The sequence below is a fragment of the Brassica rapa genome, chromosome A07 (assembly GCF_000309985.2).
Source record: "Brassica rapa cultivar Chiifu-401-42 chromosome A07, CAAS_Brap_v3.01, whole genome shotgun sequence".
Lineage (NCBI taxonomy): Eukaryota > Viridiplantae > Streptophyta > Magnoliopsida > Brassicales > Brassicaceae > Brassica > Brassica rapa.
In genome coordinates, this window is record NC_024801.2 from 1,808,351 (window position 1) to 1,880,439 (window position 72,089).

Genomic DNA, 72,089 nt, shown 5'->3' on the forward strand with positions numbered 1-72,089 from the left:
TGATTCCATTAGAATCGCCCAGTCTTGCTCTAACTCCCGTAACACAGTCGATGAGCACGGGAACGGGCCGATGCTTCACACTACGGGCCAAAAACCCCACGCCGGTGTCCGTTTGGAAATGGTAATTAAAAATTTAATTATATTAAATTTTTAGTATATTTTTATATATATTCTAATTAACAACTTTCTTAAATGTTTTTTTAGGCCAAAGAGACGGGAGAATTCCCGTCTCTTATGCAACTTTACGAGAGGACCCACAAGAACAAGGCGGGCCGATTTATAGATGGCAAGTCCGAGCAAATCTACAACGATTTGGCTGCTCGGGTTGAAGAACGCCAGACCCAGCTGACCCAACAGTCCACCGATGGATTACCCGTCACCTTATCCACACCTGAAGTGGATAAGCTTTACGAGGAGGTAAATTTTCTAAAATTTTAATTTTTTTAAATATTCATTTAATTTAACTTTAAATTTTTACTAACAAAATTTATTTTTTGTTTTTAAGGTTGTCCCTAAAAAAAAGGGACGGACGTTGGGGATTGGTTCCGTCAACGATGTTCCGAGAGCGACATCGTCTTATGTTCAGCGACGGGATGAGGAAGTCTCTCAGCTGCGTAGGGAGTCCGAAGAGCTGCGTAGAGAGTCTACTCAGCTGCGTATAGAGTCTACTCAGCTGCGATCTCGTATGGGTGGACTCGAGGGCTTCTTGGACGTTGTAGCGGCCACAAATCCGGAATGGGCGACTTTGTTGAGGACCATGCGACAACAAAATCCTATCCCAGGCCAGTCACCGACCGACGACTCACATGCCGAGGCGGATGTTCAGGCGAGGAGTGATGAATTCTACGAGGCGATTAATTAACGACCACCCTTAGTTCTTTTTAATTTCGGTTATTGTATTATGAATTCAAAACTTATTTATATATAAAATATTTTGGTTTTGATTTTTTTAGAATTTTAATTTTATTAATAATTTAAATAATTTAAATTATATTTATAATTATTATTTTTTATATTTCTATAAAATAATGAAACGAAGTAAATTCGTAGCTAATTTTGCGGCTTCTTTACGTGGAAGCTTAACGTGGTTTTTACGAGGAAACATTTACATGGAAATAACGTGGAAATCTATCAAGGTTTTTACGTTTTCTTTACGTGGAAAGCTCTCAAGGTCTTTACGTTAATTTTACGAGTATTTATTTACGTGGGTTTTACGAGGAAAGCTTTTCGTGGTATTTACGAGGAAACTTAGCGACGTCATTACGTGGAATCTTTACGTGGTCTTTACGACGAAATATCCTCCTTCGCTTTTACGACGAAATTATTTCCTCGCTAACTTACGACGAATTAGCGAGGATATATGCGTTACGACAAACGTATAACGACGAAACGGGTTTCCTCGCTAATTCGTCGTAACACTGCTTTTACGACGAAGTAACGAGGAAAACTGCCCTCGTAAAACTTGTGTTTTCTTGTAGTGTTGCTCGTTCTCGACACATTCTCATATGAAGTGGAACCTTCTATGACTATGCTTACTTCTACCATGAAACACATGATTATTTGTGAGAGTGATTGCAGATTTATTATCAAGTCGTATAGTCACCTTCTGGCAATCCTTTCCAACGACTTCAGCCAGGAGTTCTTGGAGCCAAATAGCCTGTTTAGCAGCCTTAGTTTCTGCCATAAATTCAGCCTCACAGGATGTAGAGCAACAATCTCTTGCTTCTGAGAACACCAAGTGATAGGGTTTTTATCAAGATAGAAAACGTGCCCAGCGTGCTCTTGCCATCATCATTATCAACATTGTGTGAGCTATCACTATAACCCACCAAATCCGCAATTCCTCCACCGGAAAACACAAGACCAAGATCACATGTTCCATGTAAATGCCTTAGGACTTGCTTCAGTGCCGCGCGGTGTGACTCTTTGGGCTCCTGCATATATCTACTAAGTACTCCCACACTGAATGATAGGTCAGGCCGCGTATGTAGTAAATAACGTAGACACCCAATTCCTCTCTTAAACTCGCCTTCATCAATATTTCGTTCATCGGGTGCTTTTGACAGATTCACATTCAATTCCATCGGCACATGTGATAGTTTGCAAGCGCTTAACCCGACCTCTTCAAGTATATTTCGTGCATACCTCGCCTGTGTCAGCATAATTCCTCCTTTATACTGATGTACTTCTATTCCCAGATAATAGGTTAACTGCCCGAGATCACTCATCTCGAACTTACTCTAGATGTCCTTCTTAAACTCGTATATCAGCTCAAGCGATGATCCTGTAACCAGCAGATCATCTACATACACCACGAGGTCCACGACAACAAGAAGACCTCCCTTATCTTCTCTTCTGTATAATGAAGGCTCCTTAGAACACTTGTGAAACCTCAAACCACGAAGAATACTGTTTAGTTTAGCATTCCATGCCCTAGGGGCTTGTTTCAAACCGTAAAGAGCTTTCCTCAGTTTATGAAATTTGTGTTCTTCTCCTGCGACGATGAAATCTTCTGGTTGAGCAACAAATACATCTTCTCTTAATTTCCCATGAAGAAACGCGGTTTTAACATCAAGATGATGTACTTCCCATGACTTAAAAGCTGCAAGCGCAATGATCAAGCGGATTGTCTCAACACGAGCTACCGGAGCGAATACTTCATCATAGTCAATGCTGTGTTTTTGAACATATTCTTTTTCTACTAACCGCGCTTTGTATTTGCTGATGCTACCGTCTGCGTTTCTTTTTATTTTGAATATCCACTTGAGACCAATAGGTTTTACGCTTGTGGGCAGCTCGACGAGGTCCCAAGTTTTATTCTTTTCGATTGACCCAAAACTTTATTTCTTTAGCTTCGTTGAAATCTCAAGGTTCGTCATTGATGATCATCAACAATCGTTCACCCTCTGCTTCTGTGACCAATACATAGTCATTAAGATACATAGGTTTTGTAGTGACTCTGTTCGATTGTCTTAGTTGGGGTTGTGCTTCATCTTCTAGTTCATGATAATCGCCACTATCTTCTTTTTGATCGTTACCATCGTTATGAAGTTGATCATCTCCGATATCTACATCATTCTAGGTGATAGCAGAAGAACTACCGCTATTGCTTGAACCTCTTAACGCAACTGTAAACTCTCCTTTCTGATCATGTCTTACATTCGTCACGGGATCACTCCAATTCCATTCTTTTTCTTCGAGGAAGAGAACGTCCCGACTAACCATGATCCGTTTGCTTACTGGATCCAATAAACGATATGCCTTGGAACCAGGTTCCGTTCCTAGGTGCACCAGTGCCCTTGGTCTATCATCAAGCTTATTTCTCCCTACAGCTTCTGTTCTCGCATAACACACGCATCCAAACACTTTTAAGTGTTTAAGGTTTGGATTTCGACTTCTTAAGGCTTCGTAAGGAGTCATCCCTTCAAGTGACCTAGTCGCAACCCTATTGATCAGGTAAGTGGCGTGTCGAGTCGCTTCTCCCCACAGATAATTTGGTAGGCTCATGTGTTTTAGGAAGCTTCTCATCATCTCCAATAAAGTTCGGTTTCGTCGTTCCACCACCTCATTCTGCTGAGGAGAATAAGGTACAGTTAAGTGTCTTTTTATGACGTTTTTATCACAATAATCTTGGAACTCGTGAGATATGAATTCACCGCTCCTATCCGTCTTGAAAGTTTTGATCTCGGTTTCAGTTTCTTGTTCAGCAATCACCTTGAATCTTTTGAATTTTTCAAAAGCCTCACTCTTTTCTTTAATCAAGATTGTCCACATATAGCGTGAGTAGTCAGAGAACAAATACATATTTCTTATGTGATGGTGTGGAGGGTGTAATAGGTCTGCACAAGTCGTTCAAATGTGTAATAACATTGTTCAACTTTTTTAAAGGAAAAAACAAATTGCAACTAATTTTACTTCCAAAATTTAATGTAATTAATTTTACTTCCAAAATTCAAATATATTGTACATTTAGTACACATATGAGTTATACAGTACACCTTATTATTATTTTTTGCATAAAAGTTTATCATATTGTACATTTAGTACACATATGACTATATGAGTTATACAATACACCAAATCTTCTATTCAAGATTTTAACAATGCAACTTTAAAATATATAGCTTAGTTTCGTGTTGTCTAGTGAAAAAAAAACATAATAAAATTATGTATCAATTTTATTGGCAAAGCCAAACAATTAGAGTGTAGTGGGGTAATCATAGTTTAGGTTTCTTGTTCCATGAAACAAAGTGCATGTGTTAGAGAGAAGTAAGAGAGAGACATCTCTGATAATACCGCAGTCTTCTTGAACAAACAACTAGCTCACCAATCACAACTCTGATTTTATTCTCTTTGTTCGCTTAAAGCCTGCCTCTTTAGCTCTATTGAATCTTTGATATTCTTTGGATCTTTATTTGATCATATCATTTCCGACTAATTAAGTATATAATATGCCAGTCCACATTCTGAGGTACGCCACAAGAAAAGGAGAAATGGATGAAAATATTATGCGACAGTTTTGTTTTTGTTAAATCTACGATATTACAGAGTTTATCTATTTATATGCACACATCTATTTCAGTAGAACAAATTATTCAGGAGTTCACCTTACGCTAAGCCATTTTGCTTTCAAGTTAAGTTTTTTCTAGGCTTCTTGTTGATATATACTATTATTCTTATCTTGGCAAAAACATCATCTGCTTTAGGAGAGGAACAAACGAAGTATATAACCCAAAATAGGGGAAAGAGAATAAAGAAAAAGAAGTAGCAATTGAGTGTTTGGTGTATCCAGTTGTTTTGTACCTTTCTGATTTTTGCTTTAAAAATATTTTGAGTTAGAGTTTGCTTCTTTGACTGATCAACTGAATCTCTCGCTCCCCAAGCCAAAGAAAGAACACAAGATGTTGCTTTTGATCATTGCCAAGAATTTCACTTCGCAATTCCCTTTATCTTTACACTTTTTTTTTCATTCCTAGCTTAAACAGTACTAGTTCTCCTTATTTCTAACATACAAAAGCTCATATTTAGTCTTTATATTAAAGAAGGCTCAGTATTTGGTTCTAGTTTCCAGTTCCGAGAGTAGAAAATGACACTTTTATAAAACGACAAACAAGTCTCGATATTGCTATTTTCAAGATGTGCAACTAGAGCATTTGAAAATGGTTCCATTTCTATTCTCTTAAGAAATGTAATTAATTTTTAATAAATATATAAATTGGGTCTTTGGATATTTTCTTGAGATAGCTTTGAATACATCAAATATACACATACTTATAAGAAATATGCAAATGCCTTCGAATAACTTAGACATTTCAGTACAAAGTTTCACACGATCTGAAATTATCTATGTACCAAAAACACAAAATTCAAGAGCGGATAGCATAGCACATAGTGTCAGGAAGTAACCGTCGTTTGTCGTTCACATGGATTAAGATCTTCCGGAGTGGTTCATAGAGTCAGTATGAGTCTGTAGTTGATGATAAAAAAAATAACTCGTCACTTCAGTGATTTTTATAAATTAAATAACTATTAGTATAATTATACATGGTATTTCACAGAAGATATAAACTGTATGCAAATGAATCACATATTTCGAGTTGGATTTGTGTAAGAAATATTGTAATAAACCATCAATCTTAAGATTTTAAAATGTCATTTTAGAATTAACTAAATTGGGTTACAATTCAATACTGTTTTCCACCTTTTGTTTTCTGACCAACTGTAAAATTCATATAAGTAGTATTAGCTATATTTGAGTTCAAATGGTTCTAATTAGTAAAATTAATTGAACATAATTGAATATAATAATTTATTTTCCAAAATATTGTCACAATTTTAGCTTTTTAGTGGATTAGTTGATTCTTATAAAAAAAATTTCAACTCAAATGGTGATCTCAAATATTACAGGAACGGTTAGTTCAACTAATTTTTGTTCAATATATAAAATAAAAATCGAAAATTCGTAATTCTACTAATTTTTATCCCTCTAAGAATACAACCATTTGAACTCTTCCATTTGGAAAAAAAATAAAAAAAGCTCTTCCATTTGAACTCTTTCATTGGTTTAGATGTCCGCGGAAAGATTGAGTCGGATGATTAAAAAGAGCAATGAGTGAAAGGAGCTTCGTAATCGGAGAGAGACCAATTCCTTAGAAGACCGTGACACTGTCATTCACGTGGGCCTCTTTTGACCAACTCTCCCGACACTATATCTACTGGTGGCATTAAATATTAAACTTGGAATTCTTTAACTTCATTCAAATTTCACTGTATCTTGCTTAAGAATGTTTAAACTTTTATAGTTTGCGTTTTGTCACTTTTATTTGAAACAAACATAAAAGGAAACAACTCATTCAATAAATTATATACAAGTAAAACTTGTTTCCTAAAAAATAAAAATAAAAAATTTGTTTCCTAAGACCATCTCCAACCCATTCCTATTTTTATCTCTATATTTTTCCTTAAAATAGAAAAACTCTATTATAAATGTGAAAATGTTCCAATGTATGCCTCTATTTATAGGAAAAAATATAGAGATATGCTATTTTCACCTCTAAATATAGAGATAAAAGTAACTTTCCTCTATATTTTCCTTTAAAATAGAGGAATTCTATTATAGAGTCATACATTAGAGTATTTTTTTTCCTCTATAATAGAGATCTATATTTTAGAGAAAATTATAGAGGTGTGTATTGGAGATGCTCTAAGGTATTCAATAAAACTGAAATGACACAAATTTTTTAGATGCTCTAATTATTTTGATATTTTTTTTTTGAAGAAATAAAAGGTTAAACCCGGGTCTATTAAAGATACATACCTAATCTCCGGGTGGGAGGTGCAGCCCACGACATACCATCTCCCGGGTTTTCATATGGACGTATCCGCAGTTGTGGTAAGCAGAACAATGTGACTTAGTTTCCGCAGTAGGAGGATCGAACCAGGAATGTATTTGCATCCAAGGTCCGTCCACTACCACAGGATCACAAGGCCCGCTCAATTATTTTGATATTGATATAAAAGTTATTTGTTTGTGTTGAGGAAAAAAATCTTACATATTTGTTCAGGTTTCAGATGTTCATTCATAAGCATAAAATTCCAACATCGATTGTTGAAAAATAGTGAAATAAAATAAAAGAATAATTTATTCATTTTAATTGTTTTTTGAAAATATTTTTAATTGGTTTTGAGTTAGAAGTTGATGATAAACAAAAACTTAACAGTTTGTACCCCAAGAATGTTAAACTGTTTTGCTGTAAATAAAAGGTAAGAGTGTTAAACAAAACATGTATCTAGTTTTGAATATAAGAACTGAAAAAGTGGTGCTCCCACTACTTAACCCGTAGTATATTGTTATTGCTGGAGAGCTTGAGATTAACTAGTAACCACTGTAGCATATTGGCCGCGTGGAAAACAGAGTTACGAATAATTTGTTCCGTACCCAAAAGGGCAAGAACTCGATTAAAAAAATATTGAGTTGATTAGCCCTTGAGAATATCCATTGTAGAAGTGTTGCTTTCTTTAGATAAAGTAACAAATATGTAATCGTCACTACAATAGATTCGATCATACCAATCCCTTTTGTCGTTAAGTTTCCAAAGGGTATCTATATATAGGTAGCCATGTCACAGTTTGTACCTTATACTTACTCACAAAGCAACCAGAAAAAAAAACACACACATCTCTAATTTTCTCGCACCCAAAACCTCTATTTCATGATGGGATACCAAACAAACCCTAATTTCTCCATGTTTTTTTCCTTGGAAAATGACGACCAAAACAATCAAGATTATAATTCTTATAACAGTCTCTCTTCATCAACTTCTGTTGATTGCACTCTTTCACTTGGAACACCGTCCACTCGTCTAGACGACCACCGCAGATATTCTTCCGTTAGTTCTAACATGTCCGGTGATTACTTCTATCACGGAGGAAGCGCTAAAACGACGTCGTACAAGAAGGGCGGCGGTGATCACAACTTACCTCGCCGTTGTGCTAGCTGCGACACAACTTCTACTCCTTTATGGAGAAACGGACCAAAAGGACCCAAGGTAATTTAATAATAAAAGTATCTAGATTGTGATAAAAGCAAAAGCGTCAATTTGGTTATTCAAAACTTTAAAACTGTTGCAAGCATTATATATTCTGTTTATCACATCATAAAAAGTATGGATGGTTTATAATTCTTTTTTTTTATGAATCTTTGTTGTTATTAAATATTTAAAAGGGCTAGGTTGTTTTCAGTTTATAGCTAAAATAATTTGTTTTTAGAATGATAAAGATGTAAGCTATCATTTAGTATTTTTGTCTCCAACTTATAACATATCTATATCTTGTATGACTAAATAAAAATCAGCAATGTATATACATTTCACTAATTATTTCGATGTGACAAATGGTTTAATTCGGCGCAGTCGTTATGCAATGCGTGTGGAATCCGATTCAAGAAGGAAGAGAGGCGTGCAGCCGCCAGAAACTCAATAACCTCCGTTGGTGGTTCATCGGCTGCGGAAATTCCGGCTGGTGGAAACTATTACAATCATCATCATCACTATCCTTCGTCGTCGCCGTCGTGGGCTCATCAGAACACACAAAGAGTTCAGTACTTCTCGCCGGCGCCGGAGATGGAATATCCGTTCGTTGATGACGCCACGGCTGCCTCCTTTCTGTCCTGGAACTGATGTTAGGTATTAGCGAGACAAGAAGAACCGTTAATCATGGACGATGATGATGAAAGGTCCTATACCATAGATTATCACCCAAAGTAAATCAGGCTGGTCAAATTCATTTTATTTTGTTTTTATTTATGTGTTACCTCGACTCTATCTATTTGTGTTTTCTTTTCATGAATTTTTGAAAGTTATATATATATATATATACGTACTGTTTTCTTTTCTTTTATTGACCCTTTTCATAATGTTTCCAGTTGCCTTCACCGTATATACATAGTATACGATGGGTTAATCAATTTTAGAGCATTTTAAGTAAGAAACTTTATTTTATTGATAGATGATCTACAAAATGAAAGTTTTAAACATTATTTCAACAAGAAACTTTGATTTTGTTTTGTACATATACGAAAAACGTAAAATAATTATGAAATGATTTAATTAAATATGCATAATATTCTTTTTTTGATCAAATATGCATAATATTCCTATTTTTCATATTATTATTTTTATTACAGTAATAATTTTAGTTTTAACGTATTTGTATATTTATGTACTAATAATAACATATAGATAATAATATAGTTGAATATTTAAGTAAACTTTATTTGTAAAATAAAGTGATACAAAAGTTAATATTACTAAAACAATATGTAAATTACATAATAATGTGAATTATAATAAAAATTAAATAATATTTTAAGATTTTGATATTTCTGCTCTCAAAAATTGAAAATTTGTTAGAGAACCCTAAACATCAAATAACTGAAGGTTTGAAAGCTTGTTAGAAATACTCTTAATAAAGTTAAACCAGTTTCCATTAGTCTAATTGCTTGTAGACTTGAGATTAGTCTAGTAGGTTTTGGTGGCCTACCACAAAGGGAAACTAATGATGAAAAAGTCAAAAATTTAAAAGGTTTAAACTTTGAACAAGATATTTATCAGCATCTTCATGCTCTGTTAGACCATCTCCAATGGTAAGAACCTCTCATAGATGCTTATCATTATTTTAATTATAAATTTTCAAAATTTTGTAAATTAAATTTTTTTTAGAGTTGCAATATCTTGTGATGTCCAATGGTACAAAACCCCTCATGGGTTCTTAAGAAAGATTAGATGTTTTAATGGTAGAACATCTTCTTAAAATGCACAAGAACAAAAAAATTAAGTTTGAAATGAATTTCAAAGAGAAAAATAAAAGAACACGAGAGATTTGTGTCATTAAACTTAGCAAAACCAATGTCATTACAATGCCACATATATAACACCAAGACACAAACACAATACAATAACATTGTTTTCTCAAAAACAAAGACAGCAACAAAAGAAGAGACGAAAAACTCATCAAGTGAAGTGCTGTTATTGTACCAGGCAAACAAATGTTAACTTTAACTGAAAAACATGAATGTTAGAGCATAACATGTTATCATAATGAATCCCTTCCCATATATATCACAAATATGATCAGAACACGACGGAATTTAATTGTACAAAGGAGTTCAACCAAAAGAAACAAGGTGATAATATATTTCGAAGAGAAACTAACCAACAAACCAATTAAGAAGGAAAAGAGTATAGTTTCGAATAGCTTACCTAAGGTATTCAAACCAACACATAGATTAGGGAGAAAAGAAGTATTCTTTTGAACACCACCGGTTCTTTTATCTATCCATACCTTCTGCAGATTCAATACAATTCGTTAACTTTCTCAGAAAATAAAGCTTACATATTTTCATTTTTGATTACAAAGAAAGAGAGAGAATGAAGTAGACGAACCTTGGTGCCTTGATCGAAAGAGTTAATCCTATAGAGGCAAGTGTAAATGTCTCTTTTTTTAAAGATTTTCAGGGAAACCACCAATGATTCTCTCAAGAAAAGTGTGAATGTTTCTGTTCTTAGATGATTCTCAAATTTGAAAAAACCTAAATTCCCAAACCAGAACATCACAATCCCTAAATTGAGATAATACACATGAAATCAAACATGATGAAGAAGAGAGAATTAAGGTTAGAGGTTTAAACATGATGAAGAAGAGATAAAGAGACGAGAAAGAGAGAAAGAGGCGAGAAAGAGAGAGAGAGACACACACAACCAATAAAAAAAGGACACATGTTTTTACCAATTCTAAAACCTCTCTTTTAAGAACCGGTTATCATCACTTTTTTTCTTTTTGATTTATTTTTTGGACTTTCTTAAAGAACCTTTGCTTAAGAGCCTCCATTGGAGGTGCTCTTATGATTAGCTAATGAGAAGCTAGAGCTATGATTATTTCTTAATCAAATAACTAGGGCTTCAGAGACACTACAAGAAAACGTATCTTTACCGAGGAAGTTTAACGAGGAAAAATAATCCTCGTAAAGAAACGTTGATTTTGCGAGGAAAGTACGTTGAGAAAGAAAAGCATCGTTATTTCGTCGTAAGGTAACGACAAAAAATATTCGTCGTAAAGACGATGTAAATTGACGTGGCTTTTACGAGGAAATAGTTTTTCCTCGTAAAAGCCACGTAAATTTCGCGAGTGCTTTACGACGAAATATTTTACGTGTACTTAACGAGGAAATTTTGAATCCACCAACTTGGTAGGTGGCTCACGTTTTTTTTTGGCCATACAATTAATTTTCGTCGTAATTTCATAGTAAAATTACAACTACCAGATTCGAAATTTTCTATAAATATGGATGTTGGAACATCATTTTAAACACACCAACAACAAAAAACGTGAAAGAAAAAAAATGGCTGGCTCTGGGACTATTTACGAGTTGCGGAATTGGATGTATATGCATAGAGATGCTAACGGGAGAGTGACGAAAGAATACCTTGCGGGGCTGGAGACATTTATGCACCAAGCAGATTCAACACCGCTCGCCCAAGAAAGTGGTAAGATGTTCTGTCCTTGTCGGAAATGCAACAATTCGAAATTGGCAAACCGTGAAAATGTTTGGAAGCATTTAATAAATAGAGGTTTCACGCCAAATTACTATATCTGGTTTCAACATGGGGAAGGTTATAATTATGATCAGAATGAAGCTAGTAGTAGTAATAGCAATTTTCAGGAAGAACCGGTTAATCATCATTTGCATAATGAACATAGTTACCATCAGGAGGAGATGGTAGATTATGATAGGGTTCATGATATGGTAGCTGATGCATTCGTAGCTCATGATGAAGATGAAGAACCTAATATAGATGCAAAAAAGTTTTACGGAATGTTAAACGCGGCGAATCAACCACTTTACAGTGGTTGTAGAGAAGGTCTCTCTAAATTGTCGTTGGCTGCTAGAATGATGAATATTAAAACTGATCACAATCTACCTGAAAGTTGCATGAACGAATGGGCGGACTTGTTTAAAGAGTATTTGCCGGAAGACAATGTGTCTGCTGATTCTTATTATGAGATTCAGAAATTAGTTTATAGTCTTGGGTTGCCTTCGGAGATGATAGATGTCTGCATCGACAACTGCATGATCTATTGGGGAGATGATGAGAAGCTAGAAGTATGTCGATTCTGCAAGAAGCCACGATTCAAACCGCAAGGACGGGGACGTAATAGGGTACCGTACCAAAGGATGTGGTACCTACCAATTACAGACAGATTGAAAAGATTGTATCAATCAGAGCAGACTGCTGCAAAGATGAGATGGCATGCCGAGCATACTCAGACGGATGGTGAGATGACTCATCCATCAGATGCAAGAGCCTGGAAACATTTCAACAAAGTACATCCGGATTTTGCTAGCAATAGCCGGAATGTGTATCTCGGATTATGCACAGATGGATTTAGTCCGTTCGGAATGTCAGGGAGACAATATTCATTGTGGCCAGTCTTTCTTACGCCATACAACCTGCCACCGGAGATGTGCATGCAACGGGAGTTGCTATTCTTGACGATATTGATACCTGGTCCGAACCATCCAAAAAGGTCCTGGATGTTTTCCTACAACCACTGATAAAAGAGTTGAAGGATTTGTGGTCAACAGGGGTGAGGACGTATGACTGTTCAACGAAGACGAATTTTACGATGCGAGCTATGCTTTTGTGGACCATAAGTGACTTTCCTGCATATGGGATGTTGTCTGGATGGACTACACATGGAAGATTAGCTTGTCCATATTGTAATGGAACGACAGATGCGTTTCAACTGAAGAATGGTAGGAAGACAAGTTGGTTTGATTGTCATCGTCGATTTCTTCCCATTGGCCATCCTTACCGAAGAAACAAGAATTTGTTTAGGCACAAAAGGGTTGTGAGAGACACTTCTCCACCATATCTAACTGGAGAACAAATTGAAGCACAAATCGACTACTACGGAGCTAACGAAACAGTTCGTTGGGGTGGTAATTGGCATGTCCCTCGTAATATGCCTGATTCTTACGGTGTTCATCACAACTGGCACAAGAAGAGTATATTTTGGGAGTTGCCATATTGGAAGGATCTTCTTCTGCGCCACAACCTCGATGTGATGCATATAGAGAAGAATTTCTTTGAGAACATCATGAATACAATATTGAATGTCCCAGGGAAGACAAAAGACAACATAAAATCGAGGTTGGACTTGCCGGATATTTGCTCAAGAAGCGAGTTACATATTAAAAGCAATGGACAAGTTCCTGTTCCGATATTCAGACTGTCTTCAGAAAAAAAGTCGGTGTTGTTCAACTGGGTGGCATCAGAAGTGAAGTTCCCCGATGGGTATGTTTCAAATCTCTCTAGATGTGTTGAAAAGGGTCAAAAGTTCTCTGGGATGAAGAGTCATGATTGTCATGTCTTTATGCAACGACTACTGCCCTTTGCATTTGCGGAGCTACTTCCAACAAACGTACATGAAGCACTTGCAGGTTCGTAGTGTTTTATATCACAATAATTTTATAACGGTCTAGTTTTCAAAATAATATACGACTAACAATGTGTTTAATTGTTTTTGGAATATAAAAGGCATTGGAGCATTTTTCAGGGATCTGAGCACACGCACTCTTAAAGAAGAAGTTGTAGAACAGCTTCAGGAGAACATTCCCATCTTATTGTGCAACTTGGAGAAGATATTTCCTCCTGGATTTTTTGACGTCATGGAGCATCTAGCTGTCCACCTCCCATATGAAGCATTGCTTCGTGGACCTGTACATTACGGATGGATGTATCAGTATGAGCGAGCCATGAAATATTTGAAGGGAAAAGCAAAGAACCTCGCCAAAGTTGAAGGTTCTATAATTGCTGGAAGTTTGACGGAAGAAGTTTCTCACTTCACATCGTACTACTTTGCGTCAAAAGTACGTACCCGTAGAAGAGCTCCAAGAAGATATGATGATGGTGGAGTTGCGCCAACATATGCAGTTGCTGGTGTTCCAGACATCTTTAGCCAGATTGGACGACTCGGTGGGAAGTCTAAAGAGGTTTGGTGGTCGAGTGAACAAGACGCTCATAGTGCACACACCTATATTCTACTCAATTGCGAGGATCCATTGATGCGTTATTTTGAAAGGTAACATATATGGACACTTCAAAACACATATAATTAATTATATAATTGCAAGAGATTCATTCCTATGAAATGTGATTAATTTTACAGCCTATTTGTTTCTCAAGTCGAAGAAACATTTCCTGGTATATCCACAAGTGACGTAGACAAAAGGAAAGATCAGCACTTCATTAAGTGGTTGCGGAATCAGGTATTATAACTCAAACTATTTTTTCATACATGATTTGTATTTTAATGTTCTCTTTATTTTTGCAGGTTGATTATGACGACGATGCAGATTATCCTAAGTGGTTACACGAAGTAATTCAATCTCCACTTGTAAAGGTCACCACATCACAGATGTATTTCACACGAGGCTACACTTTTCACACATATGAGTATGGTAGACAGCGGGCGACCAGTAACTATGGAATATGTGTGAAAGGGGAAACAGATTTCTACGGGATCTTGACGGAGATTATTGAAGTCGAATTTCCAGGGATACTGAAGCTGAAATGCGTCATCTTCAAATGTGAATGGTTCGACCCCGTCGTCAACAGAGGTGTTCGGTCTAACAAATTTGGTGTAGTTGATGTCAACGGTGGACGTCGGTACAACAAATTCGAGCCTTTCATCTTAGCTTCACAAGCAGACCAAGTTAGCTTCCTTCCATACCCTCGGATGAGAGATTCGGGTATAAATTGGTTAGCAGTGATCAAAGTTACACCTCGAGGACGAATCATCAGTGGAGAAGAACCACCATTGCAAGAAGAACAGATAAATGAAGTCGAGGAACCTGAACAAGAAGTTGATGACATCCTTCTCATTGATCCGCATAATCACGAATACGAAGATCTTACCGATGATGCCACAGACGAAGCTGTAGAAGACGAGTTTAATGAAAATGATGATATTTCTAGTGATGACGAGAATGTCGATGTATCCGATTGATGTATTTGATTTTGTGTAGTTTGTTTTATGAATAAGGTAATGTGAGAGTTTGTTTTATGAATAAGGTAATGTGGGAGTTTGTTTTATGAATAAGAAATTGTGGGAGTTTGTTTTATAAATAAGTAAATGTGGGAATTGTGGTTTGGAATGAAAATAAAGATGGGGTTTGGAATATATGAAGTAGAAGATAAGGAATATGGGGTTTTGGGGTTTGGGGTTTCGGATTTTAGGGATTTAAACGTACTGCTCGTTAATTCCTCGTAATCTGACGTCGAATGTACGACGTAATCCTCGTTTATTCCACGTAGGACAGAATCGTCGTAAAGACCTCGTAAAGTAAATTGACGTAAATGCCACGTAAAGTAAATGACGAAGGTGGCACTCGTTTATTCCACGTAGGACAGAATCGTCGTAAAGACCTCGTAAGGTAAATTGACGTAAATACCACGTAAAGTAAATGACGAAGGAGGCACTCTTTAATTCCACGTAGGATGATTTCGTCGTAAACACCTCGTAAGGCCACGAGGACTTTACGACGAAATTAAAAAAGCGGGGCACGCTAATTCCACGTAAGCCAAAATCGTCGTAAAAGAGTCGTAAACTAACGACGATATTACGACGAAAATATTAAAAATACTAAAAAAAAGAAGAGAAGAAAGATGCTTGAATCACATTTGGCGAGACTTACGTAAGTCTCGACCACATGAGTTCCAAATATCTTCTTCTCTTCTTTTTTTTTCCAAATTTTCTAAATTGGTGAAAAGCGGGACTTGCTACTTCCTCATAGTATAAAAACTAGAAAAAAGAAAAAAAGAAAGATACTGGAATTATATGTGGCGAGACTTAAGTCTCACCCACATAAATTCTAATATCTTCTTTTCTTCTTTTTTTTTTCAAATATTTCTAATTTGAAAAGTATTTTGGTGAGGAGTGTGATTTGAGATAGGGTGTGTTTTGTGAGTTTGTGTGTGTGGTTTGAGAAGGAAAGTTGTGGGTATTTATAGAAAATAAAGGCTCGCTAATTCCTCGTAACTGGTTAACTCGTTAATTCCACGTAACCCTTTTCGTCGTAAAAACGTCGTTAACGAAAACGCGGGCCTTTGTATTTCGTCGCTATTTCGTCGTAACTGAAAACGCGGGCCTCTGTAATTCCTCGTAAGTTTACGAGGAATTTACGAGGACAAGTAATCTTATATATATCCCGAGCGAGCTCGCTCCGTCTTTCCTCTCTACTTCCTCTCCACTTCCTCCCTAATTCGTAGCAATGGTAAGTCTCTCTAATTCCTCTCTAGTTTGATTAGTTTAGGATAGATTAGGTGGTTAGTATAGGGAATTTAGATAGGTTTACGGATCTTATGTTATTTAGTGTTGATTAGGTGGATAATGTTGGGAAGTATATGTTCACGAAAATTTAAAAAATTAAATTTTTTTCTCAGGTTCGAAAAGGTAGACTTACTGCCCATTACAGAGAGATGTTCGGTGAGCCGGGTAGTCGTTTAGACCCGTCGTCTTCTTCAGCTCCCGGTTCTTCGGGTCAGGAGACTGTCCCCGAGACTCAGTACACTCAGAGAGTCATTGGATCTCCTTCTTCTAGTGCACCATCGGTTCTTCACGTGCCTCCCCAGATGCCTCCTCCTCCTGTGCCTCCTACGATGCCGGCACCTCCGATGCCCGCGGGCGAGATTCATCCCGATTTGATGGTGCCTCCGAGTGCTCCTTACTCGCAGTACACCGTAGAGGACATTCTCCGTCTGCCAGGCAGAGAAGGTTTACCAGTCATCGACCCCGACCGACCGGACGGAACTTTATGGTATGTTTCATTATTTTTTTATTCTTTTTAAATTCTTTTATAACTTTAAAAAATAATTTATATTTTTCAGGTGGGGGATTGACAATTGTCTTGCATCGGACGTAACCGATACGATAAAAGGTTACTTCTCCATGGCACATCCGAACTGGAAAATGACGCCCCACTACGTCAGAAAGACGTGGTTCAAAATTTACGCTGTAAGTTCTATTAATTAAATATATATCTTTAAATTTTTTTATTATTTATATATATATTTTTTTCTGAAAAACTAATTATAAATTATTTTTTCCAACAGCAAAAATATAATTGGGCCTTGGGGATCACTGAGAGGGTGAGAAAGAAGTTTGAAGCGAAGGCGAAAGTTCGCTTGTTGGACACGGTCTCCAACTGGAAGGGTGACTGGATCGTGAAGGGGTATGAGCGTGGCAAACCCGCTGAGCTCACCACGGATGTCTGGGATGGCCTCATCCGATATTGGCGTCTTCCTGATTCCATTAGAATCGCCCAGTCTTGCTCTAACTCCCGTAACACAGTCGATGAGCACGGGAACGGGCCGATGCTTCACACTACGGGCCAAAAACCCCACGCCGGTGTCCGTTTGGAAATGGTAATTAAAAATTTAATTATATTAAATTTTTAGTATATTTTTATATATATTCTAATTAACAACTTTCTTAAATGTTTTTTTAGGCCAAAGAGACGGGAGAATTCCCGTCTCTTATGCAACTTTACGAGAGGACCCACAAGAACAAGGCGGGCCGATTTATAGATGGCAAGTCCGAGCAAATCTACAACGATTTGGCTGCTCGGGTTGAAGAACGCCAGACCCAGCTGACCCAACAGTCCACCGATGGATTACCCTCACCTTATCCACACCTGAAGTGGATAAGCTTTACGAGGAGGTAAATTTTCTAAAATTTTAATTTTTTTAAATATTCATTTAATTTAACTTTAAATTTTTACTAACAAAATTTATTTTTTGTTTTTAAGGTTGTCCCTAAAAAAAAGGGACGGACGTTGGGGATTGGTTCCGTCAACGATGTTCCGAGAGCGACATCGTCTTATGTTCAGCGACGGGATGAGGAAGTCTCTCAGCTGCGTAGGGAGTCCGAAGAGCTGCGTAGAGAGTCTACTCAGCTGCGTATAGAGTCTACTCAGCTGCGATCTCGTATGGGTGGACTCGAGGGCTTCTTGGACGTTGTAGCGGCCACAAATCCGGAATGGGCGACTTTGTTGAGGACCATGCGACAACAAAATCCTATCCCAGGCCAGTCACCGACCGACGACTCACATGCCGAGGCGGATGTTCAGGCGAGGAGTGATGAATTCTACGAGGCGATTAATTAACGACCACCCTTAGTTCTTTTTAATTTCGGTTATTGTATTATGAATTCAAAACTTATTTATATATAAAATATTTTGGTTTTGATTTTTTTAGAATTTTAATTTTATTAATAATTTAAATAATTTAAATTATATTTATAATTATTATTTTTTATATTTCTATAAAATAATGAAACGAAGTAAATTCGTAGCTAATTTTGCGGCTTCTTTACGTGGAAGCTTAACGTGGTTTTTACGAGGAAACATTTACATGGAAATAACGTGGAAATCTATCAAGGTTTTTACGTTTTCTTTACGTGGAAAGCTCTCAAGGTCTTTACGTTAATTTTACGAGTATTTATTTACGTGGGTTTTACGAGGAAAGCTTTTCGTGGTATTTACGAGGAAACTTAGCGACGTCATTACGTGGAATCTTTACGTGGTCTTTACGACGAAATATCCTCCTTCGCTTTTACGACGAAATTATTTCCTCGCTAACTTACGACGAATTAGCGAGGATATATGCGTTACGACAAACGTATAACGACGAAACGGGTTTCCTCGCTAATTCGTCGTAACACTGCTTTTACGACGAAGTAACGAGGAAAACTGCCCTCGTAAAACTTGTGTTTTCTTGTAGTGAGAGAGAGAGAGAGAGAGAGAGAGAGAAATACAAAAAGTTGCAATCTTTGTTTAAGTAAAAGTTAAACAAGATTAGGGTTTCATTTCAGAAGCTCATGATCAAATAGATGGAGGTTAGAGAGAAGAAAAATGATAAATGGGAGATGGAAAGACAAAAATCATCAGCAAACCATCAACCCCAGATCATCGTATTCCTCCGTACACTTGCTCCCAAACCACAGAAAAAGAGAACCCCACCACCATAAGAAACGGGTCAAATCCGGATCCGGATCTTGATACGAACCCCAATTCTTTTGCCGCTCCAGCTCCAAGATCGTACGTTAGGCCTCAAACTACTTCCCTGACAAAGAGCGTGAGATATAAAGAATGCCAACGGAACCACGCGGCGAGCTCCGGTGGACACGTGATCGACGGTTGCGGCGCGTTCATGTCTTCCGGAAAAGAAGGCACGGCGGAGTCACTTCTTTGCGCCGCATGTGATTTTCACCGGAGCTTCCACCGAAACAAAATCGACGGCATGTTCGTTGTTAAATTCAACAGCTTTGGCCTTTCACCAAGACCGCTTGTTAGCCGCCACGTGTCTCCGGTCATGATGAGCTTCGCTAGAGGAGGCAAAGATCCGGCGGAGTCATCGACAGAGGATCTTAACAGTTTCATAAATCTTTTAGTGGTAATGGAGTAGATCAGTCTCAATGCCATCCGAAGAAACGGTTTAGGACAAAGTTTAATATAGAACATAAGGAGAAGATGGAGGAGTTTTCTGAGAAGATTGGATGGAGAATGAGTAAACCAGAAGACAGTGAAGTGAATCGGTTTTGTCGTGAGATTAATTTGAAAAGACAAGTGTTTAAAGTTTGGATGCACAATAATAAGCAAACACCCAAGAAGAAAGAAATGTAAGAGACTTTAATATATACTAAGATCCTTGTTAGACTATTGTGTTTACATTTTGGAAAATAGATTTGATTAAAATTTGGAATTGTATAAGAAACTGATTTTAGAGCTCAACATAACGCTCCCTAATCTCTTCGGCAACATGAGAAGCCTTTTCTTTTGCGGTTTCATATGCGTGTTTCGATGTTTCCTTGACCTTGTCCATGGTTTCTCCGAACCCTTTGGCCGCTCCATCTTTAGCTTTGTGTGATTTTTCTTTAATATACTCAACAGATTCATCCATTGCTTCCGTTGCTTTGTCTCTACCATACTTTACTGCACCTTCCCCTTTATCAGCTACCATGTCTTTGGCACTATTTGACCTCTCTTTAGCTCCTTCATAGGCTTCACTGCTCTTGTCTGTGGCCATCCTGATCACATCGCCGGTCTTTTCATACCCGTAATCCTTTGCTTTCTCAGCACTGCCGTAAGCAGCTCCCACCTTGTCATACACCATGTCTTTCGCATCACCCGCCTTCTCATATGCCATGTCCTTGGCACTGCCGTAAGCAGATCCCACCTTGTCATACGTCATGTCTTTCACATTTCCCGCCTTCTCATATGCCATGTCCTTCACGTTACCCGCCTTATCATAGGCCATGTCCTTGGCATTGCCGTAAGCAGATCCAACCTTGTCATATGTCATGTCTTTGACATTTTCCGCCTTCTCGTATGCCATGTCCTTGGCATTACCCGCTTTATCATAGGCCATGTCCTTTGAATTTTCCGCATTATCATATGCCATGTCCTTGGCACTGCTGTAAGCAGATCCCACCTTGTCATACGTCATGTCTATCACATTGTCCACCTTTTCATATGCCATGTCCTTTGCATTGCTCGCCTTATCATATGCCACTTCTTTTACATCACCAGCCTTTTCATAGGCATAATCCTTAGCGTGTCCGGCCTTCTCGTAGGCCATGTTCTTTGCATTCCCTGCCTTATCATAAGCAAAATCCTTCGCATGTCCAGCCTGTTTGTAAGCTATGTCTTTCGCAATCCCTGCCTTATCATAGGCCCCTTGTTTTGCATTATCAGTCTTATCATAGGCATAATCCTTCGTGTGTCCCGCCTTCTCGTACGCCATGTCCTTCGCGTTGCCTGCCTTATCATAAGCATAATCCTTCGCATGTCCAGCCTGCTCGTAAGCCATGTCCTTTACATAGCCAGTTTTCTCGGAGGCCATTTCTTTTGCATTGCTTGCCTTTTCATAAGCCATATCCTTTGCATCACCAGCCATGCCATACGCTGAGTCTTTGATGTATTGTGCGGCCTTGTAAGCGTAGTTTTTTGTGCGTTGGGCGGCACTTTCTGGTTCCTTTTTTTTTATACCAAGTCCACTGAAAAAAATATGTAAAATATTATATATGACAATCTTATTACGGCCAAATAAATTATCAATGTAATAGAAACCAAATCTAGACGTGAGATATTCCATAATAAGATAGACAGAACACATAATCAACGTGATGGGATGGATGGTTTTGATTGGACCAGAAGTAGGTTTCAGAAATTACTTACGTGGTTATTCTGTCAGAGACCCAACCGGCCCATGAAACAGTCTCTGTTGCCATTTTCTTTGCCATTTCGGCGGCGCTTTTTGCGTCCTTCGCCATCGTTCCCTTCTGCCACGTCAGAACCACCACTACCAGCAGCAGTGCCAAAGCCGTTCTTCTTCTTTCCATCATCTCTTTTGACCAGTGATTACAAAACAACGTTTTCAAATTTGCTTTGACAAACTTTTTATTTTTCCTTTTTTGAATGTTCTGATTATTCTAGTTCCAATGTCCTTGGAAGTTATTATCACATATAAAGAGAGGTTTCTAAAGCGAAGACCATAGGTCTTTCCGAGAAGCGGTTACTGCTCACCACGTGGTATTTTGGAGATGTCTCTGTGAGTTCACCACATGTCTAATATATTAGGGCTGGCCGCGTTCTCCTCGCAGACCACAAAATTAAAAGACATACTAAAGCACAAGTTACTTTTCCAAAAAAATTCTGACACATGGCATAATTATAAATAAAAAATTCATTTAAAAATAATAATGAAAAATAAAATTATATCCTACACCCACGATCCTCTATCGTCTATTTTCTTCCACAACCTTTTCTTTTTCCTATTCCTATACATTCCTAAAATTAGATAACTGGCAGTCAAACTCGTAATCGATCGTAAGCAGATTAACAAAAATTTACACTCTTTCTCTTCGATTTCAATACCATAATTCAAAATTAGTGACTTCATAAACAAGTCAGTTTTGAGTTTCACTCTCCAGTTGAAAAATATCATTAACCCATATTCTCCAGTAATACTTTTTTACTCTTTTTTTGTATGGTGGGAGATTCGGCTTATGATAAGATCCAGCTAAAAAGAAGAAGAAGGGGAAGATAAAACTCAAACACACGTACGATATGGGAACAAATTTTGTTAAAAGGTAAAAGTGTAATTGTTTTAATTGTTTTAATTGTTTCCCTATTACACAATATATAGGTTTTACAGAAAAAATGTAGGTATTTTGATATTGAATGTTATAAGATAAATGACCTATAGATTACCGGTTACGAATCAGAAAATCACATGAGAACAAACAAGATATAAAAAGTAAAACATAATAGTTATATTCAGTAAGCTAATTAAGATCATTGTAATTTTTTAAAAAATATCTAACTTTTTTTATATGTCGTACGTGGTTAATCTATGCATATCAACTTCTTATAACAACATCAAAATAATTTTATAAATGTAATTTTAGTTGTATAAACTGAAACTTAGTCTTATTTGTAATTAAAAATATATTCGTGCATAGCACGAGATTAATACTAGTATGTTTCTAAAACGGCTTGCATAACCGGTCTGAGTTTAGACAATTCTTAAATGTCCCAGTTTCAACAAAATCCAAATTGAACGGTCTCTCAACAGTGTCACTATATATATGATTTGGTTTTAGAAAAATAAAAAATAAATTAAAATCTTACAGAAAGAGTGACTACCCTACTCCACGGAAATGAATTTCCATCTTCAGTCGCAAGTTCAGCTCTCTGTTGGTGTTCTTGGATTTTATATCCACAGTCTCTTCAAAAAGCTGGAAACCCGAGACACAACTGGTACTATATATATGTAGCTCCGAAGTTGGCATATTAAGGGTCTGAATGGTTCAACCGCAGCGGCTGCGCTTGCGAGAGTTTGCGGATGCGTGTAGTTGCGGTTTTTAGCGGTTTTAAGAAATTTGTATGACTAGTTATGCGGTTAGAAATTGGTGCGTTTGAAGGATACTTATGAATGATTAACTACCAAATGCAGCAACTGTTAAATATTAAATTGACAATATTTACATTTTATATAGTTAGAAAAATATAAAAATCATAATATTATAACAAATATAAAAATTATATTTAGAAAGTTCTAGTTTTAAATTTTTAAAAATTATAGAAAATATTTTTATTTTCAAATTTTATAATATTAATTAAAATATAATAGATATATTTTAGTATTATTATAATTTCAATTTAAAATTTTTATTGAATATTTTTGTTTTTGTATTTATATTGTTTAAAAAAGCAATTTATCATCTCGCAACCACAAACGCTAGCTGGAACCAGTTTTTAAATTTATGAGGTTTAGAGCGGATTGAAGCGGTTTAGAGCGGTTTGAAGCAGTTTAGAGCGGTTTGAATGATTGTTGCAAAACGCCAACAACCGCCACCAACCGCAAAAGCTGTGTTTGCGGGTGGTAGCGGGGAAACCAGTCATACCCTAAATCACCGGCGTTGCGATTCCAAGTTCGGTTAGAAGAAACACACCATCAAAGTTCATGTAGAAATATATGAAAGTAATAAAAGAATAGAACAATAAAACAGAAATTGTTATAAATCAATTGATGGATGTCCATAACCGGCCCGTTCCATAAACGGTCCAACACCTAGAGAGGGAGACGGCCCAACCCTAGAGAGAGAGAGAGGCGGCTGCGACTTGAGGAGAGAGAGAGGCGGCTTAAGCTTTAGAGAAAAGGAAACTCTATTTCCTTTTCCTTGTATTTGTACTCTTTCCATATTATGTACTTTCCATACTATGTCTTTTCTTTTATCTATCTTGTAATCCCCTATATAAAGGGAACACTTTATGATTAATGAATAAGAACTTACAGATTCTAAATCCTAAGTTTTACAACACATTATCAGCACGAGTCTCTAAACACCATGAGCCTAAAATCGCCAAACCTTAAAACCCTAAACTTAGCCGGCGCATCCGACGAAACCCTAACCCTAAGCCGGCGACGATCTAAACCCGACGAACCCTAAACCCTAGGCGTTCCCTGTTCCGTCTCAGCCAGCTCGCATTCCCAAAGGACCAGCTCGCATCCGACGCCTCGATCTCGTAGACGCGCGAAGCCAACAAACGTCCCAGGTAGCAGTTGACGGCGTTCTCCGTCTCAGCCGTTCGCGATCCGACAGCAACCAGCACGTGTCCAGCACGCGTTCGTTCCTGTCCAGCTCGAGGTTCATCTTGGTGGTTCGGTTTCAACAATCTACTAAACTAAAGGTAACTCGAATTCTAAGAACATAGAATAAAATTTGGTTGATTGTAAATATTGAAACCCTAAAACCTAATCTCTAAAGATGAAAGCCATAGGATAATAGATCAATCCCTAATGAGTAAATCGAAGCTCTATAAGTTCGATCCCCTAAACCCTAAAATCGAGATTTATCCATTGATCAATTAAAATCAAAGCCTCTAATGGTTTTGAATCTCAAATCAAACCCCTTTTGATCTAATATCAAACCGATTCCCTAAACCCTAATTTGATAATTGGTTTTCAATTGTTTGATTTTGAATATTGATTGATTGATTGATCACCTAGAACTATTGTTAGGATTGTTTAAACTCGAATCTGAATTGTTTGGCTTGTTTAAACTGAAAATCTAATAACCTAGTCTAGATTATTTTGAAATCGAATCTGGATTGTGGCCGTGTGGCCTTGTTGTATTCTAGGTTAATTGTTCTAGATCATATCTTGTGGCCGTGTGGCCTTGTTGCATTCATACCCTAACTTGATCACAACTGATTGATTGCAAATTACACTTAGAACTTTATTCTAGGAATGGTATTGAATTAAATCAAGTTGCCGTGTGGCTTGTTCTTTTGCTTGGCCGAGAGGTTTGTTTGTTTTGATTGCATTGTATGAACTGATAGAAACAATGTATGCTAGGATTGCAATTACACAACAAACTATATGCATTAATTCTGAATTGAATCTAATGGCCGTGTGGTTTGTTTTTCTGCTTTGGCCGTATGGATTCTTCTTCTTGGCCGTGAGGCATAGATCTTGGACGTGAGGCTTGCTTGATTGTTTAAACATAAAACCCTATTTATTTAAACCCTATTCCTAAAGATCTAAAGATTTAATCTATGATTTTAGATGTCGAAAATCAACAACCTGGATTTTGCTGCCTTAAATCTCTCTGGAGATAATTACCTTCAATGGGCGCTCGATGCTAAGATCATCCTGAAATCCAAGGGCCTCGGTGAATGTATCACCAAGAACAATAATGCCAATGAGTAGGATCGTTACAGAGCCATCTTGATCATTCATCATCATCTATCTGAGAGTTTCAAGGATCAGTATCTAACCATTGAGAATCCACTAGATCTTTGGACATAATTGAAATCAAGATATGATCACCAGAGAACGGTGATCTTACCTAAGGCTCGGTCTGATTTGAGGGATCTCAGAATCCAAGACTAGAAGTCCGTGGACGAGTATAAATCTGCACTGTTTAAGATCGTTTCTAAAATGAAACTGTGTGGTGAAAGTATTACGGATCAGGATATGCTTGAGAAAACCTTTTCTACTTTCCACACAAGCAATGTGCTGTTACAACAACAGTACCGTGAGAAAGGTTTTAAGACCTATGCTGATCTTATATTCTTGTCTCTTGCTCGCTGAGCAGAACAATGAATTACTAATGAGAAACAGTGAGATGAGACATGTTGGCTCAGCAGCACCACCTGAAGCACACACCACTGAGGACAATAAAGAGTCCCACCATGTCCAAGGAAACGGCTATCATGGCCGTGGTCGAGGAAGTAGAAACGGACGTGGCCGTGGCCAAAGTTCCTTTGGCCGCGGACGAGGGAATCAGAATGGACGAGATCATGGACATGATCGTGGCTCATTTGGACGAGGCCATAGTCGCGGCCGTGGATCTTCGTTCAAACCTCAACACTCGACCAACTCAAGCAAATCAGTGTGCCATAGATGTGGTATGGGCAATCATTGGGCTAAGACTTGTAGGACTCCCAAGCATCTAGTTGACCTCTATCAAGAGAGTTTGAAAGGGAAGAATCCTGAAGCCCATATGATCTATCAAGATGATGAAAATGACTTCAATCATGAAAAGGACGATCCCATGGATTATGAAACTTCAGATTGTCTAAAAGACTGAAGATTGATTTCAACATTTGTAATCTAGATTTTGATGTCCTTTGATTTGGTGTTTTCATTTCCATGTTGCCATTTCTTTAAAACTTATTTTAAACTCTAATAATAAATGAATCATTTTATTATTGAAAACACCAATATGAGTTTATAAATTGCGGGTATGGTACACATTAAGGGCTACGGCCAGATATGTGTAAGGGCAAGCATTTAAATTCTTTATATTCACCCAGAGAAACCCATTGAGATTATATAGAGATATAAGAATGGTTTCCACAATGATACAATGGGAAAAAAGAAATAAAAGTTCATCCAGAGTTATGAAAAATTGCCCAAGGTCATAGAAAAGTGATCTAGACTATACCTGCATTATCTATTGATCTAGACTATGCCAAGATCAGTATGATAGAGGCAAAAGCCATGGTAACCAGAATGGTTTACTCACAAAATTATACACTTTATGGTATGACCGGATTGGCCATCCTGGTCCAAAACATGATGCGAAATTGATATTGGAAAGGGCACAAAGAGTTATCCCATAGAATCTCACGTGTGTCGCATGAACACAAGGGAAACTCATTAGGCCATGATGTCCCAAGCACTTAAAGATTATAGTATGTCCATGAGGGGGCAGTGAGGACAAATCCGCTCATGTCCATACTATATATATAGCTTGGCTGAATCCTTTTATAAATCTGTTTTGGCCATAGGTCCAAACTCTCAGTCCAAGGCTTGGGGACACACGAATTTACATGCAAGCATCAGACCATTTTGAGTGAGCATAGATATTCCTATCTCAAATTTATTACGGGTCATGAGCCAGACATATACCATCTTGAGATATTTGGATAAGCCACCACAAATATGTGCCGTCTAAGATGGATCCTTAGAAGAGGATGAGGATGGGGATATATGTTGGATATGAATCTCCCACAATAATGAAGTACCTTGAGCCAAAAATGGGTGATCTATTTAGTGGCCAAGAACACGGATTGCAAGTTTAATGAATCCGACTATCCAACATTAGGGGGAGAAAGTAATAAGCTGGTAAAATCAATGTCTTGGCAAGATCCCCGGACTAAAGAATGTGAAATAGACATCCATTTACAAAGCTAGCTAATCAAATGCCAGACACATTTGCTGACCCGAAAAAGAATGACTAGGTCATATATAAACCAGCTTGTAAAGCACCAACGAAATTGATGTCCAAGAGAGACACAGTCAAGTTGCTACAGAGTCTATACAAGATAGACCAATAAGTTCCAAAAGTTAAGAATCCTCGGAAACAAAAGAGAAAGGTGCATATAATGATAAAATCCGAGGTTGAGAAAACCATCCCAGACATAGACAAAGGCCGACCGGCTCTAAGGTACAGGCACCAAACAATGTAGCTTGGGACGCCAAGCTGCAGAGTATTAAAGGTCCTGATAATAATGAATCTCAATCGATTATATCATGTCTGGAACATAATGGAACATATAAAGAATGTCGACATAAGGTGATAAAATGTAGCACTTGAACATATGAATATAAGCGAGGATCATGAACCCACGTCAATATAAGAGTGCGCACTCGTAGAACAGATTGGATTGAATGGAAACGTGGGGTTAAATAGTTTAAAGAAGAAAGACGTATTTGGCCATATGATTAAGACGCCATATGATGTTAAAACCAGTGGATATAAATGGGTCTTGTGAGGAATAGAAATCGTGAGATATAAAGCTGATGTTGCACAAGGATTCTCACAAAGACCAGTAATAGATTATGAGGAGATATACTCCCATGTGGTGGATGCAACTACTTTTAAATTTCTCAAAAGTCTGGCTATATAAGAGAAAAAAAATTAGACTTGCAGTAAATTGATGTAGTGGCTGCATATTTATATGGTCCATTGGATAATGAAAGTACTAGAGGGTACTGAGCTGAAAGAACAGCAAATTTTCGAGAACAATATTGATAATCATCAAAGGACTTATAGAATGGTAATTCGGATTAACCATCCCCGACATCAGATCTATTAGATAAGGGTTCAGCATAGCAGAATATGTTGCTGCTGTATAGTTAAGGCAACTACTCCCACGAGACTCTCTCGTGAGGCCGAGAGGAGATATTTAATCTATCCTTCTCGATCGGGTACCAATATGTTGCTTGAACCCTGGTGCGACGCATTTTTCATGCTGAGTCGCTACCACCTTGCCTTGGTTCGAATTGGTATTCAAACGGTTTAAACATGGACCAAAGCTCGCTCAATGTGTTTTCCCATAAGGTCACTTGGTCCGGACACAAACCTATTGTAAGTCCCAAGAAGGACATGGTCGTGGGTATCCTTGACTTGGACACGGATCCTTTGGTCCCAAGAAGGACAAGAAATATGTCCTTGGTCCGGTAAAGTTCCTTACCCAAGCGCCATTGGCGCCTTGATATTATAGGCAAGCCATACTAGGCCGAACATGTGTTCTAGACGTGAATCTCTTATATGTTTAGCTCATGTTCGACCATGAGGCACTGGAAATAAAGACATACACGTCCATTACCTTAAGTACTGTTGGCGCCTTGTCTTGATGTATTTGTCGTATCATACACATCCGGACATGAGTATTGATGTAAACCTATTGTCTAGGTTTAGGTCATGTCTGAACATATGGGACTGAGACAGGATAAAATACATCCTACAAGGAACTAAATTTCGAGATTACATTGGCGTCCATGAAGCAGACCATCCCGGCCACATCATCCAATCATTCGGAAATATTGGCTATATATGAGGCCAGCCGCGAGTGTGTCTGGTTGAGGTCGATGACCCAAAATGTCTGAGCTTATTGAGGGATGGCCAAGAGCAAGGCTCCAACCGTGATGTATGAGGACAATGCTACATGCGTTGCTCAGCTCAAGGACGGCTACATTAAATAAGATAGGATGAAACATATATTGTCTAAAGTTCTTCTTCACGCACGACCTTCAGAAAGCCAGCGAGGTCCTGGTCGTCCAAGTACGATCCAGTGACAATTTAGCCGACCTATTTACTAAGGCACTTCCGACCTGCACGTTCAGGAAACTCACGCATCAGATTGGGATGCGTAGGCTAAAAGACCTTCACTGATGTTCACATCAGGGGGATTAGTACGTGTTGTACTCTTTTTCTTTCATCATGGTTTTGTCCCACTAGGTTTTCCTGATAAGGTTCTAATGAGGCAACATTAAGCGTATTACAATCCCTGTATGGTTATGGCATCTAAGGGGGAGTGTTATAAATCAATTGATGGATGTCCATAACCGGCCCAACACCTAGAGAGGGAGACGGCCCAACCCTAGAGAGAGAGAGAGGCGGCCGCGACTCTCACTAAAAAACTAATTATTCTGTTTTCTGTTATTTCACAAATAACCCCAACAATTATTTCTAGAATATAGAAAATAACTTCTCAGTAGTCGAAGAATCTGAGGATTGAACAATGTTTTAAACAAAGGAACACAACAAGCGTAAGAAAGGCGCAGAAGATCTCTCGAAGATAAGATCCCAAGATTTGGTATTTGTCCGATTCTTTAACCATGTTCAAAGGAGGAAAAAGAAGACAGGAACACCTGAATATTCCCAAAAATGTGTTGCCTTTCCTGTTTCTCATTTCGATTAAGTTTATGCATGCAAGAACAAAACAGCAAGAAGAGCTAACGTAAGAAAAACTAGTTTAGAAGAGGCTGCACGAAGAAATAGTTTATTTTGGTTTCCTTGATGAAAAAATCATCATAAATGGACCTATCATTGTCAAAGAATGTTGTTCCGTGGGACCACGGTTTTAGAGGGTTAAAAATCTCTGATTATGCCAAAGTACAAAATCTTAGTACTGTGTGTCGCCTGAGATTTGTCTTATTGTGTAATTATTGGAATCATGTTCTGACGTACACCTACTAGCTAAAGCATCGGATATAAATAGGGGTTTAGTACACACGAGAAGATGTTCCTTTTTTTTCTATAGAGATGCCCAATATAAACCAGTAAATGTAAGATTACCTGAAGTTGCTCAAGAAGCTTGACACCAATAATGGCAAATATTCGCTTCTTGTTATCGTCCTTGCGATGGAAGGGAATCGTCGACAGAGTTAATCATCGAAAAGACATATCATTTAATCGTTAATCCAAGAGATGCAAAGAGGAACTCTAATACATAATTATATCGCAATCACACGAGATGAATATTAAACATAAGCTTAGCCATCACATGCTTTTGAGTAGTATCTGATACGATAGGGGTTTAATCCGACCCTAGTGCTCATAATGATGATAAGATCAAAAATGCTGAAAGAGGTAGGGAGGGTCCAATATTATTTGTTGGTCTACTGTACGGACACTATCAAGAAAAGGAAGCATCCTGATTTTCTATAGCAGTGGTCAAAGAATATCGCAATTCCGCCAACTATTAGCTAGACCTTCTAAAGGATTATATTCTAATGATCATCGTCATAATCATCAAAGCAGCTTCTTTCCAAAAAAAAATTGTCCCGTCACTAAATATATGTGGTTACTAAAAGAATATTGGGTCACTCTAAAAATCTCTCTTTTCAAAAGATATATTCCACCAACTGGCTTATATTCTTTTCTCGTCCTACATATAAGGAGCTCCACACTCTCATCAGCTAAACCCAAATCAACCCTGATCTTCATCGTTAATACAAACCCAACTTCTCAAAACTCATATACACTTCCACATTTTCACACTAATGGCTTCCAACTCAATTAGCACTTCCCGGAGCTCAAACTCGTCATGGACAGCTAAACAAGACAAGCAGTTCGAAGTGGCATTGGCTACATACGACAAGGATACTCCTGACCGATGGCAAAACGTTGCAAGAGCAGTTGGTGGAAAATCAGCAGAAGAGGTGAAAAGACACTACGAGTTGCTCATTAGAGATGTGAATGACATTGAATCAGGACGTTATCCACAACCTAGGTACCGTAATACTAATTGAAGCCATTGAGATTCCTCTTAAGAAATAACTACATGCCTTCACATCCAGAAGAAGACATTAAGAGCATCTATATGTAAAAGAAAATTCGATGTTATTTCCTATATTATTGGCTTTTAATTATTTCTGTTCGGTTTCCAACTATGTAATAATCTCTCTATTCCATCCCAATCTTATCTATTTAAATTTGAGTTCATACAGTCTAGACAGAAGATCAAGTTTAGCTTGGGCGTTTTATGGAACACAATCAAAGCAAGTTGCGTAGCATATCATGAGATCAATAAAGAGAGAAGTCCACACTAAAACCAAGTAAAACAAATCATTGATGTGAAAATAAAAAGTAGAAAATGAATGTTTTCGAATTTGAAATGGGTATTAACTATGAACCCTTCGGATTAACGTATATCCTTCGACCAAAAAAGGAGGATAAGTTCTTATAATTTTAACTTTCAACTAGATTTTGAATTATTATTTTTGTTAACAAAAATATATTTAACAAAAATTATAATTTTATACAAATTCCATATGATTTTAAGTTTTGTTCATAATTTATATTTAATTTGTGTATCTAATTTATTTTATGTTAGTAACTAAAATCGAATATAAGATGAAATTATAATATTTAATTTTTAATGAAGCATAATACTTTATAATCATTTATATTTTATAGAATAAGATACAATCATTTACAAAGTTTAATTTTTCTTATTATTTTATAAAACAATATAACAATACAATTATATGAGAATGAAAATATAATTATCTGTTTATTGAAACGTATTGCACAAGTTTTAATTTATGTTTCTATGATTTAACGCTAAAAAGAAATATATATATATATATATTAGTTAAAATTTGTTTAATATTCTTATAATAATTTAAGAGTTTATAGGTTTACGCAACATATCGCGTACTTTATAACCTTTGTATGTTTGATAAAACAACCCGTAAAAATTACACATAAAAATATGAACAATAATCCGATATTTATATAAGCAGGCTTGGTGCTGGTTTTTAGAATTAAAGGTGTATATTTTTGTAGCTTTTAATCGTATAAAATTCTGAAATTTAGAATATTTTGCGGATGCCAATATTATAAAAATTTAAAATATTAAGAGTAATATCATTTGATGCCAAAAATATACATTTTTGGCTAGGTCTAAATTTTCTGTGAATAGCATAGATAACTGAATAATCAACTGTGTTTAAGGTATAGATTTGTGATGGGATAGTCTATTTATAAAATTTGTGAAATCTATCTATAACATTAGTTATCTAAGATCATAAGAGATCATTTATAAATGAAATTTTCAATAATAATAGCAACTTTAACAGTTTTATGAATTGTATATATACAATCAAAAATATACTGTGTAGATTTTGATAAATAATATCTTAAATTAACTGCTTAAATTTGTTTGTAGTTATGTATTTCAATTCAATGTAACATATTTGTCTTTGTTTGGTTAAAAAAAATATTATTAAAAATGTTTGTATTTTTTTGTTCGGTACTTATAACTAAAATATTCATACATAAGAGATTTTTGGAAACCTAAATATTTTATTAGTTTTAAAAAATAATAGATTATTTAACAGTATGGAATATATAGTTGAGATATGATAGTAAAAATTGCATATATAGTTGTGAATATTGTATTTAAAAATGAATATAACTTAACCGATCTTGTGATTCAAAATCTTGCAAATCTTAACTATAATAAATATATTATATACAGATTATGGAACCCATATTTCTAGTCTATACCAGTTAAATTCTACAAATTATTAGTTTTTATCAGTTTAAATTTAACTAATTAGGTCTATTTTACATAAATACAATTGTTAGTTTATTAAAGAAGAATTAAACATATTCTTTATAATGAAAAGTATAATGTGGTATAGTTTATAATGGGAAGATAGTTATTTGAAAGTAACAGCAACATTATGTTATTTATAATTAATAATTCTGTTTTTTTTTTGGCTAAAAATCATTTAAATACTGATTTGAATTGTGTGGCTCACTTTAAAAAGTATATTAATTTAATAGTAGTGTATAGCACTTCTCTTAAAGTAAAAAAACAATTGCGTATTGAATATGAAGCATCTTAAAAAATATAACTCGTGGAAGTGGAACACATATTTGAAGTTATTTATACGGGCTTTTTGCAAATATAACTCAAAATTTAAAGTCAAACACAAAATTAATCCTTGATTTTTTTGAAACTTTCATTTGTCATATTCATCCCAAAAGCTCGGATTATTTACGAAAATACTATTATTTTTTTTTCAAAAATGAGTATTTTTACTCCATTATCTTCATCTTCATCAAATATTTACGATATTGTCATTTTCATGAATACACAACCACCATGAACAACCAATTAAAGCTTTTAATACACCTAAAATTTGATTTTCGCTCCTCCTATCTCATTTCTTATGCACTAAAACAACATCTCTTTCACTTTCCATTTATATTTATCTAAAAACCCCAAGATTTTGATTCTAAATTTTTTAAGGTTCATAGAGCCATTCAAGCTCATGATTTTTGGTCATTAACAAGTAATTTGCTTAGGTGGTGAAGTTTTGTGTTGTTGAAGAATCTAAGCAAATTATCTTAATAGTTGCAGCTATGAAATCAATTTTTTTTCCAGATATGTCCGTAAGAAGATTTCCATGTAAGTCTTCTCCGATGAGAAGACTTACACGGAAGTCTTATGGTCAATGCATAGGTTTTGCAATTGACTTTCTGTAAGTTTTCTAGAGACGACTTCCAGATGAGAAGATTTACACGGAAGTCTTATGGTCAATGCATAGGGTTTGCAATTGACTTTCTGTAAGTTTTCTAGAGACGACTTCTCTGGAAGTCTTCCAACTTTTCTGTGTTAACAAAAAATCTCGAAAATACCAGAGAAGACTTCCCGATAAGTCGTCTAGGATAAACATGTTAGTTTTGCAATTGACCGGATTGTATTAGAAATTTGACTTTCTCTAGACGACTTACAGGGAAGTCTTCTACATTAGTTTTTGTAAAACTTGTATTTTCAAATTTAACTTTAAGATATGTTTTTGAACTTTCAAAAGTGTTAAAAGATTTCAAGAATATCGAGTCATGTGATTTAATGTGTCTTCTTAGATCATAATATATACTTTTAACTTTCATGAAATTTAAAATTTCAATTTTTACTTACAATTTGAATTTCCCGTTTTTATTTTAATCTTAATTTTTCTGCTTATATTTAAATTTTCTGCTTTAAATTTTCCGTTTGAAATTTAAGTCTTCCGAGAAGTGTTCCGGAAGACATCCCAGAAGTCTTCTGGAAGACTTTCTAGAAGAATTCTAGTGAAATTGTTATATGTTTTGACTAATGTAATGTTTGATCTTTTGTGAATTTGACTAAGTATTCTTTATAAGTTTTTTCCCTTAGTTGTAGTAAATTTGACCAATTTTGTTTTATTTTGTCAATAACTTCAATAATGTCAAGTACTTTTGGCAAGATAATTGTAGACATGAACATATTTTGCCAATTTTTTTTTCATTAATAACTCTTCAAATTTACAAAAGAATTCACAACTAAAAGAGTACACATACAAATCACAAAACAGACCATAAACAAAACTATTATAGATCATTCATCTACAAAGACAATATTGAACTCCACTTGACATGGGAGAAAACTCTGCCAGAAAACTTCCAAAAAGTCGTCTAGTGCATTAAATGTTAGAAGACTTTCAAAAAAACTTCTATGGAAATCTTCCAAGTCTGTCTCAGATCTGAAAAATATGAATATCTAAAAGGATTCAAATGGCTTTAAAATATAGAAAATCATCAAAAATAAGGTAAGAGATTAAAACAACCAAAAGAGTTTTTAAAATGTAAGAGCTTTAAACAATAAGAGGTTACCAACTAAAATAATATAATTTATAGATTTAGGAGTGGAAGATGAAAACCATGTAATGAAAAACCTACAAAAGAAGATTAATTAGTGAGAATGACATGAGACAAAAAATGATAAATGATATAAATTTTGATATTTTCAAAAAATGATAAATTTTGAAAAAGATAAGAGCTTTAAGCAACCATATGTTACCAAATGAAGAAAAATCAGACATAGAAAATTACCAAAACACTCAGATCTGTAATGAAAGAGCAAACATGGGAGAAGTCTCCGCTAGAAGTCTTCCAGGATGTCTTGTAGTGCATTAAATGTTAGGAGACTTCCCTGAAAGTATTCCAAGTCTGTCTCAGATTTGAAAAATATGTTTATTCAAAAGCATTCAAATGACTTCAAAACATAGAAAAACTTTAAAAATAAAGTAAGACTTAAAACAACCAAAAGAGTTTTCAAATGATAAGAGAATTAAACAAAAGAAGTTACTAAATGAAAAAAAAAATGATTTATGGATCTACCTTTAAAGTAGTAGAAGATAAGAACCATGTAATGAAAAACATGTAAAACAAATAAATCAGTGAGAAGATATGAAATAACAATAAATTGATATAAAGTTTGGTGTTTTTAAATTAAAATAGATTAGAGAGAGGTTTGAAAGTTTTAGAATGAGAAACATTACTTTTTTGTAGCATCAAATTGAAAGGAAAAGAGAAAATGTGTAAATTCTCCTATATATTAATTGAGAAGTCACTTTAGTGATTTATGCTGACGTGTCGCTCATAGAAGAATTCTCCAGTTAATTTTTATAATTTGATTGGTTGATGGTTTTTCATTTTTCATTTATTTAATTAAAGTTCTTAAAATGAAACTATTCATAGAATTACCTAATCTAATCTATGTTTCCAAACATACAATTAAGCATCTTAAATATAGATGAATTAACATAATTTGTTTATAGAAATATTTAAATATCTTGATTACATTATATAAGTTGATAAGATACATATAAATACATATGATTCTATAGAAACAATTATAAAAACGGTTTTTATTATGTTTATATTAGTAGTGAATAAAAAATCATAGATTTTAGAAAACTAATTAATCTAAACTTAATAATATTAATTAAATTCACTCATTCACTTTATATAGTATAAAAATATGTCAAATGAATGCAAAACAGTCGAATATATAATTCTAGAAAATTCCAATCACTTTCCAATGACAATGTAATATCATATATGTGTTATCACTTTTAGAAATGATTAAAATATTTTTATATATTAAAAAAAAATTATATGGTAAGTTATTTAAACTTATATTAATCAAGAAAAAGTTTATTTAATTCCTCTATGTTTCCAAACATACAATTAAGCATTTTAAATATAGATGAATTAACATAATTTATTTTAGAAATAATTAAATATCTTGATTACATTATATAAATGGATAAGATACATATAAATACATATGATTCTATAGAAACAATTATAAAAACGATTTTTATTATGTTTATATTAGTAGTGAATAAAATAAATCACAGATTTTAGAAAACTAATTAATCAAAACTTAATATTATTAATCAAATTCACTCATTCAGTATATAAATAGTATAAAATTATGTAAAATGAATGCAAACCAGTCAAAAATATAATTCTAAGAAATTCCAATCATTTTCCAATGACAATGTGATATAATATATGTGTTATCACTTTTCGAAATGATTAAAATATTTTTATATTTTAAAACATTAAAATTATATGGTAAGTTATTTAAACGTATATTAATCAAGAAAAAGTTTATTTAATTCATCTATTAATATAACCAGATGAATTAACATTATTATATGATAAGTCATTTAAAATTATATTATTTGGTAATTCATTTAATTTATTAAATGTTAAGTCATTTAATTATATTATTCAAAGTATTTTTCACAGGATTTTTCTACAGTTAATACTCTATTAATATAATTCATGGATTATAGTAAAATTAGCATGCTTATTTTTAATAGGAAAAAAAGGAGACATAAATAAAAGAACAAGAAGGAAGAATAATAAAATATGTTTGTTGGGTTTCTGTTTTTTTTTTATATTCTTATGTATTTAATTTTTATTTATTTCTTGAGGTATATGACTTTTTTGTGTTACTATAAATGTGAACTAATTAGTTTTACGTGTTTTTAAAATGTTAAGATAAATTTAGTAAGGAAGTTCAATAAAAATGATCATCTCTACAATTGTTAAAGTCAAAGATGGAAAATATAATGTAAATTAAAAGTAATAAAAAATTATTTAAAAATTAATGAGATGTATTTTTTACACTATAATAAATTTTAAAATGTAAGATAATAAAATTTATACAAATAAAAATATTTTATTTCATATAATATTCGATTTCACATTAATATTAAGTATATATGCGTAAAATAACGACATTTGGTTATTTAAAAATTGAAATATAATTTTTTCTTATTAGTTAATCAGATTTAATTAATATAGGTACGTTTTAGTTTAATTTAAAATAAATTAAAACAATATTTTTAAAAGATATGTAAACTATGATTAGTTTTAGTTAAAAAAATTTGGTTGAATGAGTTAGTGTTTGATAAAATAGTGTGATGATTAGAGATAATTTAAGGAAGAATTTGTTTGCTTATCTCATTTGAGTTTTATGTTAAACACTAAATTAAAAAAATGAGTGAGAAAATGTGAGTTGGAAAAAATTATTAGAAACATTGTTTAAACTATCATTTTCCTAATACATGTTTTTGTGTTTATCTTAACCAAATTTATTCTTAGTTTTAAAGAGATAAATCATACTATATATTAATTGAGAAGCTACTTAATTGACTTTTGATTATGTGTCTTTAATAGGTTAAGTTTTTAAAAATAGTTATAATTTGATTGGTTATTAACATTTATTAGTTATTATTTTAATCAGATCTCAAAATATAAGGTAACTTTAGAACTAATTAATACAAATTACCAAGTAACACAAATGATATTACAAATAATGATTTATGGTAACGAATTGTTGAATTAGAGAAATAATATATATGTTTTATCAATTTATTTACTTTTATCAATTAGTTATATATAATTAAATAAAATATTTTAGCATTCTTTATAGAAATAAATTTAATGGTTATATACTATTATAAGAATTATATTTGTAGGTAAGAAATTATTATAACTTTCATGTTTTTAAAGCCCACACAAAACATTTACAAAAGATCTTTCATGATAAAAGTTTCCGATCATTGTATTGGTCATATTGGAGTTACACAAAAAGACACACTTTTTTGTTTCTCTTGAGAGCTAGAGTATTTTCAGTTTTTTCATGTGTTAAACTAAAAAATAAAGTAATTCTATAATCAATTTTCTGAATTAATTATAATATTCTTTTCTGTAAGAGAAAGATTTTTAATGACTACATTTTTCGAACTATTTTAAATCTCACATATCTTCTAAAAATATATAATAAATTTTTGATTATCCAAATATTTGAAATTAAAAATTAATTTTTTAATTTTTAATTATTATTCAAAAATTATAACAGTGTAAAGATAATATATATTTCCTTATATAATATAACTACCTGCAAAATAGCGGGCAAACACTAGTTTTCTTTATATAGAGAGACACAAATTCTAATAATGTCAAATATTATCGATTCAGAAGACTTTCAAGTAAGTCTTCTTTTAGAAGATCTCCTAGAAGACTTACTTGAAAGTATTCTAGGAATTTACTATTCGTCCAGAAGACTTCAATATTTTTATCGAAAAACTAAAAATATTTTTAGCGGGAATTAGAAGACTTTCAGGGAAGTCTTCTAACCGATAAAATAATATTCATCAGAAGACTTCATGGATGTTGTCTAGACCCTAAATATAAATTCTAAACTCAAATAACTAACTAAATAGAAACAAACACTTCATTAAACTTAAAAAGTGTTTAATATACACAAAATTAAACACATATAAGTCAAAATCGAGTTTTTCAGAAAACAATTAATTTCTAAAATCTAATCCTAAGAATACATACAATACTACAACATATGTTACCAAACTCTTAAGTAAAAAATACCATGACACACTGCATTCCTCATCTATATTGAAAACAATTCAATTTTACTAGATCTTAATTTATATCATTTACAAATGCTTATAACTACATGATCTCAATTTTTTCCCATCAAAATTTTTCTTATAAAATTTATAAATTACTTTTAAGATGTACTGTATGAGAATACTTTTTTTAAGTCTTCCAGAAGACTTACAGAACCTCAAAATACTTAAAAACTTCAAAAGACTTTACAGAATTATATTCGTAAAAATGAATTCTGTTTTTTTTGTTTGGTCATAAATGGCTGGTTATAATTTTATTAGGCTTTTATATTAAAATCAAGTTTTAAGTCATATTTGGTAAATTCTATTCGCGTTACGTTTTCTGCACCAAGCCACCAAAACAATGGTTGTGCCATAATAAAAATATCACGTAGCTTAAGTTTCCTTTTGTTTTCTTTCCTTCTAAACTTAAGTTGCCTTTTGTTTAACAACCAAAAAATGAAATATATGTTATCGAAATTCAGTCTCAAATCAATATACACTTAATTTAAAATTAGTGTATTTATCTATTCTATTAAAACTGAAGTACAAAATAATATTTATCTATTTTTAAGTAGGTTCTTACAAATTTTCAATTGACTAATTCTAAAAATTTCATTTATTGTTTACATTTAAGTATTTTATTACATCTTTTACATTTCTTTTTCACTCTTACAAACTACTTCATTAATTGTATTACCATGATAATTCGATGTCATTTATGTTACATATTAACCATAATAATTTCACGTGTTTAAATAAATTGCTCCATTAGTGACACGAATTCAACCGGTTAACAAAATTATTTTTATTTGTTTAATCAGTTAGATATGGGTATTCAAGTATACGTTCGGATAAAGATCGGTTGCTACGAGTATCGGATTTTTTGGATTTTAAAACTACAGGTGGGCTGTAACAGATGATCGGTGCACTCCATCACATAAGTCGGAAAGTATTCCAAACTCGGATTAAGCAGTGTCGTATGCTTTCGGGCTATTCCACTCTGCATCACTAAATCCTCATGGGACAGACCGGATCAGTCGATAGGGTTTATCGAAAAAAAAAATATGGGCCAGATACATAATATTTTTAGAGTTCAAATCTTTGACAAAATAGTGTCCAATGATTTTCACATTTTACCCTTGTTTTTGCGTATGATCGCGAAATAGTCTTTGCGCTTGTTTTACCCTTGTTTTACCCTTGTTTTTACTCTTCCTTTGTTTGGTAATGATGATTTGTGCTTGTTTGACTTGGAAGTCTTCGATAGCCCTCTTTGTGGCCCTAATATTTTTAAAACCAGACCGGAAACTGAACCGGATAACTATTGGGTCACGTTTTAACATGGTTCGACCAGATCAAACGTAGTTTAATAATCTGGTTTAATATATTTTTAAAATATAAATTTAGAAGTAATGTTAGTAAATATGATACATAATTAAAATATAATTAAATTAAATAAATAAGCATTATAAATATAAACTAGTTTTATATTTATACGGATGGTTCATAGATTTTTGATAGTTTTAATGATTTTTTATCACTTTAATAACTCTAAGATCTAATCCAACTATATGATCGGTTCATGGTTAAACCAGTTATTAGATCCAAGCCGGCTATGTAACCGGTTCATAGTCGAATCCGGTTCAACTATTGAGTTGATCCGGTTTTAAGAACACTAGCCCAAAACCATGTGTTACGTAATAAATAATTATATTTTTAAAATGAATAAAAAAAATTATTCCCAACAATATATATAAGAATAGCCAAAAATTGAGTACCTAATTCGATCTAACTTGTGGTAAATATGTTTGAAAAATGTTCACCTGTTGTGTGCCACTAGAGTAGGCTATTGGTTGTTGCGGTTGACTCCGTATATATCCCTATATGGGAACAAATTCGCACTGATAAAGAAAAGCTTTTTAAATTTATGTGATCAGATTCCAATCTTTACATGATCCCTTTGAGAATGTCCCAGATTCTACGTTGTGAAGATGCTCCCTCGTACTCGTCTGCCCACATGAAATTTTAAGCATTTAATTATATATGGGAAATGAACTTGTGAATTATATAAAGGTATATCCACTATCGAAAAAAGTTGAATCATTGAATACATATAATATTAAGTTTTGGCAGAATTTTTTTGTGTGATAAAATAGCTTAGAAAGAAAAACAAATCCCCAAAATAGTATTTATTAAATAAGAAAAATATTAAATACCTTAAATCCAAAATTCTAATCCTAATTCATATTCTTAAAAATTGAACCCTAGATTTAAATATAAAATATTTTTAATTATTATTAGGTTATACAGAAATATATTTTCATTTTACTCTTTAATAAATCATCTTTTGAAATTTAAACAAATCCCGTATACTATTTTGGGAACAAAAATGTTATTTATTTTAGTGCTTTTAAAAATTAAAGTATTTCTCTATTATCTTACGTTATATACATAATTTCAAATATGAATTTTTTATAAGGTTTTATAATATTTTATCGATCATTCTTTTAACTTTTAAAACAATGACTATACTAAAGATCTGGTTTTACATTTGGTATTTACACTTGTTGTAAAAAGTTAGCAATACGGCTGGAATTGAATTTACTTGAACGAATCAGAGGCTGCTACCTGGGGAGAAATGAGCCTAGCCAAAGGATCGTCAGATCTTTACGGGAAGGGTGACAGATTGGGATCGACACCTAAGGGTTAATCGCTGTGTGAAGCTGTTCAGGTGTAGCCACCTAAGTCAGTGGAAGTCGACACATGAAACAAAGGTGTAAACATCAACTCATGGGGCATGAAAATGGTTTTTCCTTATCAATATAAATAGGAGGAAAGCCTTCCAAAAGGTTATGCTTAAAAACATTAAACAAAATAATTTTCCGAAAATATAGATAACTAGGGGTCGGTCCGCCCTACGGGCAGGATATTAGTTAATTTGATATTCACTAAATGCTCGACTTGAAATTTGTTTTAAGATTCAAGAATTTAGTTATCTGTTATGTGTTACTTATTAGTATGCGGTGGTATAGTTGTTTTTCGATTATTCTTGCTTTGGTATTGTATCAAATTAACTAATTGTCCAACTCATAATTATAGATGTACAAATGTGGATTTGTGATAAAGTTTGATTACAATACTGTTTTTTTTTTAATTTTTATTCATAGTGGAGTGTGCATGTGTCAGAAATAGGTCTATATCAACTTTTATGTTTTTGCGTATGGATTTTAAATATATATTATTTTGTATAATGCATACTTGCTCTACAATATTTTCTTGTAGACTAAAAAAACTATTTTTTATAAAAGAGAAAATATTTAGTCTAGAATATAACATGAACATATGTATTGACTATATATAGAAGTTGGGTGTTATTTTAAAATGACATATGTATAGAGGTTTTTTCAACCATTACTTCACTGGCACAAAACATTTATAACTGCAAATACTTTCTTTTAAAAGCAAAACTAATAAAAGCGTGTACAACAAATATATTTTGATATATATTATATGCATCAAGTTATAAAGGTTGGAAACATTGTAAAACTGTTTGGAGCAAAGTTTTTAACTTCACGATCTTCATCTTGACGTCAGTTCAGTGCCAGCCCTGGCCACAAGCAGAAGAAGCATGAGCTTCCAGCCGACACGATAATAAGTATTTTCGCAGCCACATATTGATAAAAAGTGACTTTAGCCTAGTGGTTCTAAGAAAAATTACCAGTGCTGGAGGTGCTGGGTTCAATTACACCTGACAGCTTTTTGTTTTATTTTGGCTCCAAATATAAAATAGGACACGTGTCACTCCCATAACGCACAACTTGATGACGTGGCTTCACAGGAGGGAGACAAACATTTCTTTATATATATAGATATTTGTAGGACTAAAGCATGGCTTCTATTGATTCCTTCATCCTAATTGTTTTTCTCTTTTTTGATGTTTGGTTGTTTTCATCCTATTTCCAAAGAATTTAAGTGCTTTTCTACGCGTATGAATGTACTCGGAGACGGCTACATTGTAATATAACAAATTAAGTCCCACATTGGAGAATTAGACAAATTGTATTTAATATATAAAGAGATATCCAACTCTAATAGTACGAGGCCTTTTGGGATGAAAACCAAAAGTAAAACTACGCGGGCTTGCCTAAAGCCCAAAGTGGACAATATCGTACTAATCAGATAATATAGAGTTGGACATGGGATATCACAATCTCAACAATTGGTATCAGAGCGATTGACAAGAAATCTGTAAGAATACCAAAATACCCTTCGAGTAGGAACGGGACCCATCGAGTTAGGATTGGGAGGTGTGTGTGGCAGAGATCAAGTCAAACGATCCTGGAAGTCAGTCGTGGGACACGAGATGAATGTGATCCTTAGTTTGAGGGGGAGAATGTGATATAACAAACTAAGTTCCACATTGAAGAATTAGACAAAGAGTGTCTAATATATAAAGAGATGTCCAACTCTAATAGTACGAGACCTTTTGGGATGAAAACCAAAAGTAAAACTATGCGGGCTTGCCTAAAGCCCAAAGTGGACAATATCGTACTAATCAGATAATATAGAGTTGGACATGGGATATCACAATCCCAACATACATACAGGGGGATGCAGAAGTAAATTTAATAGGGGGCACAAAAAAGTTTTCATTGTATTTTTCTTGAGTTGGGGGCATTTATATATATTTACAGCATTTGCTAAAAAAAATAAAAATTAGTTGGGGGCACCTGCCCCTGTACGTCATACACTCTGTCCGCCCCTGACAACATCTATACTATTATTTATGAAGTGATTTTGCTGATTTGTCACATTCTCCATGATTTTAGCTAATTTTGCTTATTTGTCATATTCTTATTAGTTTTTAGATTAAATCATCAATTTATTAATTTAAATTTAAATAATATAAATATTTTGATTTCTAATTAATTTATTAATTTAAATAATATAAATATTTTGATTTCTAATTAATTTATTAATTTAAATAATATAAATATTTTGAAATTTCTAATTGGAATTATGATTATAATTATTTTAACTTTCACAAGATTTTTATTAGTTTTTAGCTTAAATCATTAATTTATTAATTTCAATAACATAACTATTTCAATCTTTCTAATTGGAATTACAATTATAATTAATTTAAAAAGTTAGGACCAATTCTTATTTTCATATGATGTAAGATGTTTTAAACTCTATAGTTTCAATTTTCTCATTCATTCCAAGTTATCTCGATTATAGTTTTTGATATCTATATTTATGTATTTTTATATTTGTTTTTTATAGTTGGAGTTCTATATTAAGATAAGTCAATGTATATATTGATCAAGTAAACCAATGAAATTTGTCATTATCTCAATTCGTTTAAAAAAGAAAAACTCTTCAAAATTATCACCGAACTTTAGTTTTTATTTAATTTTTTTTTATTTTGTTCTTATTTGGATTTTGTGTGTGTTTAATGTTTTTTTTTGGTATGTTAATTCATGTTTATGGTTCAAAAATACAAAGTAGATTCAGAGAGATCAAAAGTTCACATTCTTACTTTACTTTATTAGGTGGAATATTTGATATGTAATTATGCTCTTATCGTCTCATAGTTTTATAGTTTTCCTTTGTGTTAAGAAGAATTAGATCAAAATAAAAATCGAAGAGAATTAAAATGATTAAGAAAATAAAAAATAAGTTATCATGATGTTTAAATCATAATACATATATTACTAATTACTAGTAAAACGATCATGCCCGCATGTGCGGGCAAAACACCTAGTACTCTATTACAAAACATCAACTACCTGAGCGGGTAGATGCTTCTCGTCCTACAAAGGATGAACACTTACCATATGTTTCTTTTCCAACATACGCCTACCAAATGCTCTCGTGTTATTGTTGCGTGGAAAATAATATACTCGGAGACGGCTACATACTATTACAAAACATCAACGACCAGAGCGGGCAGATGCTTCTCGTCCTACAGGGAATGAACACTTACCATATGTTTCTTTTTCCAACAAATGCCTACCAAATGCTCTCGTGTTATTCTACCATTGAGTGAAAAATCTTAGAGTTACGTAGAAAATAATGTGATCTCTTCACTCGGCACCTTAATTTATTTTTCAATAGATTCACGAATTTCCATTTCAATTTAAAGTTTTTCTGATTTCTGATTTTTTTTTAACAATATGATTATGTTTCTAATTCTTTGTCTGTTATGAAAACTCCGTAAAGAAAATCAATATTTGGCTAAATTAAAGATCCGACTTTGTGTGTGGTATTTTTTACCTCAGTTTCTTTAATTCATAGCCAAAGCACAATTATTTATTTCCTTTGCGTGCATAAGCCTCAACCACGGCAAAGTTCGGCAAGATACGAAACTTTCAATTTCTATAACATTCTCATTCCACCATTTTAGTTGATGCAAATTTTAATGATTTTGTAATTTTTTTCTTTGAAAATGATATTATTCATTGGTTGTACGAAGATAATTTCAGTTCACTAATACAAAGGTTAAAAATGCAGAAACAAAAAATGACATGATTAAAAAAATAGTGCGAAAACATTAATTTTTTTTAAGATGAAGTTAAAAAAATTAGTATGTGAACGCATTAATTGTTAAATGACGTGAGGCCGACACGTAAACATAATCAAATTGAATCGACGTGAGGCTACCACGTGGCGAATATAGCATGAACACATTAATGACAAATGATTTTCTTTTAATATATAGGGGATATATCTTAAAATAACAAATGAAAATTGGAGTCTATTGATCTTATAGGCATTGGAGTTGCGACATTGAATAATTATGGAATTTCTTTTTGAGTTAAGAATTTAATCTGTAACCCGAATTATAGTTTCTTGCATGTTATGTAAAATTTTATTATGAGTCATTTTTGTTTCCAGCATTTTCTTGTCTTTTTCTTATCATGTATTTTAAAATGGATCACTATTCTAGGAACCAAATATACTACAATCCTGATCGTTTATCTCGTCCAAATACAAAATTCCTCTCACCGAAATTACCATGAACCTGTTCGATATCACATTATTATTGTCTCAATTCCACTCCAAGTAACAAAACACTACCACCAACATCCATATGACCACTTGATATATCCTAGTTTTCAGTACTTATAAGTATGATTTTTAGTAGTTTTCTAGGCTTTTTGGAATTTTCTATCTATGTTTTCAGGTATTATAGGTGCTTGGATGCTTTGGGAAACTTTGGTGAAACTTTGCAGGGATTACAAGGGATTTTCGTGATGCTTTGGAGCAATAGAAATGCAGAGCAAAAACGTATTGATCGATTGAGAATCAAGGTAAAAACGAATTGATCGATCGGTGGACACTTTCCGGATATTGTAATCGATCGATGGAGATACTTTGTCAATCGATTGGACGAGCTGGAGGCGAAGTAATCCGTCTTAGAAAAATACATCGATCGATTATCTCAACTAATTGATCGATTGGGCGCACACGAGCTGGACCTGAAATTTTCCTCTCTTTTTTTTTTTGGTTTGGCAATTTTCTCAAAAGTGCCCCTTGTCTATAAATACCTATCAGGACGAAAATTAGAAGGCTGAGTTTTATTTTGCAGCAGATTTTTAGGTTATTGAGTTGAGGGGAGACAAGAGATTATTCTCTGAACTCAGTTTCTTCTATTTTAATCTAATGATGTTTTCTATGATGATTTGTGTTTCTGCTTCTATGTCTGAGTAGATCCACTGTTCGGTTGATGATTTTCAATGGAATTGAAGAGATTGAATGTATATAATTGATAGATTACGGAATTTACATAGAATTCTTCAGTTGGATTGTTCTTTTTGCATGAACTTCATTGATCACTAAGTTCAATGATCTTAGGTTGATTAAAGGTATCGGTAGTTGGTTTAATTGCCTGAAACAAATCCTTGTGAGCAAAATATCTTTAACCTGTGAAAGTTGATGTTATTGTGCTTTGTGAACTTATCAGAACTTGTTCTTTATGCATGTTCATCTTCCTGAGTCCAACGAAATTAGTTCATTAGGTTGCTTAAACATAGTAATTGGAGCCATGAAAGTGGAAAGATTATAAAACAGAGTTGTGAGTTCAAGAATGGTTCTTCATTGATTCCTTGGCAAATATATGCATTCATGACCTGATTTCTTCTGAATTGCCTGAAGCCTAGCGCTTTTTTTTCATAGTTTATATCGTTTTAGAGGTTGATTGTTTTGAGTTTTTAGATTAGTTTTTGGTTTTTGTTTTTCCAAAAACCATTTTCCATCCAATCAAGATTTTGAAAAAATGGATTCCCTAAAATGTAGGGAAACTAGTTTTTGGAAATAACTGATTTCTCAATATAGAAACCAAAAACCAAATTTTCATGGTTTTTTCAAAACTCACGTGGGTTTTTTAATTTTTTAAAAATAATAATTATATTTATGCTTTTATATAAGAAAAAAATAAAGAAGATAATTTCTATACACAAATAATGTTTAGTAAGAATCATTTGCTAACTATTGGTACTTTCTACTAAAATTTGTGATATATTTTTTTAGTAATTTTTTATTTTGTTAAAAAAGAAGAAATTAACTTATAAGTTAATTTTTTTAAAAAAAATAACAGACCAAAAAATCATTAATCAAAATTTTTAAAAGCTCAAAAAGATTATAAAATTTTAAATTCAAAATTCAAAATATATTTATAATTGTATTCAGTTTTCCAAAATTCTAAAAATATATTTAAATTTTATTTAGTATGTTTGAATAATAAACTAACTGTCAATTGTATACTGTTTAATATGTGTGAAATTATATAGTAATTTGAAAATATAACTATTTATATTTTTATAATATTTGAATTATAGAATATTTGAAAATATAACTATTTTAATTTTGTTTAAATTTTAATAATTTTGTTTTTGAATTGCATGAACTATGCATTGTGATATGAGTTGTGGTTCGTCTATTTAGTTTGCATTATTTTCTCTTTTAAATTGCATTGTTTTCTTTTAAAATAATTTATTAAATAAATAAATTTATTTTAAGTGGTAATCTTTTGTGCTATTTGTTGTTTTCACAGTAAGTAATATTTTAGTATTAACAAAAATATATTTTATCATTAATTTTTATTTCAACTTCAAAAAGTAATATAGGAAAATTAAAAACTAAAAAATCATCACCTGAAACTTTTTAGAAACTAAAACTACAACAAAATCAAAATTTAAAATAAATATATTAATAATTTTTAAAACGAAAACCAAAAGCTAAAAACTAAAATATACTGCAGAATCAAAAGCCAAAAACTAAAAACCAAAATCTAAAAACTAAAAAACAAAAGCCAAAAACCAAAAACCAAAATCTAAAAACTATCCAAACAATCATCACCTTAATATACTGCATTTATTTAGTTTGCCTACAACCAAAAATATTGTGTCTTCTAGCTTAATTTGAACTGAGTATTGAAGTGTGTATATATGATCATTGTGGATTCGATCCCCCATTACTACTGTGTACTTTATTGTGCACTTGCAGTTAGTTTATCGGGTCAAAATAATGCAGCAAAATATTTGAAAATTATCCAAATATTTTTAGTACTCACTAGTTTACATAGATAATTACTTCTTTATTTTCTATATTTTAGTAGTTTTCCTATTTTAATTAAGATTAGGGTTTTCATAGATTTAAGGATCTAATTTTAATTTATACCGGACACCAACATTTTAAGATGCCAAAAGGCAAAACAAATGAAATAGAAAAGGAATAATGAAAAATAAAGGCCAAAATAGATCAAGAACAATCTCATAAAAAATCTACTGATCTAGTTTTATATCTGACACAAACGCTTCGCAGAAAAACAAGATCAAATGAAACATGAAAAGCAAAAGTAAGTTAAAATGACACGAAACTGCCATTCATTGTAGCAGCCACAGCGACCAAGAACTACTGTTTCAGATAATAAAGGGAAAACAAAAGAATAGCATATATAATCTTAGAGTAAGAACGATTCTAGATAAAACTAAAGCGTATGTTCATATTATATTAGCCATGATCGTTTCTTAGCCGCAAGACGCAGAGGCAGCAACCAAAAATTAAACGGGAATAACGGCAACACACAACACCGATGACCACAGTGGCAATTAACAACACACAACACCAATGACGCAGCGGCAATTAACAACCAGTAAAAGGGACGCTGAAATTTTTAGCGGCACCAGCATCTCTTTTGTGTGTCTCCAGAAATCCGTTCACGGTTACTTTAGCTTCAGGTTCTATTATTTTGATCACTGTCACCGTGCTTTTTCTTGCGACTCCTGCTGCGTCCAGCGGTTAAGAAACGAATATGGCTATTATTGCCTTGAAACAGATTGTTTCAAATTAAAGAGCGTAAAATGTCCTGATTTTAAGATATAGCACACAATAATACTATATGGGTCAAGGTCTACCGTTTGGTCGGTTCGGTAATGTTAAATACTGTATATAAGAACATAGCATCATTATATTTTTTGTAGAAGCAAAACTAGTCTAAGATACAAACAACATTTGTACTCTCCACTACTTAATTGGTTTCTCCGGTTCTTCTCTACTTCTTAACTGGAAATTGGGTTTAAAAGATCTTGAGTGGGTATAGGAACCAACTCTGATTTAAAGCCATATGGTCTCCTACCTTCCAATCACTTATCTTCAAACCCATTGTATTTCTTTATATTTTAAATATATTTTCTTGTCCCTTTTAACTATTAACATGTCATGTTATAAATTGATTTTTAAAATATTCAGTGGTTGGTGGTGTACTGCTAATTGTTGCCTTGCTGTAATATCTAATCAATTTTTATTTGCTTTATTTATGGAAGACCCAAAATGGCAGATCTTTTTCAGAATCTTACTATCTTTAGTTAAGAAACATTTGACTAAAATATTTTGTAAATAATATAAACAAACAGCTGGAGTAGCTCAGTTGGTTAGAGCGTGTGGCTGTTAACCACAAGGTCAGAGGTTCGACCCCTCTCTCTAGCGTTTTCTCTTTCCAATCTTTTTTTTTTTTTGTGAAAGTCAGTTTCTATTTTCTTATTCACGTTTTCGTCTTTATGTTTAAGGAGTCAGATATCAAATATGTAAACGCGTGCATTAACAAAAAAGAAACTCAAATTTCTATAGATTTGATGTGTTGAATCTGAATCTCATGAATTTGATCTGTGGATTGACTTGAAATACTTACGTTTAATAAATAAGTAAACAGCGAAATTTTAAAGTTTGTTTAAAGTTTTACTTATGTTCACCTTTAACGTTATAGCCAATAAAAAACTTGTAAACTCATATTTTATTTTTGTAATAAAAAATGTAAAAATATATTAAAAATAATAGTAATTACCAAAAAAAATTTAATGTTGTTAATGCCGCCGGCAAAACTTTAAATGTTAAAGGATTTAAAGTTTACCTAAAAAATTAATATTCACCTAACGATTTAGGATTGAGAGTCTATAGTTTCGACCTCTCTCTCTCTCTAGCGTTTTCTCTTTCCAATCTTTTTTTTGTGAAAGTCAGTTTCTATTTTCTTATTCATGTTTTCGTCATTATGTTTTAGGAGTCAGATATCAAATCTGTAAACGCGTGCATTAACAAAAAAGAAACTCAAATTTCTATAGATTTGATGCGTTGAATATGAATCTCATGAATTTGGTCTGTGGATTGACTTGAAATACTTACGTTTAATAAATAATTAAACAGAAAAATTTTAAAGTTTATTTAAAGTTTTACTTAGGTTCACCTTTAACGTTATAGCCAATAAAAAACTTGTAAACTCATATTTTATTTTTGTAACAAAAAATGTAAAAATATATTAAAAATAATAGTAATTACCAAAAAAAAAATTTAATGTTGTTAACACCGCCGGCAAAACTTTAAATGTTAAAGGATTTAAAGTTTACCTAAGAAATTAATATTCACCTAACGATTTAGGATTGAGAGTCTATAGTTTCGACCCCTCTCTCTAGCGTTTTTCTTTCCAATCTCTTTTTTTTTTGTGAAAGTCAGTTTCTATTTTCTTATTCACGTTTTCGTCTTTATGTTTAAGGAGTCAGATATCAAATCTGTAAACGCGTGCATTAACAAAAAAAAGAAACTCAAATTTCTATAGATTTGATGTGTTGAATCTGAATCTCATGAATTTGGTCTGTGGATTGACTTGAAATGCTTACATTTAATAAATAATTAAACAGCCAAATTTTAAGGTTTATTAAAATTTTACTTAGGTTCACCTTTAACATTATAGCCAATAAAAAAATTGTCAACTCATTTTTTTGTAATAAAAAATGTAAAAATATATTAAAAATAATAGTAATTACCAAAAAAAAAAATTTAATGTTGTTAACGCCACCGGCAAAACTTTAAATGTTAAAGGATTTAGAGTTTACCCAAAAAATTAATATTTACCTAACGATTTAGGATTGAGGGTATATAGTTTAGGTTTTACCCAAGATTTAGGTTTAACCAAAAGTTTAGGTTAAACAAGGGTTTAAGATTTACCTAAGGGTTTAGGGTTCTACTGGCGCATAACAACATTAAATGTTTATTTGGCAATTACTATTTTTTATATTTGTTTCTTTTTTATTACAAAAGTATAATATGAGTTGGTAAAGTTTTATTGGGTATTATGTTAGGGATGAACCTAAAAAAAACTCGTTTATTTATGTAGGAACTATGGGTGAACCTGCGCTTCTTACATAATTTTAACTTATTAAATGCTTGAATTGATATTTTTTTTAGTTTCAAAATGTTAGTTATATATTTTTGGAAACCATTATTTACATGTGATTTTGTTTATATAAAATTGAGAGCCGAACTCATTGCACTTGAATGAATTGCATAATAACATAGCTACAATTTTTTAACTGAAAAAATATTTTACTTTGATATAAATGGTGTATTTAATTTGTTTGGTTTGATTTATCTTTTTGCTCTTATAGTTTCTCTATTTACCCTTAAAATTTTGTAATTTTATCAATTCTATTAATTTTCCAAATTATTATCTGCTGATCAAACTTTTCACAAGTTCAATTTATATTATGTACTTTCACTAAATATATATTGTTTTAGTTTTATATCTTGTTGGTTTTTGTTTTCAAAATGATTTTCTTAAAATACTTATTTTGGTTATGTATAAATCATTGATTGTGGTTTTATATCATTTTTTTAGTCTAAGTTTAAATTTGAGGGTCAAAAAAGATTATGAGATTCATTATCTTAAAAAAAAAAAATATGTTGGTCTAAGTTTGATAAACGTGAAAGAAATAATGTAAAAGATTGTGCTCATTTTTTTATTTTATGAATTTTTTATTTATTTTTGAGATTTTTCTATTATATTATATATTTTTCAAATTATTATTTGTTAACCTAAAAATTGATGTAAAATTTAGGTTGGATTGAAAATAAAAAATCAAGGAATATAATTTATAGGTTATTAAATTTATGTTAATAGATTTGTTTTAAATAATAAAAGATGAAAACTTTAGCACCAGACAACAATATTATAAGATTTTCGTTTATGTGTCAGAATTGTAGATAATTTATTTAAGGTTGCAATATAAGAAGAGAGTAAATTCTACTATATATAGATATATGTTGACAAAATCTTAGTATGAAGAATGTTGATAGTGCATGTGTTTTATAAGAAATTAACATTTTTATCTTAAAAATGGTCTCAGTTGTAAATTAATAAATGAAATATACCACCAAAACATGTTGATAAAAAAAACATCATAAGTTAGACATTTTGAAAGAGTATTCACATAGTAACTAATCATAAACCTTTACTGCTTAGGTTAATAATGTTGAAATTTTTCGTTAAATACATTCAAATGTACTATGTAAGGTTACAATCACACCTCAAAATGTAGTAAAAATTTGTGCGTGATTTGTAAAAAAATAACAAGATGTTAATAGTGCAAATCACATGCTATTTCATTTTTTGTCTCCTGAATATTATAATAAAACATGTGAAATGCAGTCATACATTCATAAGCCGGCAAAGAACACATTTCTTTCAAAGCCGAAAACCAACAAAGATCAAAATCTTTCCAAAGCCATGTTTTTATCTATGTATTATATTTTGAAAAGAACAGCACATAATCTAATCATATCATTTTATCTTAAAACATACTATTAAATTAAATAACATTGTTATGGGAAATGCAAGGAAGGTATTTTATTCAACTGTAACCGATGAAGATTTTTTTGGAAAAACCTAAGGGTATCTCGTCTATATATAATGATACAAACTAATCTTTCAAGGGAATGTGCAGTTAATGGATGGAACATATTTCTGGATGTTCAAATGAGGTCCAAACAATGGTCTCACAACCGCGAGGTCACACAGTTATAGTGTCATGGAGTTGTTTTTAATCTGAATATCTCCAAAATTCGCCTAATCTTAGACCACTTCTATGTACTTAATGTTCAATGTTTGATGATTTTATTTTGTTACAATGTTAATTTTATAGATAAGAATATTTATATATGTGTGTGTACAGAGAGAATGTTGAGCAAAAAGCATCGCAAAATACTTGATATAAGAACAGAGCATTAGCTAAACCAAGAGAAAATCAGCTAGCTATGAATTATGATGATCATGTACGAGAAAATGGTGATCCATGAGTTGAAAGCCAATGCTTCAACATGTAGCATAGCCTCTATTCAACTGAACATAAAAGTGAGAAGATACAAATTCTAATGGAGTTTTTGATGGTTCAGAAAAATTGAAGAAGAGAGCGATGACCCCTTGGTTATATACCTAAATAGATAAAATTCTCTACTAATTTATCCATTAACAAGTAATATAAACTTATTGCATCGATACATATAGTTTGTAATCATTAGCTTTGTGATTTTAATGTTTTCTAAAACCAATCCATCTTTTAAAAAAAAGTTGGCCTAGTATAATTTCGATTAGTTTTTTTTTTTTTTTTTTTTTTTGACAGCAAACATTTACAGACTCATATTGACCCTGTAAACCAAATTGGTAACTCTGCATCCATGTGAACAACGAAAGACGGTTGTTTCCTAGCACTCCGTGCTAAGCTATCCGCCCGTAGGTTCTCCGTCCGTGGTACATGAACGATGTCTGAGTTGAAAAAACTTCTTCTCAAAAGCTTTATGTCCTCCAGGTAACTTCCAAATGCTGGCCATTTTTCTGGTTCCGAAACCATCTTCACCAATTGAGAACAATCCGTTGCAAATGTAACCTGAGACTGTCTTAAATTCTTCATACATTCCATTGCCCAAATTAATGCCTCCACCTCCGAATGGAGAGGTGAAAGACATGCCCTTACATTCCCGGCCCCTAGTAAACCATCAAATCCTCGTAAAGTGCTATACCAGCCTTGTCCTGAAAATAAATTCGATTAGTTTGACTATCATTTGTGGGCTTTGTTTTTAGAAATAACATGTTTCTATCGGCTTTAGTCATGTATCTATCGCAGAGGCCGAGATCAAGAATGTGTTGTTCTCAATGCCTGCTAACAAAGCGCCTGGTCCAGACGGTTTTCCTGTTGAGTTCTATCGTGCATCTTGGCCTATCAGCAAGCAAGACTTTGTCGTGGCTATTCAGTCTTTCTTCATGTATGGTCTTCTGCGTAGAGGAGTGAACGCGACTATTCTCACGCTTATTCCGAAACATGACGATGCAAAAGAGATCAAAGACTATCGTCCCATTAGTTGCTGCAACATCTTGTATAAAGTGATCTCGAAAGTCCTCGCCAACAGACTCAAAGTTCTTCTGCCGAAATTGATTGAGCCAAACCAATGTGCGTTTGTGAAGGGACGATTGCTTCTTGAGAATGTTTTATTGGCTACGGAGCTGGTGAAATATTATCACAAGCCATCAATCAAGGCCCAAAGTGTGCTCAAGTTAGACATTTCAAAAGCGTTTACTCCGTTCGTTGGTCTTTCATCACTGATGCCCTGAGAGCTATGGCCATTCCTGATATGTTTGTCCAGGGGAACCACACCTGTCTCTCCACAGCCGTGTTTTCAGTCTCAGTAAATGGTGAATTAGAGGGTTTCTTTGGGAGTGAACGGGGATTGCGACAAGGCTGCATGCTCTCTCCATACCTCTTTGTTATAGCTATCAACGTGCTGTCAAGACTGCTCAACAAAGCTGCCCAATCAGGAAGTATCAGTTTTCATCCTTCTTGCAGTGAGGTTAACTTGACACACTTAAGTTTTGCAGATGATCTCATGATCTTTACTGATGGTGAAGCTTCATCATTACAAGGCATCTTCGGTGTTCTATCTCAGTTTGCAGGCATTTCTGGTTTGATAATTAACCCGGCAAAATCATCTATTTTCATGGCAGGTCGCATCAGTTAAGCCTTCAAAGATGAGGTACTGCGTCTAGGCATTCCCACTGAGTCGCTTCCTGTAAAATATCTGGGGCTTCCTCTCACCACCATGTCAATGACAAGATTGGATTACGAGCCTTTGATAGACCAAATTTGTACGCGTTTACTTTCTTGGGCCAGTCGCACTCTCTCCTACGCAGGTCGTCTGCAACTCGTAAAAACGGTGATTGGCAGCATCACGAACTTCTGGTGCTCTGTTTTTCAGCTTCCCCAGTGCTGTCTTGTTACAATAGAAGGAATGTGTGGTGCGTTTCTTTGGTCAGGTTCGCTGAATACGCACACAAAAACAAAAGTTGCATGGGAGGAGGTATGTAAGCCTAAGGAAGAAGGAGGGCTTGGCATTTGTCGTCTAAAGGACACGTCCCGCATATTCGCCCTAAGCTTGATTTGGAGGCTACTTACGAACTCAGGGTCGCTACGGGTAGCTTGGACGAAAGCTTACTTGCTGTGATCCCATAGTTTCTGGGATGTTAGTGATAAGTATGCAGGCTCTTGGAGTTGGCGCAAGCTTCTGAAGATTCGAGACGAAGCAGCTACTTTCTTACGGTCTGAGGTTGGAAATGGGAAAACAACACTGTTCTGGTTTGATAATTGGTTGAGTGTGGGACGATTGATCAACATTGCTGGTGAATCAGGTACCAGGGTCCTCGGCATACCTCGCTATGCACTGGTCTCAGACGCAGTGACTGCTGGACAGTGGAGCATACGTCGATGTTGTGGCTATCACCTACGGGCGATGATAGCCTGCATTATCTCTGCTCCGGATCCGGTGGACAATGCGGCTGCAGACCGTTATCTCTGGTGCCATGGTGAGGATGAGTACAAGGGAAGCTTCTCCAGCAAGGAAAGATGGAAACAGATTAGGGTACAATACCCATCAGTGAGCTGGAGCAAAGTCGTATGGTTTCCGCAGGCTACACCTCGTTACTCTTTTATAACATGGATGGCATTCAAGGATCGTCTATCTACTGGAGCTAGGAGCAGAGCAAGGGGTTGCTTTCAGTTGTGTCTACTGTGTGGAGAACCGGACCAATTATTCTTCGCCTGTCCCTACTCGTTCACCATCTGGCTTGATCTTGTGGGGTTTCTTCTAGGAGCTAGGGTGAACCCTGACTGGTCTATCACCATCACGTCTCTCCTCTCCACTCGTCGCAAAGAGACTGATACTTGTCTCTTGAAGCTTGCTCTCCAAACTTCTATCTATAGCATATGGTGGGAACTAAACAGTAGACGGCACTAAGGCAATCCTCAAACTGCTGTTTACATGGTTCGTATAATCGACAAGACCATCAAGAATAGAATCTCTTGCCTTCGGCACCGGAAACCCTCCTTCTACAATGAGATGATGCAGTGATGGCTCCAAAGGCCTACCTAGCATAGAAAAGTCCCCATTTCTTTCTATTGATTGTGTTCAATTTTGAAAGCATAAACTTAAGTGACCTGTAATTTTTTCTTTTGTTGATAATCAATTTAAAATTTCAGCAAAAAAAAAAATCTGACATTATATATCCATCTATTGGTGCCTTGTTGAAGAAAAAAAATTGTGGTAAATTTTTTGTTCCTAAAAATTTATACCAGTTATGTTAAAATTTTAGTCAAATTATTGAAAGGTGGATTCCATTTTTTTTCTCTAAATCTTTCATGGATAAATGAATTTATAAAAAAAATATTCCCTCTGCAATTTTGATAACGAATAAAATGAACCAAAATTCATATTTTTCAATTCCTCAAATAAAATTTTCTTTTTCATTTTGTTCATTTTTTTAATTTTTTAGTAGTCACCAATTGAAGCCTTAGTGTTTTTGTTGAAAAATATTTTCTCTGTTTTATAAACAGTATTTTTTTATATTTTTCCTTATTACATAAAAGTATCATTTTAGAATTTTAATATGATTTATACCTAATTGAGTTTTATAATAATTGCAAAATGCATTTATCTTATAAATGATTTTACTTCTCAAACACTATTAATTAAATAGATGTAATTATTAAAGACATAAACACATTTGATCATTTTATTAATTTCTGTGAAAATTGTTAAAATGATATTTTTTTATGGAATGGAGAGAGTATTAATTTAATCTATTAGTGTTAAGAAAAGAAGATCTTATAGTCAAGCATCCAACCCAAATACCATAAGTGTTAAGGTCTTTTTCATCGTTTATTTTCATAATAAGCTCCTCTCATCAACTTGAAAGGGCAAAAAGAAAAGAAAAAAATCAAAATAAAAAAACATAGACACACAAGAAGGGATAAAGAACCTCTAAATGTAGTGTTCATAAGGACAAGCCCACATGGTGTGGGTTATGTCACTTAGACCCCACAGCTTCACCTCTCACCTTCTTTGCTCCCAACCTTTACTTTTATCAACTTATGTCCCAATCTTCCTTAGATACCGAATCTTTACTACTATTTTATGCAAATAGTTCTTGAGCCTTTTTAATTTTATTTTCCTCTTAGTCATAGTCGAGTGTCTCTAAACGCTGGACCCGATTTATCCACTAACTCTAAAACCTGTTTAACTCTCAACGTTCATGAAAGATAATAACAGTATTTTTTAATACTCTTTTCCATTTCATAATCGTTTTAAAATGTATGGTGACATGTTATACTGGTAAGGGGGTATTTATGTATAGCAATAAGATGTAACAAAGAAGTAAGTAAAAATAAACATTTTAAAAGGGAAAATAGAAAACATAAACCAGTAGGGGACCTATGTGTGTGGGTCAATGTTGCTTTCTATTTAAAGCTAAGCAGAATGATATCAATGGATTAGTTTCTCCAACCTCTTTCATCTCTTCTAAGCAACCTACCCAAACAACATTACATAAACCTAAATCTCTCCTCATACATTTATAGCAAATCATCTCTTGCTTTAAGCACACACTCTCACACACAAAATCAGAGCGTTTCTCCCCGTCCTCTATTCTGTTTGTACTTTTGGTCTCACTTTAAAGATCAAATCCGTAAATTCAAGTTTAGAGATTTTTTGCAGAGAACGATATGTTGGAAAGTCTTGTCTCTCTAGAAAGCATGTCCTTGAGCTCCATGGATGTGTCTGTACTTGAAAGGCTTAAATGGCTGCAACAACAACAACAACAAGTTCTGAGCACTACTAATGCTTCACCTGAACTTCTTCAGTTCCATGGAACCAACAATGATGAGTTGTTGCAGAATACCTTTAGCCATTTTCAAATGCTTGGATCTGGTTTTGGACCAAACTATAGCATGGGTTTTGGTCCTTCACATGAAGCTATGGATGGCTGCATTTCAAGAACAAATAGCTGCCAGATGGATCAAGCCGATACAGTGGGGGTAATGTTGAAGAACAGTGAAGAAAACATAACTATTTCCTTGAAAAACAAGAGAAAATCAGAGGTTTGCTAGATCTAATTTTGGTTTAAAAGTATGTTTTGAAACATGGGTTTGATGTTTCTAATATAATTATGTCTCAGGTTAAGACAAGGGAAGAGGAAAAGACAGAGAAGAAGATCAAAGTAGAGGCTGAGACTGAGTTAAACATGAAAGTAAAATCAAACTTGAGTAACACGGAAGCATCTTCAGAAACTTCAAAGCAGAAATCAAAGGCAGCTTCAGAGAACCAGAAATTGGATTATATCCACGTGAGAGCTCGTCGAGGCCAAGCAACCGACAGACACAGTTTAGCAGAAAGGGTAAAAAAATGTTTCAACCAATTTTCTTGTGCTACAAGTCAAAAGATAATTCTAGGGTTTTAATTGGATATTTCCTTTGGCAGGCAAGAAGAGAAAAGATCAGCAAGAAGATGAAGTATCTGCAAGATCTTGTCCCTGGATGCAACAAAGTCACTGGAAGAGCTGGTATGCTTGATGAGATAATTAATTATGTTCAATCTCTCCAGAGGCAAGTTGAGGTAAGTAATGAAACCATAATTCTCTGTTTCACCATTAACCAAATTTAGAAGTCTAAATCTTCTAAGTGACAAACTTTTGCAGTTCTTGTCGATGAAACTGGCTGTCCTAAACCCAGAACTCGAGCTTGCTATGGAGGACTTATCTGTAAAACAGGTGAAGCCAGTCTCTAGACCCTCAAGATCAAACTGTTCTTATTCAAGAACTTATGATAATAAAGCTTTTTCATTTGTTATGAAATTTCAGTTTCAGGCGTACTTTACAAATCTTCCTGTAGTAGTTGCTTCAAAGCCATCACTAATGGTTGATGCGCCATTGTTTCCGCTGGATCAGCAAGGATCTCTAGATTTATCAGTGATAAACCCGAACCAAGCAACAACTATTGAAGCTGTAAGAACATTTATCAATCTGAAAACTTCTCTGAGTTCTTGTTACTTGTCTGAGAAGTAACCTGTCTCTTTTATCTCTTTGTTTCAGCCATCTGCAAGCTGGGAAACTCAATCACAGAGTCTCTACAACACATCTAGCCTCGGATTTCAGTACTAAGAAAATATTCATTGAAGCAATGAAGTTGACATCATCAGGATCAGATTCAGAACCATATTCTACTTTATATGCGGATAAAAGGGACAACTACGTGTTCATGGAATATTTTTCAGCTTTTGCATTATCTTTTGATCCTTGTTTTCTGATATTTAAACCAGAAGAACTGGAGACAGCAATTTAATGGTCTTGTCACCATCAATCTTTGTATAAATCTTGGTTTATAAGATAATATATAGAGAGAGAGAGGAAAAGAGTAAATAAACACTATGTTTACGCATTGGTTGTTCTATTCCGGTCTGGTTACCCAGACCACCTCAAGCTTGAGTAATAGAATGGCCGTTCGACGTCAAAAAAAAAAAAAAAAAAAAACACTATGTTTTACAGGACTTATAGATATATATGTGTAGTAGAAGAAAGAGACAACTCTTGTGGCGACTACAATTCCTTGTTGGATATATAATAATATTGAAGCATATTATTGATGTTTTTCTTATTTCTTTTTCTGCAACTTGTAAAATCCCAATCTTTCTAAGATAGCATTGTCAACTAAATGTAGTCATTTGTCTATTAGGCGGCCTTCTAGTCCATTGCTATCAGAATTCATTACAAGGTCACCATGAGTTACTGAGATCGTCAAAAATAATTGGAACCTCGAATATACAGTGTCTAAGCGGCCAGTTTTTTATTTTTTTTGCATACTTAACCATTTTATTGATATTCAAACAAGTTCACAAAATCATTACAGAACTAACTTAAGACCCGCGCAATGTGCGGAATAAATGTTATATATAAAACTAATTTTAATATATTATTATCTATTTGTATTTATTTACGTATTATGTTTATAATTAAATTAGAGTAAATTCATAAATCTAAACAATACATCTTTTTTATTTACCATATCTTTTTGGTAAACAAATCAAAACAATCATTTTTTATTTTATATGGTATATAACTAAATTTCAATGACATGGACATAGATATATAGTATATTTTAATATAAATATTTATTATTGAGAACTCATACTCATATGATAAACACACAATTTCTAATGTGCGATTTTTTTAATGCAAATTTCAAAATTAAAATATTAAGGTTTCAATACTTTTTCAATACAAATTTAGAAATTATCATATTTAAATATTTTTCTATGTTATATAGTTTAATTTTAAACTATATTAATATATAATAGAATGTCTAGTAAATGAGACTTCATATTCATACAATTTATGATCATTTGTATCTCATTATTACCAAAAAACAAATAAACCAGTGACCACAAAATTTCAGTGTGAGACATTTAACATCTTTAATAATTTATAGTCGTTTTAAAAATTCAAAATATAACATATAAGAAAAAATATTTTTTATTATATAGTTAATGTAGTTGTTTAATATCTTTTAATAATATAAAATTAAAAAAAAATAGCTAGGAGACAAAAATTATTATCAAATATTTATCATTCATAATCATTAATTATCATATATACATTAATTATTTTAGATAATTCCGTAGATTTTATTTAAAGAAAGTGCGAGAATATTCTTTTGTACACTATTTATCAATTTAATAGTTAGTTTTATAAAAAAGTATAATATAAGTTAAGATGGACCAACTTATTTTTCTACGAAATCTGAATTACATTCTCATTGTGACACGTGGCTACAAAACAATGTTGTAGTGTTTCTCAATTAATATATAAGGGATTATCAAAGACAAACTATTACATAAGCATAAATGTGAATCATCTCTTAGGGACTAGCAAAACTGTAACCACTTAAGTAACAATGACAAAACGAGCAAAATCGGAGATTAACTGATAACTAGCATTAAACACCAGTAAATCAATTGTCATTTGTAAGCCCATTAAAAGGCATCTTTCTACTCAAAATTGCTTAGTGCCTAAGCTTTAGTTATCACAGCATATTATCATGACATGTAATTTAATGTTTTAACCATCTGAATTAAACCCCCCATATTGTATGTTAGTGATCAAAAGCAATATCAATGGATATACGAATGATGATATTGATTTTTAACATTCACTACAAGAAAACACAACATTAACGACGGCGAAATTCGTAGTAAGTTCGTCGTAAAATCAGCTTTACGAGGAATTAGCGAGGAAACACGTTTCGTCGTTATACGTTCGTCGTAACGCATATTTCCTCGCTAATTCGTCGTAAACTAGCGAGAAAACATTTCCTCGTAAAGACGAAGCAAAGTATTCGTCGTAAAAACCACGTAACCCTTCCACGTAAGGGGGACGCTACATTTCCTCGTAAATACCTTGAAAACATTTCCTCGTAAATAACACGTAAATGTTTCCACGTCAAATACTCGTTAATCTTTCCTTGTAGTGTTCACGTAAATCTTTTACTCGTTAATTCCTCGTAAAATTTCCACGTAAGGTTGTCGTAATTTAGCTACGAATTTACTTCGACTTTATACTTTCCAGATTAAAAAAAAATTATTTAATTATTTAATAAAAATCTAAATTAAAAAGAATATTAAATACGAAAATAATTTATACATAAATAATTTTTGAATTTATAATACAACCAACGGAAAGAAAAAAAAACTAAGGGTCGTTCATCCTCCGGTAAAATTCCTCACTCCTCCTCTCTACATCCGCGTCGGCATGTATGTCGGATGATGACTCGCCTAAAATTAACATCAACAATAATTAACAAATTCTATAATTAACAAATTCTATAAATCTAACAAAGTTCCCTACATTAACCACCTAATCAACACTAATTAACATAAGATCCGTAAAACTATCTAAATTCTCAACACTAACCACCTAATCTACCTAAACTAATCAAATTAGAGAGGAAATAGAGAGCGTACCATAGCTACAAAAGGGAAAGGAAGTTGAGACAAAATGGGAAGTGAGAACTCGCGTGTATATATAGGAAATTATGAAACGTCATAAATTCCTCGTAAAGTTACGAGGAACTCGCGAGGCCCGTGTTTTTATTTACGAGGAACTCGCGAGGCCCGTGTTTCGTTTCCTCGTAACATCGTCGTTAATTTACGAGGAATTAGCGAGGCTCGCTATTATTTTTACGAGGAATGAACGAGGCCCGCGTTTTTTTATTACGAGGTCTTTACGACGATTTCTGCTTACGTGGAATTAACGAGTGCTGCGTTCTTTATTTTTAAGAATCGTCGTAAGTTCCTCGTTAATTTACGAGGAAATAACTACGTTTATGTTTAAATCCCTAAAATCCGAAACCCCAAACACCATCTTCCTTAACTTCTACTTCATATATTCCAAACCCCAACTCCATCCTCCCTTTAACCTCAATCTCTTCTATCCATTCCAAACTCCAAATTCTAAAACTACAATTCCTTAACTAATAATCTCAATCTCTTCTTTCTTAATCAAACCCCATTACTCAAAATCAAATTATATAAGATAGATTTCCATGATTAAATCCATCAAATCACATGCATTAAGTCTGAAAATCAATCATATTAAAAAACAAATACATCAGTCGGATACATAGACATTCTCGTCATCACTAGAAACATCATCATTTTCATTAAACTCGTCTTCAACAGCTTCGTCTGTGGCATCGTCGGTAATATCTTCGTACTCATGATTATGCGGATCAATGAGAAGGATGTCATCAATTTGTTGTTCAGGTACCTCGACTTCATCTATTTGTTCTTCTTGCAATGGTGGTTCTTCTCCACTGGTGATTCGTCCACGAGGTGTAACTTTGATCACGACAAACCAATTTATTCCCGTTTCGTTTCCTCGTGACATCGTCGTTAATTTACGAGGAATTAGCGAGGCGCGCTTTTATTTTTTACGAGGAATGAACGAGGCCCGCATTTTTTTATTACGAGGTCTTTACGACAATTTCTGCTTACGTGGAATTAACGAGTGATGCGTTCTTTATTTTTAAGAATCGTCGTAAGTTCCTCGTCAATTTACGAGGAAATAACTATGTTTATGTTTAAATCCCAAAAATCTGAAACCCCAAAACCCATCTTCCTTATCTTCCTTATCTTCTACTTCATATATTTCAAACCCCAACCACATCCTCCCTTTAACCTCAATCTCTTCTATCCATTCCAAACCCCAAATTCTAAAACCACAATTCTCTAACTAATAATCTCAATCTCTTCTTTCTAATTCAAACCCCATTACACAAAATTAAATTATATAAATAGATTTCCATGATTAAATCCATCAAATCACATGCATTAAGTATGAAAATCAATCATATTAAAACACAAATACATCAATCGGATACATCGACATTCTCGTCATCACCAGAAACATCATCATTTTCATTACTCATGATTATGTGGAATTCAGTAAGGTAGCCGAAACAAAAAAACGTGTTACAATTACAAAGTGGGTGCTCAAAAATTCCTCGTTAAGTAAACGTAAAATATTTCCTCGTAAAGAAGACGCTATTTTTACGTCGAGCTTACGAGGAAACAGTTTTTCCTCGTGAAAATGAAGTTACGTTACGTGGTTTTTACGAGGAAATCGTTTCCTCGTTATTTTACGATGAACTGACGTTGATTGTAAATTTCCTCGTAAGATTCTTGTAAAGTCGACGTAAATTTACGAGAACCCGCAAGCCTGATCAGCAAAGAGACCGACTATGTCACTTTTTAGAAATATTTCTAAAAAGTGACATAGTCGGTCTCTTTGCTGATCAGGCTTGCGGGTTCGGTTTATTCGGGTAGTTTGGGTCGTTCAGCTCAAAATTTGGCTAGTTATGGTCGGTCAAAATTTGGTTAGTTTGGTTAAGTTTTCAGTTTAAAATTGAATAAAATTCAAAAAGTTGGTTATTTCGGTTATTTTGGTTCAAATTTTAGTTAGTTGGTTCGGTTTTTTGGTTATTTCGATTCGGAATTTTGGTTAAAATTGTTATTGTTTGAAATTATTATTATTTTTTAGAAAATCGAACAAACCGATTATCAAACCGAAAACCATTTTTTTGTTTACCAAACTGAACCGAACTTCCGAACCAAACTAACTGAAAACCTTTTTCGGTTTGGTTCGGTTAAAAATTCCAGCCCTAAATGATATACTTACATATTTAGCTTACCACCAATAAATTTTCTAGCTAGATTTTCTTAATTCTTCATGCATTTAAATACATAAACAGATCACAACTACTTTTTCTTGCATATCGGTGTTAGATTTGTTGGCTTGATAACTTTCAGCTTACTAATTTGTTTTCCAACTTTATCAATGTACTATAAATCTATTATTAGTATACTACTATAGACTATAGTGATATGTATAATTGACCAAAAATATTATCAAAATATGTTTTTCTAAAAGTAGCTTTCAAGCTAACAAGTGGGTCAATGTTCTTTTCTCATATAATTTTTCCTACCAATGATCTAATCTATGAACTGTCTGATTTTGACAGGATCTGTTAGATATTATCCATAAACAAATATGAAAATTGAAGAATGAGAGTAGTTAAGAGATTTTGAAAGGATCGAAGGATGATGAATGAGAACCACAAAGAGTGGGCATCATTGTGGTTACAGTCTTACAGAGATTTCTAACCAAAGTGGACCTTCTTTTGTCTTTCGGTTCCTATGAGATTTTTTTTTTATCTTTCTACTTTGTCAATTATTAGAATTTATTTATATATTATTTGAAACTCTAGAAATGATACAGATGAGGTCTTATTATCACAAGAATTAAAAGTATTTTTTCTTTGCATTTTGGAATACATGAAATTTCGTTTATTCATTTCTAGTAAAGTACTTATAACTGTATACAATCTTTTTTTGTAAACATTTACAAATATATCTATTTATTATTTATATTATATTAGTATTGACAGAGAATTATTTTTTTTTTTGGTAAAATCGGGAATTTTTTTTACAAAAGACCAAATTTCAGATATATTTAACTAAAACTACATGTATAATATAACTTTGATTTAATAGAGGGAGATGAATATGAATAAACAAACCAATAACACACATTTATCATTGATTAACCACAAACATATAAAATTTAAGTTAGATTTGTTATACAAATTCCATTGATCTTAAAATGTTAATTATCTCGCTGAACACAAATATTAGTTAGAAGCTTTTTCCTTCATTAAGTTTTGAGTGTTTTTTTCTCTCAGTTCTTAACCTGCAACATGTCTTTGTCTTATTACATTCAGTATTCCAATTGCAAACAATTTTTTTTTTTACTAATCTAATTAAACAGTAAAAACAACATGTAACAGGGAGACACCTTCTACAAGAGCAAATCAAGAGAAAATATCAGTACATAACTATGGAAAATAATTAGTTTGAGAATAGGTGGTATTTACTATTTACTACTTTAATGTATGCTACTACTATACCTTTAAAATATATATGACATCAATGACAAACTCACATACTACATTACTAAAACATCAAAATTACTTCCATTTAATTTTGTCTTAAAATTTGATCTACTTTTCCTATTCTATTCTCAAACAATTGATAGTTTTGTTGTCGTATGTGGTTTGTGTCAAAATTTAAAGATATAGTAATAGGAGAAATCCACCTGCATGCGGAGTTATCCTTCTTTTTATAGGCAATGGAGTATTATCTGCATCTAGAAATCATGTGAATGAATTTTGAATCGGATTGTCTCCAGCTGGTAAATTTGATCAATGATGAGAAAGAATGGTCATCTCTGATCTCGAAATGGAATGAATTTGTTCATTGACGCTCCTCTATTACTTTTTTTTTCTATCTTATATTGCTCGCAACTCAAATGTAAAGAATAACTTCCTTGTAAAAGGTGCTCGTAAATTTAAAATTTTCCCATGTAAACCCTCTGATTCCGGTATGGTTGGCTCCCAAGGCTAACTTGTTTGAATCAATATAATAAAATATGGAGTTTGGTGTAAAAAAAATTAATAGGAGAAATAAAAGATTATGAAAAATGAAGGATCATGGGTAGTTTACCTGTTTTAAGAAACGTCAATAATTTTTTTTAATCAATATCATGTTTTAATTGTTTAAAAAAAAATTATTAACGTATGATGTGGCAAAATTATTAACAATGAAATCCAAGACACGCCAATATTACATTTTAGAAACAGCAGAGGAGAGGTGGTGTTACATAGTAGAAGAGCTTTCAGTTGGATTAGCTCATCTGTGGAGGCAAAATTTATTGGAATTGTGTGGGCAGTAGAGAGTATTGGGTCTCATCAAATGGAGAAGGTGATCTTTGCATCGGAGATAGTAGGTGCAGTGAAAAGACCGAGAGCCTGGCCATCCTTTAGAGCTTATGGGTCCGAGATTCGAGAAGCTCTGCGTAGATGCACGGATTGGGAGATGTCGGCTGTATCCATAGTGGCAAATAAAGGCGCTTTTCTGATTGCAAAAAGCGTAACATCAGAGCAAAAAGTCCAGTCTTATGTGGCATCGGGTGCCCCAAACTGGTTAAGGGACATGATTGAAGAAGAAAGGTGTGCTCCATGATTTAGTGGCTCAGCGTTTTAAGAGTACATCAAGACTTAATGTTTTTTCTGTGTCCAGAAGGCACAAGTAAGCCATGTGCTGTTTAGGGTCCCCCGTCGTCGGTTCATACTCCGACTTTAGTATGTTCTTCGGAACATCAGTTTCAGGGTTTCAAGTGAAGCATCTCTACGGGTATCTTCGCCCCTTTAACACACTTATCGCTCTACTTTTCGTTTATTGTCTAGCCGTTGAGATTAACTCCGGTTGTAATCGTTTGAACCCGTTTGATTTTTAGTTTAATATAAGCTTTCGTGACAAAAAAAACAAAAAAAAAAGCCATGTGCTGTCTTGGGTTCTGGTTTGTCTTAAGTTCTTCTTTTTGGTTCCGTACGTTCATAAACCTAAGTTTTTATATATAAGCATGAAATTTCCAGTGAAAGAAAAAACAATAAGATCCAAAATTGAATAAGTTTATTAATTCTACAATTTGACACTGTTAGATTTTTTTTTTTTTTGACAACAAGACATTCACAGACTCATATTGACTCTGTAAACCAAATTGGTAACTCCGCATCCATGTGAATGACGAAAAACAGTTGTTTCCTAGCACTGCGTGCTAAGCTATCCGTCCGTAAGTTCTCCGTCCGAGGTACAATTTGACATTTAGATAAAAGTTCTAATTTGCACCAAAAAATATTTCACATACGGAATTTTCGAAACAATAAAAGAGGGAGATGCAAATCAGACTAAATCCATATTTGAGGATGCTATTAAAACATCTTCGACAACCCCTTATTCTCTATTTTAAGGGTTTTTAAATTGGAAAAATAGGCCATAATGAGAATGTATTTGTTCATTTACTTTTGTATAAATTGGTCAGTTTTAAACATAATTACTCTTATAATAATGAAAATAATTATCTCTTATATATTAATCATGTAACATTACAACATGTTTTCGTACTCACATGCCATCACTAGAATGATTCTTAGAATCTTTATAAAAATAATATGGTCCATATAAATATATATTATACGTTTTATTAACATAACTATCAAATTGATTAATAGTGTACAAAAAGTCATTCTCAATTATTTCTTTAAATAAAATATATGGAATTACCTAATATGATTAATATATATATATGACAATTAAAGATTATGAATATACATATTTGACAATAATTTTTGTATCCGCTCTTTTTTTTTTAATTTTATATTATTAAATTAAATTAAACAATCACATTAAGCATATAATAAAAAACTTAGATTTTTTATTAGATGTTATATTTTGACTTTTTTTAAATGATTATAAATTACTAAAAATGGTAAAAGTCTCACATTGAAAATTTTGTGATCAATGGTTTAACTTTTTTTTTATTCAAGCAAGATACAAATGATCATAAATCGTATGAATATGAAGTCTCATTAATTGATATTCACATTATATATTTAGGTCCGTTAGCTGGTATTTGTTTAGTCATTCAGATAGTGACTGGCGTTTTTTTAGCTTCATCCCATCCCGAATCCTTGCAATTAACACACCACGAAGATAGGGACTGATTATATATATATATATATATATATATATATAATTTAAATTAAATTATATACTATATAAAATATATAAATATGTTAATATTAAATTTGCATTAAAAAATTATTGAGATCTTAATATTTTAATTTTGAAGTTTGTATTGATAAATCTTACATTACAAAATTTATGATTAACGGTTTAAATTTTTGTTACAACAAATATACAAATGTTAATGAAATCATAAGAGTAAGAAGTGTCAATAATAAATATTTATGTTAAAATATACTATATATTTCTATGTCAATATCACTAAAGTTTAATTATATACCATATAAATTAAATTAAATGATTGTTTTGATTTATTTACAAAAAACATGATTGTAAATAAACAAAAAGTATTGATTTTGATTTATGTGCTTACTCTAATGTATATACTTTTATGCATCCAAATTATTTTTTAAAATATGTTATTAATATTTACGGCTTTTTCAAATATAACCTAAAATTTCAAGTCAAACACAAAAATAACTCATACTTTTTTTGAAACTTTATTTTTCCTTATTCACCCTAGAATTTCGAGTTATTCACGAAAATACCATTACTTTTTTTTAATGAGTTTTTTACCTTATCATCTTCATCTTCATCAATTATTTACAACTAGGTGTTTCGCCCACATATGCGGGCGTAAAATTTGTTCTATATAACTTTCAAGCAAAAAAAGAAGAAGAAGATGGAGAACAAAATCAGTTGCTTGAAAGTTATATAGAGTTAAAATTGTTTGAGGTCGTGTGAAAAAATAACGGAATATGAACATGAAATTTAAATATAATAATTATTTTATTTTTAAATTTGAACGTGGCAGTGGTGATAAAATGAAAATCAAGGGATTTATGTTTTTTTACAGTTTAAAAAAAATTTAGAACGTATAGATTTTTCATAAAACTTTTTTTTTACAAAATTATGCCACATGTCAATTTCTGATTCGTAAGACGACTTGCGCTTTAGTATATAAAGGATATTTCCATTGCCATCAAAAACCACCATGAACAACCAATTTGAAGCTTTTAATGCACAAAAGTTTCAGATTTTACTCTTCATATCTCATTGTTTAATATGTACACAAATTACATCTCTTTCACTTTCTCTTCAAAAACATCCAAAAAACCCAAGATTTTGATTTCAAACTTTGTAAGGTTCATAAAGACATTGAAGCTCACTATTTGTGGTCATTAACGACTTGGTAACTTTTGTAGTGAAGTTATGGGTGCTTGGAAAAGTTAAGCAAGTCATTTCACAGGTTCAAGGTATGAAATCGTTTTTTTTTCTGAGATCTGTTCGCGAAGACTTCGGTAAAACTTTCAGAAGACTTCGCTAGATGTGTTCTCCATCAAGAAGATTTCCCTAGAAGTCTTCTAACTTTTCTTTATTAAAAAAAAACCGAAAAATCCCATAGAAGACTAGAAATCTTCTTGGATAAACAGGTTAATTGTGTAATTGACCAAAGTTTGTCAGAAATTTGACTTCTATAAAATATTTCTTGGGAAGTCTTCTCGGGAAAAACTTCTATAGAAGTCTTCTTAAATTTTATTTCGGGTTTTGGTAAAACTTTTGGTTACGAGAGAATATTTCTATAGAAGACTTCTCTGGAAAAGTCAAATATAGTCAATTGCAAAAGTATCTCAGGTAGACTTATTGCAACATTGACAAGACTTTCAGAAGTCTTTCCCGATAAGTCGTCTATAAAAAATCAAATTTCCGACAAACTTTGGTCAATTGTAAAAAATCATCTTTCAGAAGAATTCTACTAAAATTTAGGCGGGATATCTCAGAAGACTTCTTGAGAAGTCTTTTGTGAGTCTTTCAGATCCTATAATCAAATAACTAAGAAAAAACATTTTCTTAACCTTTTAAGATACTTAGAAAGTGTTTAAATAAAGTTATTAGATAATCACTATACACATAAATCAAATTTTCTAGATTTTAAAATCTAACCCTAAAAATACCAATAATACTATAATATATGTTACCATACCCTAAACCAAGGACTATCATGAGTTCTCTACATTCACTCATCTATGTTGAAAATAATTCAATTTTAGTAAAACTAAATGTACATCATTTAGAAATGTTTATTATTACATGATTACAATTTTTTCCCATCAAAATATATTTTATAAAGTTTTTAAATTATTTTAAAGATCTACTGAACGAAAAGACTTTCAAAGAAGTCTTCTCACGCTGAGGGTTATAATGGTAAAACTCAATACATGTTTTTTTTTTGGTCATAAGGATGTTGTTGTACATTTACAAGCCTTTTGAGTTACTTTTGCATTTGATTGAATTTATGGTACACTTTGTATTCAAAATCAAGTTTTGAGACATTTTTGGCAATTTCCCATAATATTTATTTAAAAACAATAAGTGGTTTCTAATATGTTATTTGATCCTGACAATCTCATAAACATACTTTTTCAAATCGAAAGAATTTTTAATATTGGAAGCACTATATATATTATTTCATTCAGATTAAATATTTTATTCTTGATTTTTATTTCTAAAAAGCTTTCAAAGAAATATCATGACAAGATTCCAATCACTTCCTTTTTAGTTTGTTCGAAGAATGAGAGATTTGTTCATTCGTCTAATTTTTTTCTCTTCATGATACTATATCTAGGTATTATAATTGTAAGAATGAGAGATTTGAACTATTTACCATAAGTTTTCTAGTTTATCATTTAATAAATCAAATAGTTCTTACTTTATACAGAGTTTACATATACTAGAATGATAAAGTATTATATATATATTTTTTTATCTATATGCTCTCAAGTAACTAAACCTCAAAAGCATACGTTAATAAAATAAGTAATTTGTTTCGTTGTTCTAGAATTAAATGATTTTTAAACCTAACTAGTGAATATATACTAGACAAACATTTTTATTTTGAGTCTGTATTTATATTCTATAACAGCTTGATATATTATATTTGAACACTAACCTGTAAATAGAGTTTTCCGGTGATTTTCTTCAATTTTTTTATTCTTAAATATGTATATGGAGTGAAACTCATTTTTACAGATGTCCATCTTTTTTAATTGACACATGTAATCACGAAATTCACAG

The 72,089-nt window shown here is 32.9% G+C and overlaps 4 protein-coding genes, 2 long non-coding RNA genes, 1 other non-coding gene and 1 pseudogene across 8 annotated transcripts; 5 read left to right on the forward strand and 3 right to left on the reverse strand.

Annotated features, from left to right (window-relative positions):
- Nucleotides 1-1,400: 1,400 nt before the first annotated feature.
- Nucleotides 1,401-8,898, forward strand: LOC103828397 (GATA transcription factor 20). Its single transcript, XM_009104000.3, has 2 exons — nt 1,401-8,048; nt 8,412-8,898. The coding sequence occupies exons 1-2, from the start codon at nt 7,713-7,715 to the stop codon at nt 8,676-8,678; spliced, it is 603 nt and encodes a 200-aa protein (XP_009102248.1). The 5' UTR covers nt 1,401-7,712; the 3' UTR covers nt 8,679-8,898.
- LOC103828396 lies at nt 8,273-11,167 on the reverse strand. 2 transcript variants are annotated; one of them, XR_625275.3, is made up of 3 exons: nt 10,443-11,167; nt 10,260-10,344; nt 8,273-8,674 (listed from the first exon to the last, which is right to left on the reverse strand). It is a non-coding gene; the product is annotated as an uncharacterized LOC103828396 (long non-coding RNA). The 2 variants fall into 2 exon arrangements; XR_625274.3 differs by lacking the exon at nt 8,273-8,674 and having other exon boundaries at nt 9,832-10,344; nt 10,443-11,166.
- Nucleotides 11,168-18,681: 7,514 nt separating this feature from the next.
- Nucleotides 18,682-19,789, forward strand: LOC103828399 (annotated as a pseudogene).
- On the reverse strand, nt 19,734-23,231 carry LOC103828421 (late embryogenesis abundant protein At3g53040). Its single transcript, XM_033276156.1, has 2 exons — nt 21,299-23,231; nt 19,734-21,117 (listed from the first exon to the last, which is right to left on the reverse strand). Exons 1-2 carry the CDS (start codon nt 21,463-21,465, stop codon nt 19,842-19,844), a joined length of 1,443 nt encoding a protein of 480 aa, XP_033132047.1. The 5' UTR covers nt 21,466-23,231; the 3' UTR covers nt 19,734-19,841.
- Nucleotides 23,232-26,235: 3,004 nt separating this feature from the next.
- On the reverse strand, nt 26,236-46,127 carry LOC117126575. Its single transcript, XR_004449205.1, has 3 exons — nt 46,115-46,127; nt 37,213-37,224; nt 26,236-28,184 (listed from the first exon to the last, which is right to left on the reverse strand). It is a non-coding gene; the product is annotated as an uncharacterized LOC117126575 (long non-coding RNA).
- Nucleotides 30,827-31,372, forward strand: LOC103828400 (protein RADIALIS-like 4). Its single transcript, XM_009104001.3, has one exon. The coding sequence runs from the start codon at nt 30,927-30,929 to the stop codon at nt 31,173-31,175; it is 249 nt and encodes an 82-aa protein (XP_009102249.1). The 5' UTR covers nt 30,827-30,926; the 3' UTR covers nt 31,176-31,372.
- A 3,961-nt stretch (nt 46,128-50,088) lies between the features above and the next one.
- On the forward strand, nt 50,089-50,162 carry TRNAN-GUU. Its single transcript has one exon. It is a non-coding gene; the product is annotated as a tRNA-Asn (tRNA).
- Nucleotides 50,163-58,306: 8,144 nt separating this feature from the next.
- Nucleotides 58,307-60,243, forward strand: LOC103828402 (transcription factor HBI1). Its single transcript, XM_009104003.3, has 6 exons — nt 58,307-58,921; nt 58,999-59,217; nt 59,301-59,435; nt 59,518-59,589; nt 59,680-59,823; nt 59,911-60,243. Exons 1-6 carry the CDS (start codon nt 58,547-58,549, stop codon nt 59,977-59,979), a joined length of 1,014 nt encoding a protein of 337 aa, XP_009102251.1. The 5' UTR covers nt 58,307-58,546; the 3' UTR covers nt 59,980-60,243.
- Nucleotides 60,244-72,089: the final 11,846 nt, after the last annotated feature.

Excerpts from the sequence above, each read along its gene's own strand:
- LOC103828397 (XM_009104000.3), top strand. The coding sequence starts at position 7,713 with ATGATGGGATACCAAACAAACCCTAATTTCTCCATGTTTTTTTCCTTG. Across the intron at positions 8,049-8,411 it reads ACGGACCAAAAGGACCCAAG|TCGTTATGCAATGCGTGTGG; the intron begins GTAATTTAATAA and ends AATTCGGCGCAG.
- LOC103828421 (XM_033276156.1), bottom strand. The coding sequence starts at position 21,465 with ATGATGGAAAGAAGAAGAACGGCTTTGGCACTGCTGCTGGTAGTGGTG. Across the intron at positions 21,118-21,298 it reads GTCTCTGACAGAATAACCAC|TGGACTTGGTATAAAAAAAA; the intron begins GTAAGTAATTTC and ends TATTTTTTTCAG.
- LOC103828400 (XM_009104001.3), top strand. The coding sequence starts at position 30,927 with ATGGCTTCCAACTCAATTAGCACTTCCCGGAGCTCAAACTCGTCATGG.
- LOC103828402 (XM_009104003.3), top strand. The coding sequence starts at position 58,547 with ATGTTGGAAAGTCTTGTCTCTCTAGAAAGCATGTCCTTGAGCTCCATG. Across the intron at positions 59,218-59,300 it reads GACACAGTTTAGCAGAAAGG|GCAAGAAGAGAAAAGATCAG; the intron begins GTAAAAAAATGT and ends TTCCTTTGGCAG. Across the intron at positions 59,590-59,679 it reads AGGACTTATCTGTAAAACAG|TTTCAGGCGTACTTTACAAA; the intron begins GTGAAGCCAGTC and ends ATGAAATTTCAG.